The sequence below is a fragment of the Castanea sativa genome, chromosome 12 (genome assembly GCF_040712315.1).
Source record: "Castanea sativa cultivar Marrone di Chiusa Pesio chromosome 12, ASM4071231v1".
Classification (NCBI taxonomy): Eukaryota; Viridiplantae; Streptophyta; class Magnoliopsida; order Fagales; family Fagaceae; genus Castanea; species Castanea sativa.
In genome coordinates, this window is record NC_134024.1 from 3,664,058 (window position 1) to 3,736,146 (window position 72,089).

General features: G+C 36.3%; 2 protein-coding genes across 2 annotated transcripts; one reads left to right on the plus strand and one right to left on the minus strand.

Annotated features, from left to right (window-relative positions):
• The first annotated feature begins 1,536 nt into the window (after positions 1-1,536).
• Positions 1,537-7,224, plus strand: LOC142620992 (pre-mRNA-processing protein 40B-like). Its single transcript, XM_075794309.1, has 12 exons — positions 1,537-1,655; positions 2,222-2,290; positions 2,707-2,775; positions 2,872-3,210; positions 3,298-3,495; positions 3,635-3,711; positions 4,578-4,767; positions 4,895-5,016; positions 5,086-5,229; positions 5,785-5,838; positions 6,066-6,237; positions 6,801-7,224. Exons 2-7 carry the CDS (start codon positions 2,258-2,260, stop codon positions 4,600-4,602), a joined length of 741 nt encoding a protein of 246 aa, XP_075650424.1. The 5' UTR covers positions 1,537-1,655; positions 2,222-2,257; the 3' UTR covers positions 4,603-4,767; positions 4,895-5,016; positions 5,086-5,229; positions 5,785-5,838; positions 6,066-6,237; positions 6,801-7,224.
• A 10,649-nt stretch (positions 7,225-17,873) lies between these two features.
• On the minus strand, positions 17,874-50,360 carry LOC142618603 (uncharacterized). The gene is made up of 11 exons (XM_075791547.1): positions 50,046-50,360; positions 49,661-49,933; positions 48,543-49,532; positions 35,439-36,020; positions 34,467-35,068; positions 34,161-34,347; positions 24,123-24,797; positions 21,073-21,708; positions 20,074-20,766; positions 19,016-19,146; positions 17,874-18,702 (listed from the first exon to the last, which is right to left on the minus strand). Exons 1-10 carry the CDS (start codon positions 50,166-50,168, stop codon positions 19,036-19,038), a joined length of 4,872 nt encoding a protein of 1,623 aa, XP_075647662.1. The 5' UTR covers positions 50,169-50,360; the 3' UTR covers positions 17,874-18,702; positions 19,016-19,035.
• Between the last annotated feature and the right edge of the window lie 21,729 nt (positions 50,361-72,089).

Consider the following 72,089-nt stretch of genomic DNA (forward strand, 5'->3'; position numbering starts at 1 on the left):
CATCTACCATAGAGAAAAAGCTTGCAAGTTGCCTAATATGATTTAAAAAGTTTTGGCCAGGAACTGATGGACAACCTGTTTACTGATTTATATTTTTAGTAGGTTACTGGACATTGATATTGTGTTTAATTTAGGAAGGATTTAAATGCTTAATGGCCGACCAGAGGATATGATTTCTTTGTTTTGGCAGCCTTTTTATGCCCTTGGAGTATTTTATATTGGCTAGCTTGTCCTTGTTCTGGAGCCCAGTCAGTTGTAGGCCTGTATGGCTCAGGCCCCTTTTATACTTCTTTATACTTTTGTACTTTTACTCTTTTTTAATAAAATTCTACCTTCTTCAGTCAAAAAAAAAAAAAAAATGATGGCGGGTGTAGCACATGCCCTTCATTTTAAAATTTGTTGGAAGAATATTGGATGTATTCATCTTTGCTAAACCTGTAGATTTTTTTTTTATCTAAATGCTACTAGTAGATGGGGACCAATTTCAGTGATTGTGGCAGGATAATGTCATTGCTGTTATCAAACTGTGCCAACCTATGTTTCCTTATAAGCATTGATTCTGTGTGCAGGCGCCATCCTAGTCCAACCAGGGAGATGCTTGAACCTTTGCTGCGGACAGCTGCTGCTGTTGGCCTCAACTTGGATGTCTCATCATCAAAAGCATTGGCTGAGTCACTTGATCGTGCTGTGGTTAGTCTTTGTATTTGGCTTATTTAAGTTATGAATGTTGTCCGACTCTGGATTTTTTCCATTTGAAACCTTGTGGATTTGTTAAACATACATCGGTTATACACTCACTATATACAAATGCGTTGGCATGTCAAGTTTCTAACTATGTTTTAAGAGAAATAGTCAAATCTCTCTCTCTCTCTCTCCACATTTGTTGAGGTAAAAAAACAAACTATATGTTTGCCAGGGATGCGAACGGTCTATCCTTGACATTAAAGCCTTCTTCTTTCGTACTTTATTAGATTGGGGTGTTGGTTTTCATTCTTCTCCTCATTTTTTTTTAAAATTTGTTTGATCATTGAATTTGAGAGTTTGATTGTTTCTCACCCTCAGTGTACTTGGTTTTCTGTTTTTTTATAAAATTTTTCGTTACTTATTTGCCAGGGTGATGATCCATACTTTAATAAGCTGATCAGGATATTGGCAACTAGATGCATGACACAGGTAATTTCCCCTGAATATTTGAGTGAATTCAGAATTATTTCTTTAAGAGATGTTTCTAATATCTATTCTTTTGCCGTGCATTACAAATTTAGGCAGTTTATTTCTGTAGTGGGGATCTCAGTCCTCCAGAATATCATCACTATGGGCTTGCAGCACCTCTTTATACTCATTTCACTTCCCCCATTAGGAGATATGCAGGTTAGTGTCAGATTTATTATGTGGTGCTGAGTTGGTGAATCTTATATTGTAAATTGAGTACGGAACTTACTTTTCTTGCAGACGTCATTGTACAGTGAAGAGGATGACGAACACAGTGAAGAGCATGATGAAGAAGAGCACACCGAAGAAGAGGACCTATGATTTCTGTGTTTCTAGGTTCAAGCAAAGATTTTTGGATGGCAATGGTGTGAGATGATTTGTTTGCATGGGCAAAGTTCATTCTTGGCTTGATTCAGTGATGCAAGTCTAAAATCCATTCATGGGTAGCTTCTTTAAACTTTTCTTCTGCTTCGTCTTTTTTTTTTTATTAGAACTAAATATTGATTAATTATCCTACTCATCTGTCAAAAATTCCCTAAAAAAAAAAAAACCATTGGAAGCTAAATTTATAAGATTTTGGCCAAAATCTCAAAGACACCGACACCAATGGTTCAATCCTATGTTCTCTTTTATGTGTGCTTTTGATATACGTATTAAATAACAACTCCTGATCACACTTCATTTATAATATTTTAAAATGTCCTGTCAATTGTAAGATCAATGACCTTTTATATGGAAATAACTACAAATAGGTCCTTTTGAGTACATTTTTAAAGTTGTTAATGCTTTAATAGGATATCTTAATCTCTATAAATTTGTTGAGTGACTCTATAAAAAAATTGAGGTTCTGTCCACATTGATCTGACTTCAGCAAAGATAAACCTAATGTTTGGCAAAATTCATATTTTTCCATTTTCGTGTTACACTACATGCTAATTTGAAACTTCAATCTTAGAATGCTATATCTTGGACAATTCTAAGGTGTTTGTGGTGATTGTTGGTTCTGCAGTTGTTTTTGCTTTCTAAAGGCTCGTGACTTTGCTTAATGGCCAATAATCCTCGATTTTCAGGTGTACAGGTAGTGTGCCCAGAGAACTGTTTCTTGTAGTGTTTATGTCTTATGAAACAGTTAGTTCTAGAGAGTATTTTCTTTTATTTCAATATAAAGCATTTATACCATAAGGCTTTTATACCTTAGAGTAACTTAAATTCTGAAGGAAACATCAACTGGGCTTCCCTTATAAATTTATGTTTCCAGGCTCATGTGTTTTAAAAGGTTGGTTTTCCAGGCTCATGAGCTTATATCCCTTGAAAGCCAAATTTTTTTTTCATAAAAAAAGGTTGCTTTCAAGGGATAAAAGCCCATGCACGGAAGCTTTTCTTAGTTAGGATCTGTTACCATAGTGACCAAAAGATGGGGGGTTTTTATTGATAAAATTGATCTATTGGTTTTTTCTTTCTTTTGCTAATTAATTTTTCTTTTTGTTGGCAAAGCCTCTTCAGCCGCCAATAATTGGTTCGATGGAACCTCCCCGGAGTTTTGTTCCACCCATGTCTTCTCAAGTAATGCATCCTTTCTAGCTGAGTTTGTATCACTCGTATATATTATTAACATGAATCAAAATAAAATCTTTTTAAATGATTTTTTTTTTGCTGCAGTTCCGACAGGTGGTTCCAGCTCAGCAACCCCAGCAATTCAATCCTGTGCCTTCTCAACATTTTTATCCTGTTGGCAGAGGTGTTCCGCTTATGAATGTTGGATTGCCTCCTCATCAAACTTTGCAACCCCAATTCTCTCAGCCAATGCCGCAGTTACCCCCAAGAGCTGGTCAGCCAAGTCATGCTACACTGCCATCACAAGCAATTCCATTGCCAGTTGCTCAGCCAAACATGCACATTGCATCTGAAAAACCAATTCCTCAGCTTAATGCTCAAAATCCCAATAACTATTCACCTGGATTAGGTGGCCCAGAAAGACCTCTCACTCCGTCATATACTGTAAGATTTCAAAGTATTCTTATTTCTGAATTTCATAATTTATTCCAATTCTTTAGGCCTTGAATCTATATAATTACATTTATGCAGTTTGCACCATCTTCTTATGGTCAACTACATATAAATTTTAATGCCCCCACCCAGTATCAGTCTACATCTCAAATGCATCCACCCAGTATTTCTTCTTCGAGACAACTTAATTTACCATCTGAAAGCCAGAGCACTGCCCCTGTTACATCTGTGCAGCACAGTGTTGAACAACCTTCGGTTCCCACTTCTGTTGCATCGGTAAGGTGTCTTTCTTTTTCTCCTTTTAACACAGTTGCTGAGTTTTTCAGCATCATGGTCAAATTGTTTTTGCTTCTTTGCTGTCTGAAGTGCTATTTATTTGGATTCTTGACATGTACACACTTATCAAAATTTTCAGGCAACAAGTGTCCAGCCAAGCTCCACTAGAGAGGCCTCAACATATTGGATAGAGCATACTTCTGCTGATGGAAGAAGGTATAGGATTCTAATCAATTAATTACCAGTAGAGACAGCCAAATCCCACCACAAAAAGGGGAAAAAAAACTTTAACCTTAATGAATAAAGTCAATAAACATCTAAAAAATCATTGCCAAGAGCCTTGTGGTTCAATTAGTTGGCACCTCTGGTGTTTCTGAAGGAGACATCCAGGTTTCAAATCCCCCTCCTCAAACTATCAAATTATAAAACAAAAAAAACAAAAAAAATCTTTGCATTGAAACACATTGTACTCCTTGTGTACTTGAGTTGAGCCCTTTCTTTTTAATTATAAAAAAATGAAAAGGCTCACCATAGTTTGAGGAAGTTTTTGGATGTTTGTGGAGTGAAGTTTTTAAGATGTTTGTGGCTTAGTGGGTAATGCTGTAGACAGTAGTTGACCTATTATTTGGATGGAGGAATTGGTGGGAAACACTATTTGAATGTTCGAAATCTTACTTTGTTATGTTTGATGTGGATAGGAAGGGAATAGCCGTATGTTCAAGGACATTGAGAGAACTCTAGATCAATTGAAATCCTTGTTGATTTGTACCTTGTTTGATTGGTCTCATGCTTGTTTTTTACACATTGTAATTCAGTTTTTTTAGTTCCTAAACTCTTTTTGCTTTTTTGTAATATTGAGATGTTTTGTGTTCATCAATGTGAATATGAAGGAAGATACTTTTTGTATTTATCAAAAGGGAGAAGGTTGACGCTATTGAAGAGTACACTTTCGAGCTTGCCTAGATATTATTCATCTTTATTCACCATTCCCACTAGTGTAGTGAATAGAATAGAGAGGTTACAGAGGAATTTTTTGTGGAATGGTTTAGGAGAGTTCAAACATCATTTGGTTGGATGTGCAGGTTAAGCAACATCATGACTGGTTGACAAATTGGAACAAGCAATTTCTTGATACTAGAAATAAGAAAAAGGGAAAAAAAACAAACTGATTCTGGTGCCAAAAAAGCTGTGCTATTAAGTGGAACTCCTGGTATAGGAAAAACTACCTCTGCAAAGGTGGTTAGTCAGATGCTCGATTTCCAAGCAATAGAGGTGGGGTAATTTTTTACCAAGATACACATTTCTATTGAGCATCTAGATCATGAGTTTCACCCCCAAGACATATAAATCAATGGTATGATTTTTCATTTGCCCTCCTGATCTCCCTTATTTCGTTTAGGTAAATGCTAGTGACAATGGTGGGAAGGTTGATGCCAAAATTGAGAAAGGAATTGGTGGAAGCAATGCGAATTCTATAAAGGAACTTGTCAGCAATGAGGCCTTCAGTGTCAACATGGATCGGTTGGTCTTGCATTTATTAATATCTCACATACGCGCATAGAATATGATTGTTTGAAATTTCTGCTAAAGTTTATTGTTGAAGTTGCAGATCAAAGCATCCAAAAACTGTGCTGATTATGGACGAGGTTGATGGGATGTCTGCTGGAGATAGGGGTGGAGTTGCTGACCTTATTGCTAGCATCAAGATTTCCAAAATGCCTATTATCTGCATTTGTAATGATCGATACAAATAAACTAAAAAGTCTTGTGAACTACTGTTTGCTTCTCAACTTTCGAAAACCTACGAACCAGCAGGTTTTTGTTCTGATTTCTATAATTGTTTTTAGAGTACTTTTTTTTATGCATGAAATTGAACGTAGTTGTGATCTTGTCCTTTCATGTGGTATTTGCTGAATTGACCTTCTCTTGTTATTTGTTTATGTGATGAAGTTTAAATGACTAGAGTTAGTGCTTATGGTTAGAATATTCCCTTTGTGCTTTTTACACAGGCACACTTGTTTGGCATTTCATAGTTTGCCATTGATACCCACATGAAACTTTTATCCGAGATTTGGATTAGTTTTGTTGATGCATCTCGAATAGCATTTAAGTATGGAACTTAACAAATGGGAGGCCATGTGATCCTTGATATTGGGCATGCCTTGACTCTATATGTGTGTGTGGGATGCATATGCCCATGTGATGGAAAATAAATTTTTGGTGTTCTAAATTTTTAAGGCCACTACGGCCAATTGCCGAGTTACTAATGCCAAATTTGGTTTATGGTAGATGGCAAAGAGGTTAATGCAAGTTGCAACTGCAGAAGGGCTTCAAGTTAATCAGGTAAATACTCCATCAATGCTTTAGTTTATATTTGTAATTGGTCATAGCTGCGTAAGTGAATGTTTATAGTGACTTATCAACAAAAAAAAAAAGTTTATAGTGGTGAAGTGGATAGTTTTGCTGTTTTCTGACATGTAATATTTTATTTTTTTAGCCTTGTGAGTCTCCTTTTTATTAATTTTAAGCAATAATATATTCACTGAATTTTTCACTATTTATTGTTTTAGATTGCTCTTGAGGAACTTGCAGACAGAGTTAATGGAGATATGCGCATGGCAGTAAACCAGTTGCAGTATATGAGCCTCTCCGTGTCAGTCATTAAATATGATGACATTAGGCCAATGTGATTCTTAGCAGTGCAAAGGAGGAAGATATAGTTCTTTTCACTGCTGTTGACAAGTATGCCATTAATGATCCTATTTTACTTTAGAAATGTTGACCATGTTCTGGTCTCATCTCAATTCATTGTGTAGTTTCATGGTTTTCCCATATTATTTTTGGATGAGAAAGGCTCTAATATCTTCAGAAAGGTGTTGCGACCACATAATATATTATTTCTAATAGTGTAATTCAAATACATACTCTTGTCATGACTCCTACTATTTTGGTCTGTATATATGGAATCTTTCTATTCGTGAGATTGGGATTCAGCTATGCATGTGGTGGAGATAGAAATGAGGGTCTAGACCGAGTGTCTAACTAAACAAAGCCCTATTAAGTATACCTTGATTAATAATTTTACCATTGAGGTTTGGGAAATGGTAGAGCTTCTAGACCCAGAATATGAAATTACTTTGTATCTTCTTGTGATGTTTCTGTTAGTTGGGAGATTTTTGGTTGCCCTATTTTTTTCTAGTTTAAATGATCACATATATGCATGCCTCGTACTAATTTGTAGGCTTTGTACCTTGTCCTTTATCAAGTTTTGACAATTACACTTCACCCTTTCCATGTGATTGTAGGCTGTTTGGTTTTAATGCGGGGAAGTTGAGGATGGATGAGCGGATTGACCTGAGCATGAGTGAGAAGTGCATTAATGATTTCCTCTTCTGAGAATCTGCAGATTGTACAAGGCTGGTGTCTTCAATTGAAGGATCCTTCGGCTTTGGGTTCTTAATTTTCTGGGTTGGCCTAGAAAACATTCACAGTGAATACAAAATTTGTTGTGAAGATGATTAGAGACCATTTTATATTTGAGAATGGTTCATGTACCATATCTTGCTGGATATATTTATTATTCAATCTAAATGGGTTTAAGTAAATTGAAAGCTGCTTGTTGTCATCATAGTCTCTTCTCTGGACCAATTACAGGTCCGAACAAATTGATATATTTGCACCTCATTGAGGGTGGCGTTGTTGATTCATATATTCCTGCTCATTGGTCAATTATCGGATTTCAGATTTTAATACTTATATTTTAGTAAAGGTGATAAGCGAGTAAATTCTTTTTTCTTGTGATTCCTTTTTAGTGAATGGAAGATTATTTTTAATCCCTTTGATAAACCAAAGAAGAAGAAGGGGGGGAAAAAAACATCGAGAGAATCTAGTGAAACATTCATGGTAAATTTTAATTGATACCATCATTAGAAGAAAAGTAATAATATGGATACTTATTATCAACATCTCTTTTTAAGAATAGGATGGTTCAAAATTTTGTGAAAATGAAAGGGGGATATATGAAAAAGAAATCCTCAGTGAGTAAGTTGTGGACCTTGTGGTTATTGAAGGCATCAATTATTTAGTATGCTTGGTATTTAGCCAAAAGTAATGAACAATTCATCTTTAGATTTGCAAAAGGTGCACGTACAATAGGATCATTTGCCCTCACGATCAACAACATTTTGTATTGCACAAAACGTGTATACATCAACAACAACGTTGAATGTTCGTAGGTAGAAATTTTTGGAAGTCATCATTGCTTGAATCTGAGAAGTCTGAAATGTCACTTTCATCATCTAACGCAGTAATTTCATTAATAGACTTCATGGCTCGCTCTTGCGCCTTCCCCTTTAGATGCTTCCTAGCTTTTTGGACTGCATGAAAACGGTCTAGCCGCCTTTGCATTTGATTGTTCTCTTGTTCAAGGCGAGCAAGTATGTTGGCAGGTTCATCTCTAGATAACTCGGCTGAGCGTGCCTTAGGAACTCGTAACCCGTGCCATCAACAATACACCTCCAACTCACACCTCTTCTCGTATAGGGTTGACCATGGTGGTTCTGCTACGGTGAACTCCATTGCGGTGGTATCTGTACTTAGTTTTGTAGGTTTGCCGACCATGATGTGGCCAACGTTTCCAAGACTCTCGTACGTGTATATTGGCATATTTACGAAATCTCTCTTCTTTCCAACCCATTTCCCTCCATAGTGGTCTGTGTATGTTTGTAGTTGTTGATCTGCTGGAACTTGTGATAATTCATTTGTTGAAGTAGATTGAAACTTGTTTCTACGTGTACGAGATGATGTTGAGGCGTTGCGACTCATAGCTTACTCAACCTACAAAGTTAGTGGTGTCGGAATAAGAAAAGAATTGTGGTACATTTATAACCTCATTCCACTGTGTATTCAATAATAAAATTTAATATATTCAGGCTTGTCATGTCAATACAGGCTGGAAAACCACTGCACGAATTTTTTGTTCAAATGTTCCCAATGTCACAGTGAGATTCTCTTATTCTAGGCAGTAGTTGCAAGTAGACCGCCATGACTATTCAGCCGAACAAGATTCATGTGAAGAGTATTTAGCATGCTTGTGTTTCATCTGACATGAACTTGACAAGACAATACCGAGTTGTGTTAAATGCATCATAAACTTTTCAGGGGTCTTCTGCATCCTTGAAAACAGTGCATTGCAAAATGATGCAGATCTGTGTATTGACGTGAGTGTGAATGATATGACTAGATAGGGTTCAACAGTGCCGAGCTATTGAGCAGCACATGTAGCACTATGAATATCAGTGTAGCAATGGTGGACAGCTGACCCCCAAACTCGAGAATTTTTTTTAATAAATTTAGATTTTGAATAAGGGCTCTCAACCTAAACTTGTTGTCTCCAATTATATATGTAAGTACACAAAGATGGATCTTCCTGACCAAAATGGAACAAAGTGGATTGAATGGACCAAATTAGACCAAATCAGACCGAATGAGACCAAATCAGACCGAATGAGACCAAATCAGACCAAATCAGACCGAATGAGACCAAATCAGACAAAAAAAGACCAAATCAGACCAAATCAGACCAAAATAGACCAAATCAGACCAAATCAGACCAAATGGACCGATTTTATTTTCCACTATAACTCCAGTATTAAAGAATCGAGATACCAAAGGAACTCGAGTCTCTAAAACTCGAGTTCCACTGGGCAAATATTTTTTCCCCAACTGCTCTGTTTCAGGCAGAGAGGCAGAGAGGCATGCCCTGTTTCAAAAAAATTTGCCCAGTGGAACTCGAGTTTCTAAAACTCGATTTTTACTGGGAAAATTTTTTTCCCCAACAGCATGCTCTGTTTCAGGCAGAGAGGCAGAGAGGCATGCCCTGTTTCAAAAAAATTTGCCCAGCGGAACTCGAGTTTCTAAAACTCGATTTTTACTGGGCAAATTTTTTTCCCCAACAGCATGCTCTGTTTCAGGCAGAGAGGCAGAGAGGCATGCCCTGTTTCAAAAAAATTTGCCCAGTGGAACTCGAGTCTCTAAAACTCGATTTTCACTGGGCAAATTTTTTTTTCCCAAGGAACTCGAGTGTCTAAAACTCGATTTTCACTGGGCAAATTTTTTTTTCTCCAGCAGAAAATGCTCTGTTTCAAGCATTGTTTTACAATGTAAATGCACTCAAATCACAACAAAAGTCATTCTTAATATATCACCATTCTAAACATGTCCAACCACGCTTAATTTGCAATTCTAACCATACTACTCAAATCACAATCTTCATAGAGGTACATTGGATAGAGAATTACAAGTACATTCAACAACAATCAAAAAGTTCACATAGAGCCAATACAACGTAGTCACTTTTCCTAAGATCAGCGGTCCGCATGACAAAAACGTCGTCCATGGAAGGATGCCTGAAAAAAGTAGAGTATTTACGTTAGGAGACAAGATAGTAAACATTAGGTAAACATCGAATGAACAACAATTATTTAACCGATGCATAAATTTTTGCCAACCTACCTAGTGTGGAACATGGCCGCTTGTGGAAGCACCGCGGGACTGCGGACATTTTCTGCGGTTATGCCCGGAAGCATGACACAGTCCACATGTCTGCTTCGGTTGACTCTCTATCAAATCTGCGTCCTCCCTCCGCCATCCCGGTTCTTGATCCTTATTCCTTACTCCATCCATCTCATTCCTTATTCGTGACTTCACCGGTCGACCTTTGGCCCGCAACAATGCCGGATTAGGCAACCACTTTGGCCCCATGGGATCCCTCCATAATGATTGTGACTTAGGAACCACAAATGCATGCTCATAAGTGTTAAGGGCATGGTTCAAACCATAACAGGGGAGAATATACGTGGTCGAATCAATATGTAAATAGTCACATACTCTAATTGCATGTGAACACGGGATCCCTATATTTTTCCGTTTCCCACAACTGCATGTTTTTTCCCGTAACCGAACTTCGTAACTGTGGTTTCCCCCTCCTGCGCTACACATGTTGAGTTGGGTAACTACTTGAAATATCAGCTCTTCATTGCTAAATGGCTTGAGATAGTGTTTCTCAGATTTACGCTTATTTCCATCCCACGTGGATAAGACATATTCACTCCATTTCTTACCCTCTAACAACTCATAATGGTATTCTTTGTGCCGGTCGTGGAAATATTGAACAAGTTTGTTCCAAGTGAACTCAACCAACGCGGCAATAGGAAGGCCCCGTGCACCTTTCAGCACACCATTGAAACACTCTGATATATTGGTTGTCATTGCTCCAAAACGTCTCCCACCATCGTATGACTGGGTCCACATGTCCACATCCTCGCTCATTAGGTATGTGTATGGAAGATAATCTTGATTCTTTTCCTTACCATCCCTCCCCGTCACCTTCTTCTTCTTCCTATTGGCCTCAATTTCCACCTGCTTAATGGAGTCCATTATGGTAGCAAATTTAACTACCTGACTAGCATATCCCGCTTTCAACGCCGCTGACTTTAGAGTCGAGTTTTGAAAATGGGTGTTGAAGTTGCTAGCAACATGTCGAAGACAATTTCTATGAAATACCCCTGCTTTTCCATCATCCCTTCTAGGCTAGTTTGCAATGGCGTTTTTGATACCAAGATGTCGGTCAGAAATTATGCAAATGCCGTCGTCAGGTATCAGGTGGCCAATCGTTTTTCTGAGGCATCGTAAAAACCACCTCCAACTGGACCCTGACTCACAATCCACAACAGCAAAGGCGAGAGGGAATACCTTGTTGTTAGCATCGGTTGCCATTGCGACCAACAACTTTCCCTGATATTTACCATACAGATGGGTCCCATCAATACTGATAACCGGCTTGCAGTATTTGAATCCTGATATGCATGGACCGAAAGACCAAAACACATAATGCAACAATACGGTGTGATCTTCATCGGTGGGTGTGACACGATAGCAAAACTGGATAGTCGGGTCCTGATCAATATACGTCATTAGCAACTTTTGCAACCTTTGGTAAGATTCTTCCCAATCTCCAAACATAAGCGCAATCGCCTTTTGTTTCGCATCTCATACCTTGTAGTAAAAAGGCTTATGGCCATTATATTTCGCCTCTATCAGAGATCTGAGATGCTTAATTTGAGTGGTGTGATCCTCACATAACTTGTTATGGATTTCTGCTGCAATAAAATTACAACTCATCATTCTACCATCATTTCGCACCCCAGTCGGTATACACGTGTGAGGACCCACATACACGGTGACCATCCATAGATTTTGGAGCTCGGGCTTCATAACTGCGTAGACATACCACTTGCATGACTCATGCACGCATTTCGCACAAAAATTTTTCCTCGTTGACCTAGTGATCTTAAAGTGTTTGTTTTCCTTGAGGGCACAAATTGTTAATACGCGCTTCACCTCCACTTTACTGGCAAAAGTCAACCCTTTGCACAAATTCATCCCCTCTCTCCAAGTAGACACAAATGGCATCTCAATATGCGAAGGATCAACCATATTTTCCCAAGTATTTGCAGAGAATGACAACGCAGGAGGTGCGTAGGTAGGGATTGTGTTTGTAATGTTTTGGACACTAATAACATTGTCTGCATCAGGTTCACCACCGTCCAATGTCTCATCGTCATCAATGTCCCTCTCAAAGTCCCCAAAGTCCCAAAAGTCCCCTCTCTCAATCATGTCTTCATAGTCATCTTTATCGGCAAAATCTTCACCGTTAATGGCAAGATTCTCATCAACATAGTCGTCATCATCATCGTCATCATCATCATCGTCATCATCATTGTTAACGACAGTAGTCTCATCAACATAGTCGTCGTCGTCATCATCATCGTCATCATCATTGTTAACGGCAGTAGTCTCATCAACATAGTCGTCGTCATCATCATCATCATCTCCATCGGCATGAACATCATCATCCTCTACATGTGTAGAATACTCATATTGAGCATCCGGAAGCGCAACTTGTAAGCTTGTGGTTGTTTGTTGGATATCCTCTTGCCATCCTGCACGCAGCTCCAACTGTATGTACAACTCAATGTTACTTACTTCAGCTATACTCTCCAACTTGTCAAACATGATCTTCACATGTTTGTCTTTTTCTATCAGCATATACTTGTAATTTATCCGGTGCTTCATGATTTCATTTGGCATACGATAAGTAATTTGCATGTTGTACGCATCAGGATTCTTACACAACTCTTCCATGACAAATATCTTCAATTCATCTAGGGTTTTCAACCTACGATCAACTTCGGCATAATAGGTTTTCATACCCGGCCCCTCAAATGGCAATCCCTTGTTCGCATTGGGATTCTTAAGCGGACCACCATGGTATATGATTATAACAATATCAGGCATTGTGAACCTGTTCAAGTCAAGTCCTATGTTAGTTAAATCACATAGTCGTAAAGTGAGGGAAAAAAGTAATGCAATCTTACCAATGAACATATTCAAGCCAGGTTATAGAGTGCCCATTAATATCTAAAGGCCAAGACGTAAACCTTCTAATCCTAGTGGATGGAGAGACGGAATTATCTATTACTCCATTGTGTGGTGACCTATAATGCCTAAAAGGGTTCTGAAAGAACTAGGTGGGTAAAGGAGCATGATTACATACCCATTCACTACATTCATTCACTACCCATTTCATACCCAAACCAATGATAAATAAAGTCAAAAAAACTTGAAAGATCATGATAAAAATAAAAGCCTAGAAATGATGAATAAAATTTTGATAATTACATACCCATTCCCATTCATTACATTCATTCACTACCCATTTCATACCCAAACCAATGATAAATAAAGTCAAAGAAATTTGTAAGATCATGATAAAAATAAAATGATGAATAAAATTTTGATAACAAAAACTATACAAATAAATACTCAAAAAATTAACACTAACAAAACAAAGTTCTATAATTCACAATATTGATAAATTAACTAAGTTATGTTAACTATCTACAAAATAAATGGTAAAACTCTTTAACCCACACCCATAGACAACATACCCAACTACAATGACAATCAAATTATGCAAACCCTTACCTTAGATATGAATTTGCTGAGAGGGAAGAGCAGTGAGAGTGGACAATGTGGTTTTGTGAGAGTGAGTGGTGTGAGAGAGTTATGGGTGAGTGAGACTTAGTGAGGGTGAGTGAGACTTAGTGAGGGTGAGTGAGTGAGACTTAGTGAGGCTAAGAGCTCTGTTTTAGGTTTTCTCTGTGTGTTGTTACTAAGGGTCTTCTGTGAGAGTTAATGCCACGGGCTGAGTTTTTAAATAAACATGCCCAGAGGAAATCGAGTCTATAAGACTCGAGTTACTATCATAAAACTCGAGTCTCTAAGACTCGAGTTCCATGCGTATAACAAACATAATTTAAAAATAAGATATAGTAAAACTCGAGTTTTATAAACTCGAGTTTTATCTAAACCCTAAAACGAGTTTTAGAAACTCGAGATCCAGGTGGCATTTTGTCCACCTCAGCAAGCCCAAAGCGAGCATAAAGCGAGTTTTTGAGACTCGATTTATTATGTGAATCTCGAGTTTCAAAAACTCGAGTTGTTATTTTCCTTTATAGTTTCAAACAATGCCTAACTTACTATATTCATGACATCCACATTGCTAATCTGCACATTCCCCCGACCCAATAAGGTTTAACTGTTTAAGTGAGAGATTTAGAAAACAGGATCGGTTGCTTGGGCTGAGAAAACATGGGCCTTTAAAACGGCGGCATTTCCAAAAAGGATAAATGAAAGCATCGTCATTTGGGTAATTCAAATAACGACGTCATTTTTACGGAAAAAGATTGATTGAACTTCCGACGTCGTTTTAGGTATGATCTCTCTCTATTGAATTCTTCAAATTCCATTTTCTTTTTTCTTTTTTTATAATATTGGTAATACACCTAATTGGTCATGAACTCATGATTTCACCCTCTACCTAGAACTAGACCTTTATTGGCAAATTCATTCCAAAGTAGTAAAGCCATTAGTCTCTATTTCATAAACCAAGACTACATGTCTAAATTGCCTCTTCAAATCCCACTGTATTTGGCTACAGTGTTAGAACAAGGGCAGTCAAGAACGCAAGATCAGTAAATTTCATTAGATTTTCTCAGTCAAAACTATACAGTAGAAATGCTTAATTTCCTGCTTCTACTCATGTTAACTGCATGTTGTCTTTTGCATTACCATCATACGTTGGTGGCTAAAGCTTCATGACTGCTTTCCTACATGCCGTTAAATATTCATATTTCAGGTACTAAAGTAGAACTTGACCCAAATTTTAGCGGCCAATAGTATATTTTCACTTTTTATTTTTATCTTTGAAGTAGCTATGTAATTAAGTTAAACTATTTAACTTATTAACTTTAGTTTATTACATTTTATTTATTAACTTATTATGGTGTTGGAATTTGGAACTTTGGAAAGCATTTTCCTTTGCTTATATTTGATAGTTCTGGTACTTGGTTGATAACTAATGAATTTTGGATAATTTGTTCTGTAAAAAAAATATATATATAATTCTTTAGCTAGTGGAGATGTAGTCCTGTAGGGTGTAAAAGTTGTGCTAATAACATAACATATATGCTATGTTATTATAAATTTATAATTAATCTTGATCCAATCCACAAAGTCCCTCCACTAATCCTGTGTAGGATCTTGATTCTGATAATATCGGTGGCCTTGAGCACTAAGTGTGAACTATGGGGCTTTCTTGGATTGGGAGGTCCTCCCTCAATAATTATAGCTTAGGTGGAGATTGTTATGTTATTCTCATTGTTTGTGGTTAATTTCTTCTTCATGACATTTTTTTCTTAGGAACTTCGATTTATTGTTCACCTGAAAATATTATGAGGTTAGAGAAGTGTTTGGTTCTGTTCCTCCACTACATATCCAGGACATGGTATTCAGTTTGTCCAATAATACAAAGGTAAAGTGGTTATTTTGTTATTGGAATTCTCTATTTTATGTTTATTCCTTTGCCATTTTTAGGGCTTTTTTTTTAATCCAATTTGATATTTATTTGGCTGTGTCATACCATATTTGACATTTATTTTAGCTTCTTGTATTTCAAATATCATAATCAATATTGTGTAGTTGACTGGGTGTGTGTGGATAAGCTCACTAAAAATAAAATAAAAAATGCACCAAGGTAAATAAGTTCTATCTGTTGGAATCAAGGCACTGAAAACGGGGTGATTATTAAGTAATCTGGGAGTATACTCCCTCCCTCTCATATAGGAGTAGGTCTCATTCACCATGGGGTCCACCTCCATATGAGAGGAAGATATTATACTTCCGGAATATCTAATAAATTTCTTTGAAAACGACCACATTTTTGGTATACTTAATTGTGCGGATTGGATGGATATGGACAAATAGACCACATTGAAAACAAATGGAAGTTAAAAGGTGTTAAACTAGATGAGCAATGGGCCTTCTAATTAGTTAGAGCTGAGCTATGTCTCTGTAAGCTATAAGTTATCTTGGACTCAAGGCTCCGCTAAGGTACGAGTCGTGTCACATTAGTGTTTGTGGAGGAATATTGAAAAAAAGAGAAGGGGGAGAATTGGGTTAGAGGACTTGCTCGACTAATCAGGCCCTGTTGAACAAAAGCACAATATGGAAGAGTAGAGAACAAACAAAAATTTATTTCAAATTAATAATAACACACTAGTACCTCAAGGTCCTAGACACACTTCAGATTAATATTTCACTTGTACTCACTTCTCACTCAATGAACAATTATGCAAGGTTTTCAGACCCGGATCGTTCAATGAACCGAAAAAAAGAGAGGTTCAAGGTTTTTAAGGTTGAACCGTGATAATTTCATAATTAATTTAATAAATAAATAAATATATTAAATTAGAAATAATAGAAACTTTGACTAAAATAAGAAAATATTTAGGTACCAAAAACGTAATTTTATAAAAATATTTTTTTTCATGAAGCCTACGTCTAGCCCATGCCTTAGGCACAAATTAAACCAAGCCCATGCGTTAATGCTCAAGCCCATTAGAACAGTCAACTGTCCAATAAAATTTAAAAGTGGGAAACAAAAAAGATAGAAGGACTTAGAGGGCGTTTGGATAGCCAAAACGTGCGTCCACGTCCAAAATTTTTTTTTTTTTTTTTTTCGCGTGTTTGTTACTGTTCATTGTACATGAACAGTGATTTTAGGCCAATGAACAGTAACTTTTGGCATTAACAGTGTTTTTTACCAATTTAAAAATTATTTTGCTACAGTGTTTTCAGTTTTCAGCAATAAGTTCTATCCAAACGGGCCCTTAAAAAGAAGAAGCTAGAAGTCTACTCATTAAATAATAGCCTAAATACAAAACAAAGCCCAAGAATAAAGTGGTTGGTCAGTGAGTAGATGACAGCCAAGCATTTCTTCACCATCTCCATCATCTGCAAAGCAACTCTAGAGTCCTCCGTCCAGACACAGAAACTGAAAAGGCAAAAGGCAAAAAACGCAGAAAAATTAGAGATAATGTGCAAGTGAGACTAAGAAAAAGAAGAGAGGCAATGCGATCTAAAGGTCTAACAGCATCTCATGGTGGTTTGTAGCATCAACAATGGTGGTAAGTACCAAAAATAAAATCCAGATCTAAACCGCAAGAACCGTCAACAGTTCTCAAACCCGGGAGGTTCGATTGCAGTTTGGACGGTTCACTGCTTTCTTGTATAGGCCGGTTCCTGAGAGTTAAAAACCCGTATTGATAAACGGTTTCCAATTAATACGGTTGGACCGTATGGTCCGGTCTAGGTTTCACAACCTTGCACCTATGCACTTTACTGAGCACACTCACTTTTATATAGACACTTAGACACTCACACTCGGAATTGGTGTTTTGTTTCCCACACACAATGGGCACCCTACCTAGCTTCCTCCTATATGTACTTGTTTTAAGTCGGTTAAGCCACCGACTTTGATATTTCTACACAATTCTTTTAGTAACAGTAAAATGCTACCTAGCTTCTAGTGTCTTTTACCTTCGGTCTGTATAGTTCCTGTTCCATAGGCTTCTAGTTTCAAATTTCTTCCTTGTTTCTTGCCCAGGACATCTTCTATAGAACAGTATTGAAATTGTGGCTCAAGTTTTACTATCGAGAGGAAAACTAGGAAGTATCTCCTAGGAAAGCATATAGATCCATTAGGAATTAACTAGGATAACCTCAAGGGGCTGGGTTGGTTAAGTGGTTCAAAAGGTTTCATGATATCAATGAAATACTGAGTTCAAAACCTCCCGCCAACATCTTGGGGCCACCTTCAAAGAATTTCTCTTTGTAATAATCCAATGTGTGGGATGGGGGATTGCAGATGCCCAAGAGAATATTAAGAGATTTAGAAACCCTTATTTATAAAAAAAAATAATATAAATACGTGATCAGATTCAAAACAGAAAATTTAAAATCTTAATCACAAAATGGACTTTCTCCATTTCAACTGAGTCCACTGAGATGTAAACAATAAGAGAAATTATTCTAGAACCCTCTTCCCCTTGTCTTTAAGCATGGGATCAACATGTTCCGTCCGTCTTTCAGGGTGAGAGTCCTCATTAGAGCTGCCACTTGTACTTGGTCTTGCTTCATTATAGTGTTTTTGCCTCCTCTTGTTTGTATTATCAATCGTCAAGTTCCAGAAGATAATCCAATTATCAGACAAGGATTTCACGAGGTACGTTAATATTTCCTTCTTGAACTCTCTCTCACAGAGCTTGTACGTGAAACCATGGCTATGCCCCGTGTGCTTGTACATGGGAAGAAGACCACACTTCTGCGCTGCCAAGCCTGGGCAGTTAGTTGCAAATGAAAACTTAGCAAGAATGCAATGATTTAGCCAATCTGGAAGCGACCGGCGTGGTATATAGGACAACCAAAAGAATCCACCTGTTTGTGACAGCATGAGATCTTTCTTAGTTGGACAATAGATACGGCAAGGCTTCACACTACCAATATTGATTTCGAAATGATAAATAAGGTTGTAGGAAGTTTCTGAATCAAGAATGTCTAGGAAGGAATTCTGATCCTCGTTCAATTCAAAAAAGGCATATAGAGCAAATCCTATCCAAGTATTATCACTGCACAAATTTCTAATTAAATTGACTGCAACGTGGGCAAATCACTCTGATTGCTGAACCAACCTAGATCTTCATATTTACCGAAACAAAAATTATGGACAAGGCAATGATCAAAGTCCTGTAAAACAAAAATATTGTGTGTTATTAGAATAATGGTTAAATGATTAAATTAAAAATTTTCCTAACATCTTTAAACTTTTGAGACAAAAATTGTAGTTTATCGCATTGTTATTTGATTCCGTTTTGTTCCGACTGGAATGGCCGGAATATTTCGTACCGGCATGCAAACCGGTACCATAATACCCCTGTTCCACCTCAAGTCAAATTTCGGCCTGTTTCAGGGTATTTCGGCCATTCCGGCCAATTTCGGCCGGTACTAGATTTTGGCTTAAAATAAAAAATAAAAAATAAAAAATAAAAAAAAATCCTACCTTCTTCTTCTTCTTCTTGGTTACGGACCGTTCTTCTTGTTTTTCTTCTTCTTCTTCTTCTTTTTCTTCTTCTTCTGGTGGGTTTCGGTCTTGCTGCCAGTTTGCCTTTCCTTTTCTTTTTTGTTTGTGTGCTGTACAGGTAATGTATGTGACTATTTGTCAGCCTCCTTACTCTTCCTTAAATGCTATATCCTTTGTTTTAAATTTTTTATTTGTTTTATTTTGCCAGCCCACATACTCCTCTATTTTGTCACTTGTGTTTTAAAATTTGAATTTTTTCTTTGTTTTGTTTTTGTGAGCCCCACGTGACTAACAATAAAAATGAATGTTCCAGCCTTAACCCTCTTCCACTGTTCCAATCACTAATATTAACATCAACTTTTTTTTTCTTCATATTATTACTCTTATTATATTTTATAAATGATTGAACTAATACTTATTATTATTATTATTATTATTATTTGGGCTTAAAGATTACATATTAGTTGAAATATGTACTTATAACTTCTTTAAAACCCTTAATAATTTATATAGGTTTTTTTTAATTAATAATATATATATATATTTTATTATAAAATAACATAACTCCAAAACACCCTGAAACGGTATACCGAAATAGGTCGGTATCAAAATATTCTGTTTCAATTGGCAAACCGAAACGGAGTCCGAAACAGTATTCATAACATTGGTTTATCTTTATCGTGATATGATCTCTCTCCATTTGAATTTGATTCATTTTATAAATCAAATTTAATATAACATATCTAAATCTGTATTCAATGCAAAATCATTTAAAATTGTGCACTATTATATCCAAGAAATATAAACAATCGTAAAATTGAGCATTTTCATGGTATTAGAGTAAATAATCTAAGTTTGATATATGTCTCCACTCTACCTTTTATTTAAAAAGTTAAAAAATCTTACGTTTTGGCCTCATTTATCAAGGGAGAATTTGAACTACACCTAAAAAGAAGTATTAGAATAATGATCAAATGATTTAGTTAACCATTTCCAATTTGCTAAGCTTTTGAGATAAATGATAGTTTATTAATTACCAGCAGGTTGCTTTGGCAGTGTTGATCCTTAGCTTCACTTGTTTCCCCTTTATCAATAGGCCTTGTAATTTCATAGTGAATTTGGTTTTCATTGGAGCTACTAGTTCTTCTAGGTCCTGTCTCATCATCATGGTCTTGCTTCATTTGCAACTTACCTGCTGTCACTTGATTGACGATATTTTTACATAAATATTCCTTCTGACAACAATTTCTCATCTCCCCAAACCAGTCATCATTCACATGTAAGAAACGAAGCCCACATTTTTGCACCATCACACCTGGCCAATCGCTAACAATTGAAGCTTTGATGCAACCACATTGATTGAACTCATCCGGTAACAACTCACGTGAAATACAGGACAACCAAAGAAATTGCCCTTCCGTATCTAGCCACATGAATTCTTCATTATTAGTGAGATGGATGAGTAAATGCTCCGGACCGGCTACATCAGTTTCTAAAAGGCAAATAAGGTGGTGAGAAATTGTTGAGTTAGGATTTTCAAGTATCGCAGCTGTTTGATGCTCCTGGATTGAAAAATTAGCACATAAAACAAGCCCCATCCAATCAATGTCATTGTCGAAATATTCGGGTACATAGATTGTCACTGACGGCTCATTACTTTGACTGCTGAAATAAGGTAAAACGTCTACCAGAGGGAAACATCCAAAATATTCAAAGCATCCATCCAAGTCCTGATATTAAAAAAATAATAATGATATTAATAAGGTATGCACTTGAGCCACAGACCAGGGTAGAAAATTAGAGGTGTTCATCCTGCATTTCAAGCAATGTAAATAGTAATGTAAAGGGCATAGTAATTTTCACAATCTTTTTTACAATTGTTGACATAACATATTGTGATTAAAGTAACATTACTTTCACATAGGTCTATCACTTACATTGCTTTTATTAGCATCAATCACAACATGACACTAAACAGCTGTAAAAAGGACCTTGAAAATCATTGTGTTCCTAAGAAAATACTCAAAATTTCTTACCAGCTGCTCAATGGGAACTTCAAAAGTTCTAGCAATCATTCCAGTAGTTTCAGTTCTTTCTGAAATCGTGTCAACATCATAATGCACAGGTTCTTGTTTCAAAAGACATCGATTGAAATCCTGATATTGAGAAATCAAGGTGTAGAAATATTGTAGTTCTCGCTCAAATTGTAACTTATCATGCTTGTGCAAAAGACGAAGCCCACATTTTTGCACTATCACACCTGGCAAATCACTTACAAATGAAGCCTTCATATGGTCGCACTGATTCAACATATCCTTAAATGCCTCACCTGGTATGTAGGATATCCAACTGAATCCACATTGATTATATAACCAAGTTTTTTCTTCATCATCGATGCGGCAAGAATGGATTTGATCCAGACTAGCGCTACTCAACTCAAATTGACAATATAGGAAGTGAGGTGAAGAAATTGAAACCATATTTTCAAAAATGGTGTCATCCCTATCAATAGAAAAAGAAGCATACAGTGCTAACCCCATCCAATTGCTGTCATCATACAAATTTGAGGTTATGTCAATTGAGATTGAGTACCCAAGACTTTGATGGTTAAACCACTTTAGAGTTCTTCTTGTGGGGAAGCAAAAATTATACAGAGTGGACGGATGAAAGTACTGAAAAAAATAAAATAAAAAAACAAAACAATTCAAAGCACGTTAGCTATTTAGTAAGAGCAGTGATAGCAAGTTAGTTAAAATTTCTCCCAATTTTAGGATAAGACCTACTTTTCCAGATTTAGCTAACTACTTTTCATTTTAACCCACATTAGATTCTTTATTCTAAACCATATTTTATTTAAATATTATTTCTTCTTTCATTCTTTTATTATTCATCTCACTTATCAAAACAACTTTATAACAATTACCAAAACACAAAAACAATAAATAAATATTTAAGAAATGAATATTACTCCCTAAAGATTGGAAGCAACTATAGCTAAAACCCATCTTCGGAAGAAAATGTGTACGTAAGCTGGTGTGGGTTGATTTTTGGATGTTTTTAGTTTTGATTACCAATATTCACCGCATTCTCTTTTAGGAAATCTATTACCAATACTCTAAAAGCGCGCTTTGCAAGCACCCCAAAAAAGAAAGCCTAGTTCTAGAGCTTTGAACTTTTTTTGGCGGGCTTCTCACACAAAAATAATTTCTCTTGTTTCTTATGGTATTTCTAGCAAATAAGCAATTAACAAGTGTCCAAGTGCAATCTAGCAAATAATTTCTACTCTCTTTTTTTTACAATACTTCTAGCAATTAGATCCGCTGTTTGAAAACAACAAAATCGCAATTTTAAAAGTTACGTTTTTGAAAACATGATTTTTAAAAATGCAATTGATTGTTTGGTAAAATTTGTGAAAATATTGTTGTGAAAAATTGAAGTGCCAAAACACTTTTTTCTAGCAATTTTAATTTGAAAGGGTAACCCCATGAGCAACAATTTGAAAATGCACATTTCCTCCGGTTTTAAAAACATGATTTGCTTAAAAACAAAATGCCATTTGTTTTTCATTTTCATTTTTATTCAAAAAAATAGCAATTTTAAAAGTTACGTTTTTGAAAACATGATTTTTAAATATGCAATTGATTGTTTGGTAAAATTTGTGAAAATATTGTTGTGAAAAATTGAAGTGCCAAAACACTGTTTTCTAGCAATTTTAATTTGAAAGGGTAACCCCATGAGCAACAATTTGAAAATGCACATTTCCTCCTGTTTTAAAAACATGATTTGCTTAAAAACAAAATGCCATTTGTTTTTCATTTTCATTCAACAAAATCGCAATTTTAAAAGTTACGTTTTTGAAAACATGATTTTTAAAAATGCAATTGATTGTTTGGTAAAATTTGTGAAAATATTGTTGTGAAAAATTGAAGTGCCAAAACACTGTTTTCTAGCAATTTTAATTTGAAAGGGTAACCCCATGAGCAACAATTTGAAAATGCACATTTTCTCTAGTTTTAAAAACATAATTTGCTTAAAAACAAAATGCCATTTGTTTTTCATTTTCATTTTCATTCAAAATCGCTCCCCCCCCCCCCCCCCCCAAGAAATCACAATGCTAAGCGGACTCTAAAGGTTTATATAGTTAGCTATTTTAAAATGTGAATTTTGAAAACACAATTTTTAAAATGCAATGAAGTATTTGATAAAATCTATTTAAAAAATAAATGTTGTTATGAAAACAACAGTGCAAAAACGTAATTTTGTTTTTAAAAAAGTATTTTTAAAATAGAATCTCGTGAGTTACAATTTGGAAACACACTTTTTGTTCGAGTTTAAAAACACAAGGGGAAACAATATAAAAATGTTAAGTGTTTATAGCCTATTTCAAATTCAGTCACAAGTTTTTAATTTAGAGAATCAAAATCCCAAACTTAGGAATGCTCTTGGACATAAAAATAAACCGCTCAACCCATCAAGGGTGAGTACTCCAAGATTACCTAACAACTGGTTTTGGCGGGTCCAAATGGCTCTTCTTTAGAAAAGTTTCTAATAGTATCAAAAAAATTCAATAACTTATGAAACTGTTTCAATTTGAAACCCTATCAATCTCCACTATTCATTTCCATTATCCCAAAAAGTAATGAAGTCGAGAAAAACGTGAAACCATTAGTAAAACTTTGTGTTTCACCTAGGTAATTGGCTTCAGTTTTTGGGCAATCACTTTCTCACTTTATGTGAATTTTTCTCTCTCTAAATGGAGCTTTCTTTCTCTACCCTCAGTGTTCATTGGCTACCAAATTAATTAATGAACCTACTTCTATAAAACGCAAACTTTAACCAATGGCTTCTCACTTTTTTTTTCCCCTCCATTATTACCTAAAATAAGGAACATAAATAATGGAGATGGTAATAAGCTTCAAATTAAAGAAATTTTATAAATTTGGGGCTCTAATTGACAAAATTAAAAACATATGATCTGATATGGCATATGGCATAAACATTGGACCTTTTATGTAATTTTCCCAAACATAATTTTCTTAAGGATACAAAACCAAATGAAAAGTTTTCCAGACTTAAGAATTCTTACCCGGAACTGATTATCAGGGTATGGGTCATCCTCATAAGAATAATGTGCAGTTCCACTAGTCTCCCCTTGAGAAATGAATAACCTTTGAGGGTGTAGGTACTCACTAGAGCTCGTAGCTTCAATGAATATCTCTGGAAAGTTGTCCCACATCAGGTATAATAATTTGGGATTGCAAGAGTAGTCAATTAGGAACCTATCAAGCGGGGCAGAGCATCGTGCCATTATACGTGTTAACTCTTCCATGTTGTGCCGGTATACATCCTTGATCACACTGCTTTCCACATAGAAATCTAGCGCAGAGCTACCAAACGTGTAATTAACCGTTCTGTTTTGACTCCAATAATGTGAATGCGTCGTATATGGAATGAACAATACCCAAATGAATGCACGATGTCTTAACGAAACTAGTTCGTTGTCTTCACCTATAGGAAAACTGCACACTAAACGCTGGGGACAAAAGCTGGCCTCCAAAAAACATTCGAATGGGAAGAGATTAAAAGTTCCCGAATCAAAATTCTTACGAACCTCAGTTGGATGCTTGGTAAAGACATAAAGACCACATAGTGCAACCCCCATTAATTCCACTGAATTCTCTTTAGTTTGATGGTAAAACCACCGTGGGATTTCACGCTCAGCAGAATAGCCGTGGAGAATTTCCCCATCTTCGCAATTTTTCTGGAAAACATATAGATATGTAAGTCAAGAATGATTTTTTTTTTTTAATAAAAAAAAAATCAATTAAATAAAGTTACATTATGTTTTAGGCTAACTTATAAATTACACTTTTTAACTTTGGGCATATTTTCAATACAATATATTAACCTACTAGCTAAACATGCTAGAGGTTTATCAGTGTGGATGGAAGATGTTTTTCCATGTCTCAATGCTGTTCTTTTAGCCAATCATGGCCGATTTATTTTCTTTAATACAAGTTCGAGGTCTTTCTACTTAAAAAAAAAAAAATTGTATGCAAGTCTAATTTACTTATAAACAATGCTTTATTTAGACCCTTAAATTTTAATTATTTTCAATTTAGACCCTCCATATAATTCTATCCAATCATACCATAACTTATAGTATTTTTCACTTTCCAAAATGACAACATTTTTGGCAGACTTAGCGACATGGATTGGATGTATGTGAACAAATAGACTACATTGAAAATGAATGGAACTTTTTTTTTTTTTGAGAAGAGAAAATGAATAGAACTTAAATGTGTTAAACCGGATGAGCGATGGGTCGTCTAATTAGTTAGAGCTAAGCTATGTCTCTAGAGCATTCACATTGGTGGTACTAAAATACTATTTAAGCACTCAAAACACTAAAAACGTGCTACATTGGTTGTGTTAATATAGCTAAAATTCTATTTTAGCACTCAAAACACTAAAAAGCATGCTACATTGGTGGTGCTATAGTTAAAAATATTTACAAACTAGCTACTGTAAATTGCCATCTTTGGTAGTTACTGAAGCAAAAAATTATAAAAAAATAAAAAAAAACAAAATTGTTTATTCCATGTCTATCTCTTCTCTCGTTAAAAAATGTTCTCTCTCTTTTTTCAATCTTTAGTCTTCTCTCTTTTTTCTCTCGCATCTACTCTAATCGAACAAAGCATACATGTATTACACATCACTTTATTAGAGAGGTTGTGGAAGTGATGAGATTTAACTTAAATATTGCAAAGCTGAAGACTTCTTGGTTTGGTTAGAGAGTTCAAACAACAGTTTTTAGTGTTTGAAACTGTTGGCCCAAAACAATATATATGTTTGGTAAGAGAGTTTAATAAAGAGTGTTTCAGTCACATTTTTCAATTAGAGTGTTTAAAGTGAGACTCAAATGATGTTGACAACACATAAAACACACATTTTTTTCTTAAAAAAAATGCTCATACCAAACACTCAATTGTCTTTTCACTTTTGAAAAAATATGTTATTAAAAACATGACACCAAACAAATTTTTTGTATTATGAGTAATGTAATTTTCATATCATTTTGAAAATTGATATCAAGTCAGAATGTGGCTTGAATTTTCAAGCCTACATAGCATTGTCAGAATAGATGGTTGGCTTGAATTTTCCAGCCAACATTAAATGCATGTTATTTGTTTTGCATTCATTGTCAATATAGAAGTTGCTTGAGTTGCATGCCCAAGATCATGTTAAAAATCAAGCACTGCCTCTCTTTAAATTTCTAGAGTTTCTCTATCAGTCTCTCTCTCTCTCTCCGGAATTTTGTATGCATTAGATATTTCTCTAGAGATCTCTTTGTAAAAGAAAAGTTCAGCCACAATTTTCAGTATTGTTCTAGGTGTCTTGGGCAAGAAATAAATAGGAAGCTAGAACCTAGAAGCCTATAGAGCCGGAATTGTACAGACAGAAGAAAAAAGAAGCTAGAAGCATTGGTGAAAGATATTTTACTATCAGTAAAGGCATGGACTAAGACATTTAATGTCGGTTGTTTAACTGACTTACCAGCAACTATAAATAGGACCCAAGGGGTTCTCACTTGTGTGTAGCATCGGCAGCAAGCCTTTGTTAGAATTTACAAGTGTCTTTACAAAAGTGAAGTGTGTATAGTGAAGTGGTGTCCATCAAGTGAGTTGGTGTTTGTCCATCCAGTGAATTGCCTTGTGTGTCTATTAGAGAAAGTAGCTTGTGTCAATGTACAAGAGTGATCTGCTCGCACTATTTCTATATATCTAAAAGTAAAAACGTAGCATTTATTATTGATGTGCTTCTGTTGAACCATATTAATGGCCATATCATTATTTTTTTCCATTAAATATATATATATATATATATATATATATATATTAATGTATGCAATAAATTTTCCACTCTATCATTGTGCTATGTTATTTACTTATTTTCAACCTTTTTTTTTCCTCTTTTTAAACTTTTATTCTTCCTATTCTCAAAAATAAAAACTCTTTTTCTATCTATTAATCCACATTTACTGTTACACTTTCTCTAGCATTTCCCCTCCCTCATTACCTCTTTATTTCCCTATTAGATTCTAATAATTTAGGATCTAAATGTATTGGAACTTCAATGTGTAATGTTGGCAAACTATGATCAAAACTTAGAGTCTAGATATAGGCTGCTCAAAGTGTGTTTATGTGTAAAGTTGGATTTGACGTGTAGGGTTTTATATTTTATGTCTCATATAAAAAGAAAAACCCTAGCCACGTTTTAGAGGTTGTTGATATGCTGTATGTGTGAATCTTTTATGAAATCTAGATGTGTTTACCTTCATACATACTTAAGGTTATCAAGATCAAGATTGATGTCGAGAACTTTGTGATCTTTTCAGTTACTGTTTTAAGAGCTTAAAGAAAAATACAAGTGAGTGTACTTGTGGCTGCTGTGGATCTAAAAAAGAAGTAGTCTGTGGACTTGGAGCTATCGTAGGGTCGTGGTAGTAAGTTTTCTACTCGAGGTAGTATTAGGATGTTAGTGGTCTAATTCCTTTTGTAAAACTTCAATTCTTTTATAGTAAATTTGTTTTACCTTGAGGATAGATAAGTTAAATCCTCCCAAGATTTTTTACCGGTTTGGTTTTCCTAGGTTATCATATCATGTGTTATTTACTTTTCCGCATTGTTTTACATGATATGATTTGAATGTGTTAACCTAGATTTGAATAATTTATCTAAGTAATCAGTTGGCTAAATAACTAGGTTAAACAACTGATGTTTTTAAGGAGTCTAAAAACGTACACTCCCAACTACTTTTTACTTTACCATTAAACTTCTTTCATCCTTTCCTCTTTCTTTTATTTTGACTTTTCTTCTCCTCATCTTATTTTGTATAAATTTAATATCATTCTATCAATTCAATCCATATTTTTCAACAAAAAAACTGAGAGTATTCTTTCTCTCTCGATAGATTTTTGTTCTTTCTTATGACTCTAAATTAGGAAGATAGTTATTTTATTTTATTTTATTTTAATGTATTTTAGTGTTTTGTTTTTTAAATTTCCCATCACAAATCCCTCTTATAGCTTTGGTTGATTTTTTGTGAGGTTTAATACTTGTTTTTTTTTTTTTGAAATATGAATTTTGGTTTATATCAAAATAAAATCTTCATGGTTACAAATTCTAATGTGCCTACCAATTGTTTGAGTCATAAATCATTATAAAGTCTATCTTTTATTCTTATGGTTTCATTTTAATTTTGGTTCAGATAACATTATAGTTTTGTGATGAGTTGTTGAAAGTTTGTTTAGACCTCTTTAACAGATTTTTTAACGTAATTTATTAACCAAGTGATTATTTAGATTAATTTTCAGATCTAGGTTAAATACAAATGAATCATATCATGTAAAGATGTGAAAAAGTAAATAACATCATGATATGATTACCTAGGAAAACCAATGAAACTATCCGTTTCAAGGTAAAAACCTGGGGGGGATTTGACCTAATTATCCTCAAGGTAAAACAAATCCACTATATGAGAATCGAAGTTTTTACAAAATATTTAATCTTAAATCTATTGCTACCTCATGTAGTAACTCACTAACACGACCACATGCAAGTTTTGAATCCACGGACTCCTTCTCTTCTTGGATTTATACCAACATAGGCCGCCTTACTTGTGACTTTGAGACTGCACTCAAAGGTTTCAAATCACATTTACTTGTCGATCTTGATGCAACAACTATCTCTACCAATCCTTGATTGTAGTTTTAGCTCCAGTAGATTCTTGTGTAGTTAGAAGGTACAGAACCTCTCAAATCTCACAAAGAGTAACACACAAGTCTTCTTCAGCTCTCCAAAACGTGACTAGGGTTTCCCTTTTATATGTAGAGAAGTTTAAGTGAAACTCTAAATGTTTTTACGAGCTTGGGCCTATTTAAAAACCTGCAGAAAAACTATGCCTACGATTTTCAATTGGTCGAGCCTAATTCTCGATCGGTTGAGAAAGGCAGAACATCACTTTTCTTTTCTGCAACCAGCTGGACTTCAAAACTTGAAACACCCTTATTTAAGCATTGCCTAAACACCTAGACTGGACATGTTTTGATCTCGATTTGCTAACACAATTCAACAATGATTCTAAATATTTAATTCTTAAATCTTTAGAACCTAACAGTTCTGATTATCATGATAATCTCCTTATTCCTTAAGAATTAAGAGATGAGAAATTTGAATAATAAATTTGAAACTTATAAAGTTTAGTTGTTTATTAAGCAAACATAACAAACTATAATAGAAGTTAGAAAAATATGGATCACCTTAAAAAAAATTATTAATCAACCACACCAATTCCAAAAAGAATAGAATTATATATTTGTAAAAATTAAAAAAAAATACTTGTGGAAATATTTAAAAACAAAAAAGATAATACTTGAAATAATTGTTGTTGTTGTTGTTTTTTTTTTTTTTTTTTTTTATATTACACCTTGTATATATATATTACATAATATTTATATATTTTCACGCATCGCATAAATCTGTGACAAGTTTGAAATAAAAGTTTGTTCTCTTCAACAAGTGTTGTTGTCTTTTTTTCAACATTTTGGTATCAGAGCTTCCGCTAATTTAATAGATTAGACTTGACCTCCTCAAGAGTACAAAAGTGTTCTCCTCAATATATGCAGCTTGTTTCAAAGATGAGCGTGGTGTGGCAAAATGTGAGAGTGAAAGATCTCTTTGAAGGGGAATTTGTGGATGTGCAGTATAGTACTGACCTTTAAATTTGGTCCCAAACTTTGAATTGAGAGAGAGAGAAATTTGTATATATATATATATATATATATATTAATTTTTTTTTTTTTTTCTAGTGAAATTTCTTCTTCTTATCATCTGTGGACATAGGTCAAATGACAAACCACATATATTCTTGGTATTCTATCTTGTGTGTGTCTGTGTCTATTTTTTCTTTCCTATCTTTGTTTCATATTATTTGTTTTGGAAATCTTTCTAAAACCCATATTCCGCATTTAATTTTGTGTGGGAATGCTTTCTAAAGGCCACTTCCTACATCAAATTGGTAATAAGGCTTCCACTATGACAACAAATTGATATCAACTTTTCTACTTTTACAACAAATTGGTATTAAAGCAAAGGTTCACAACCTAGGCAGTTGGATTTGTTCTTCACAGCCAAGGTTCATTACTTGGGCATTTGGACCTGCTCTTTAGAGACAAAGTTTGCTAACTAGACATTTGGATTTGTTCTTTAGAGTCAAGGTTAATTTGCTACCTAGGTATTTAGATTTGTTCTCTTTCGAGATTTTGTTAATTGGTTTGTGAATCTTATTATTGGGAGAAAGACTAGGTAAAGGTAGATAGATAGGTTTGTTGCACCATCTGTGTCTGTCTAAAGATCAAAAGGATTTTGTTGATGAAAGAATTATTCTTCTTCAAAACATTGCAACTGCCATAGGCTTAGGTAGTCATTGTTAGTGAAATTTCCTCGTCTCCACCTATGGATGGAGGTCAAAAGTCGAATTATGTAAATCTTTGGTGCTCTCTTTGTATCCTATAAAATGTTTGGTAAAATTACACTTTATCCCCCTTAATTATACCCTTTTTACACTTACCCCCTAAACTATTACCCATTTAACACTTAGGGGGTGTTTGGCAAGCAAGTTTAAACACATTTCTACACATTTTTAACAATATTGCACATATTTTCACTTTTTTTTTTTCACCTGCACGTATATCAAAAATACTCAAACAACATAATTTAAACTACTCTCCCAAACACCCCCTTAATTTGCTCCCCACCCAATAGGTAATAGTTTAGAAAAGTAAGTGTGTGCTGCATTCTCATAGTTTAGGAGGTAAGTGTAAAAATAATATAGCTTAAGAGAGTAAAATGTGCATTATCATAGTTTAGGAGAATAAATATAAAAGAGGTAAATATTTTAGGACGTAAAGAGTAATTTTCCCTAGATGTTTTGGAAATCTTTCTAAAATCCAAATTCCACAATCAATATTGCGTGAGAATACTATCTAAATGTCATTTTCTACAATACAAATTCCACCATCAATCTTGTATGAGAATACTATAATGTCATTTCCTTCGACAAATTCGTAAGAAAGCTTTCGCTATTTCAACAAACTTGCATCAGCGCCTCTACTTTTACAACACTGACATCTTCATTTCCTTCGACAAATTCGTAAAAAAGCTTTCACCATTTCAACAAACTTGCATCAGCGACTCCACTTTTACAACACTGAAATCTTCGCCAAAGCATTCCGAAGAGATAATTTTTATTCATTAGAACAACAGTTTATCTAATTGTGGTTTTCTATGTATTAAAGTTACGTCCTTTTTGTTGCATATTAATTAGCTAGGTGTCTTTTATACAAGTGCAGGGTTGTGATTAATGCTTGAGAGATATACACGTATTTAAAGAAGTCTAGAAAAAGTTGAATAAGAAGAGACAATTTTTAGCCCCCTTCCTTCTCCCTTGTTTATTACAAAAATAACTCAAATATGTCCACTTCAAAAAATCACACCTTTAATGGATGTTTTGATACTGGATTCGCAAGAGACAACCCAAACTTAACTGATATGATAAATAGCAATATGCTGGATGAATATATCTTATATTTTCTGGTTTATGGGATAATAAAAATACTCAATAATTTAAATGATAGAAAAGCTCACTACCAAAGTAAACTCAAAGGGATATAGATAACACCACACAAAAGAATTTAACTAAGGATACAAAACTATTTTGGCTTACCACTCTATGGGATACATATTAACACTACCCAAGAGATATAGAGACCGACACTCGCCACCCAAAGGAATCCACCCAAGGGATAAGACATGATTTAGAAGAAATCCATCTTCTAAAAAACACAAGGTTTTTTTAATTCTAAAAATACATTCTGATTTTTATTTGATTCAGCTAAAGGCTTAAATAGAGCCTGGAACACCCCCAAGCATAGTAAAATGAAATTAACAATAAATACATTCACTTAACTTAATCAAAGTCAGATGTGACTCTTAGGAACTTAGAAACACAACAAAGAACTTGTCTGCCTAGGAGAAATAAAACATATAGTCTGATTCATCCTAAGAGACACTAAATAAAGACTTTGACTTTATTAATAATAAAAAAATTTTAAAATAATGGATTGTTATTCTAATCTTCAAGGAAAGCTTTTGGGCCGGACTGATATCACATTGGGCTCGCTGGACCTTGGGACACTCCGGTGTCAAGTTTCAAGATTTTCTTTATAAAATCAAAAGTGGGTAAAATTTATTGCCAACAACATTTTTATTTATTTATTGAGCAACTATAAAAAATTTAATTGGGAGTGAAAATGTATGTGTTTTGATTATGTAAAATCCATGTTTTTTTTTGTTTAATTCTGTGCCAAATTTATTTGTAATTATTCTCTTATTTTAATATATCTTTTTGGGACTTAATTGTATTTGGGGTAGCTGTACTTAAGCCTCCTCATCTCCTGTTTGGAAAGCTGCATTCAGAATCATCTCGCGACCTTAGGTGACCTACATAGCTCGTGAGTGATACATGGCAAAAGATCCAGAGAGATTACCGACACGACCATCTCGCGATTAGACAACCCGCGAAAAGGTCGCGAAAAATCTATTAGCAGTTTGCTCTATTTTTATCCTGATCTTCTTTTTAGCCAACATCATACAAGCCAGGACTCACACCCTTCACATATGTGAACAAAAAAATAAGAGTGTGAACTGAGCTTATAGGAAAAAGAGAAAGTACTTTGTTTATCCCAACCCTTTTGTATGAGAAAGAGTGCCTTAGTCTAGAGAAACAAATCCCTTCATTCTCTCTTCTACTTTTCTCTCACAAATCACATATTCTTGCTAGAAATCTTTAACCTTCACCTCCATCACCAAACCTTCAGTGTTGTGAGTTTGTTGAAGGGCTGGAAACTTAGCAAAGCCAAATTAAATCCAAATCCTTTGGTGGCTTCCCGTTGGTAGCTCAATGGTGACGGCTCCAATAAGCTAGATAAAGAAAAGAGTCGAAGAAGTTGGAGGGCTCATTTATTTTCCACATTTACATAATGCTATTTACATGCTTTAGTTTATTCTTGAACATGTTTGCAATACGAAACTTGGCTAAACACGTATATTGGACTAAGTTGTTAGTTTAGTATTAAAAGTAATTAAACTGTAATATTTTTATTAAAGGGTCTAAATATTTTGCTAGGGTTGTTAGAGCATCTTTCAGATTATATATCTGTACAGTACCCACACTCAAGGAAGTGAAAATGAAGATTTTATGTAAAGGTGGCTTCCTAGCCCTACACGTCAGTGCCATTGAGTTATGAAAGTAATGGGCACCGGTGAGGAGAGTCACGCCTTCAGATATGCCAACAGCATGAACACCACAATTGTGAGGGAGAGGGGACATGATCTAATGCACTATTCTGATCACCGAGCACTATCATGAGAGAGTAATTGGTCTCTCCTGGTCGGTTGCTGCACCTCCCTTCTCATTGGATAGTACCTGCTTGGACCACGCACCAAGACACGTGTAGTCTCCCATTTGGGTAGGGCCCATCTTTCTCTCTCCTACCCTTTGTACCACTCGGCACCATCCTCTCCCAGCTCATTCTCTATGCAGCATGTTTTCTCTCTCCTCTAGCAGAGGGATGCGTACTACAAATTAGCTGTCCTTAAGGTTTGGGAGGGGCAATAGGAATTAAACACACCTGTCTGTGTATAGCCAGAAACATTCCTCGCACTACAAGAGGAAAAAGTTTATTGAGCATCCTAGGACATAACAATCCTTAATCACACCATGGATTTTTCATCCCGAATCTTGGGGTTTTCCACCTAATTTTCATGTTGTCTTTCCTCATTTTCCTTCCATTTTTGTTTTCCTCCCCTAAAAACACCGTTTTTATAATCCTTTACAAAGATGATGTTTAAATGTATTGCTGAGTTTTAGAAGTTCTTCTAAGGCATTCTTTAAAACTTAACTTGCACATACATATGTATGTTATGAAACCTAGGGTTTCTTTTGTGTGTGTACGCGTGTATGTTTGCACATGAGAGAGAGAGAGAGAGAGAGAGAGAGAAACCTGTAAACATGCTTTGATAGAAGATTCATTTGACATAATGCTTCCATGTTGCGCTTTCCTAGTTGGTATGAAACAACCAGTAACAGAGGGACTAAAATTTCTTGACGTCCCTACATCAATTTGTTGATTTGATAATGATTCTGGAGAGGTACAATGCTCTGCTATATTTGGCATAGGTTGACACATCCTGCAAGTATCAAATATCTTTAATTCAATTTAGAAATTTGTTGAATAAAAAAAATCTTAAATATTGGATAAATGATACAAACATATACAATAACAAAATCGTTTCCAGTAAATATTGACCTTTGCGATGAGGAAGAGCAACCATTATCTTTTCCACTGTCAAAACATGACTCCCTTTCATCTCGATGTGACAGCAGATTGTGGTAAAAAAAATCATGGTAGGCATCCGGACAATTTAACATACCCTCGACCAATGTCTGCACAAACTTTTCAACATTTTGCTCAGACACAAGGCGGATTCCACACTCTTTAACCTGGACACCTGGATTTTTAGGTTCAAATGAAGCCCCAATGTGACTACACCCTCGCAACTGAAGTGACATCTGGGGTATATAATATACTAAAATCCGATGTCTCGAATCCACAAAAATGTCTTCAGAGTCCTGGAAAACTTTGTGACGTGTGAGACGAATTTGATGACTAGGCAAACTATTATAAAAGCAGAGAAAACTTGTTAAATCCTTTTGGTCATCAGAACCAGCTAGTTGCTTATCTACAGTATAATAAGCACATACAGCTATTCCCATCCAACTCTCATCGGATTTCAAATTTTCAGGTAGCCTAATTCTTATGCTGGAACAAAAACGATGATCACGGAACCAGGCAGGAACTGTAATAAAAGGGATGATATAATCATATTTGTGGTTTTTCGCCCAGTCTCCCTGTAAAATACATGAATATATAGGGTCCGTTTGGATAGAACTTATTGCTGAAAACTGAAAACTGAAAACTGAAAACACTGTAGCAAAATAATTTTTAAATGTGTAAATAGTGCTGTGGGACCCATTTTTAATGAAAAAGTTGCTGAAAAGTGAAATTTGTGGACGAACAACAGACGGATGCACTGTTCATGAGGAGAATTGGTCAACAACAGCGGCTGAAAAAAAAAAAAAAAAAAAAAAAAAGCTGAAAACGCACAATGAAGAGAAACGCAGACGTGAACGTGGATCCAAACCCTCTCATAGTGTTCAATGAGTGAGTAAAAAATAGAAACAGATAGATATTGGTGCTTTGTGAAGAATGAGGATAGACCTGATACAATCCTAAAAGTAATGATTCGAGATTTCTCTTCAGCTCGATGTTCCAGTAACCTCGACATGATACAACCGCGTAATCTTCTGTGGAACTTTCAAGATGTGGATAATCATTGTCTAGTACTTGTTCAAACTCAGTCAGATCTTCCACATTCACTTTACGCGCACCACATTTGAAATCAATATGAGGATGGTTGCTTGTAATTGAAACAGTTATGAAACTGTATTCGTCTAAATAGTCTATAAGTTTCCTAGCCGGTATGTATGCGCCATATCCAGATGATTTGTATTCGTCTACGTACTTTAAATTAAGGTTAATTTCATTGGGACAACTTTCAAGACCTCCAACCATGTCCGAATGACAAGTAGTCTTAATATATAATAATAATTCTTTTCCATAAGAAATATCAGGTGGCACAGAAATTGCAAGGAAAGCAATTCCACTCCAACTATTATTGTCACACAGATTAGAAGATACTGGTATTTTTACAGATGATCCTGCAGGGCTCCGATAGTTGAACCACTCTGGAATTTCAGTTAAATCACTAACGATACTAAAACTTTCGGGTGGACAACGCATCTGTTGAACAGAAAGAACAACACAACTACGTGAAGAATAATTCAAATCTTTATTTCATTAAAAAAAAAAAAAAAAAAAAAACAAACAAACAAACTTTGAGAAGGATACACACACCACACATAAATAGACACGGCAACTTCGCCCTTTGCACTTTTTCAACACTAGAATATTTATTAGACGACAGTCCACACTCTCACTTTTGTAAGTACACCGGGCCACTCTATAACTTGGTGATTATTTATGCTTTTGTAGGGAATTACGATGTTTATAGATATTAGTTAAGATATGGATTAGTGAAGTGGCAACTTTAGAATTTTTTTTTTCAATATGGCATTAAGAAACTTAAATTATTCAAAATCTAAGAAAAAGATAACTTCATATATTGACAACATAAAGAAGAAAAAAAAAAACACGCAAATATATAAAGTCTTTCAATTTTCTTCTACAAGTTTTCTTATTTTGAAATTGTTGTATAATGGTCTTATTATTAATGATGCAAACTACATGTCTTTCAAAATTTTAGTTCAATAAATGTTTTCTTGGATTTTTTTTCTTTTTGTTTGTGAGGGCCTGTTATATTATTAAGGGGACCAAGTTTAAGGATAAAACTTGAGTACAAACTTTATTGTAACCTAAAGCTACAACTCTCACTAATTAACATAACTACATATTTTGAAAATCTAATTATTAAAACACGTATCAATTGGTTGTTATTTATTATTCGATCAATGAAATTATTTTTTATGTATAATTTTAGACGACAATTATAAGGTAGTTATGCAAAACTATCCAATGAACTTACTTGTTGAACAATTTTGTATAACTATCCTATAATTATCGTAGTTTAAATATGTCAATGCCATCTTCATTATGAAAAGTGAGAAACAATGAAAATCAAAGAGCAAACTCACATAGTTGTTAGTTATCAAAAACTACTAGATTAATTCATCTTGGTTGAAGAAGTACAGTCCCTCAACTCTAAAGGTTCTCAAACCTAGACTAGGCCATATGGTTCGATCGAGTTAATCATGAGCCTCTCACTAATTTTAACCCTAAAAACCTCTCTACGTGAATAAATAAATAAATAAATAAGAAAGTATGGAACCGCTTGAATAGTGGTCAAACCATATTTTTAGGGTCATATTTTATGTAATTGGCTAATCCTTTGACAAAATACACTTTACTTGTACTTGGATAGATCTAAGATACGTTTAATACATCAACAAATATGTTGTTCAAGGCATATCAAGTGAAGAAAAGCTATTATTTAATTCTCGATAGATAGCTCGATTGATGCCTACTATCGAGACTTAATGTGAAGCTCAATAGATGGCTCGAGAGCAGCTTGATTTATTGAGAACTATGATTTTTAGTTTTTTAGATCTGAATTTTGGCCCAAGCTTATGTATTTGTTTAGGGTTTCTTCTCTCACTACTTTAGACATAAATAAGGCTTATTTTAAAAGCCATCAACATACGGATACAAAGACCAAGAGATTTATTTTCTCTGTGAGAAGCTTTTGTGTTTGTATGGCATAAGATTTTGCAAACAAGTGCTTCTTGATCTACATTGTTAATGAAGTGAAGAACTTTATAGCCAATAACATCGTTCAAGTTGCTAGAGTTAGTCACGTACTGGGATTTGTGTAAAGGGTTAGTCGTAGATTGGAGATTTATGCATCAAAGGAAAGAAGGCTACTACAAGATCAAGTCCAATTGGGTATTGGAGTGAAGGTACAACTATAGGTTGGTATTTTGGAATAAGCCAGGGTAGTTGGTAAGATTCCTTATACTTGTAACCGCATGATTATTGATTAGTAGATTCTTGGGAGTGGTGATCTTAAAAGTACCTAGTAAGGTTTTTGCCTTGCGAGAGGTTTTCCCCATTTGTCAACAAATCACCATGTCAATTTATTTCCGTTGCATTTAGTTTAATTGGTGATTTGTTGGTGTCTTCACGATTTGCATGCAATTGAACCTAATTAATCAACTTGGGTAATTGAATTAATTAACCCCGGTCATGCTATCTTAACCCAACAAGTGGTATCAAAGCGAGCATACTCTGATTAGGTTTTAATTATTGTTGTGTGATCCATTGATCCTTGTTGTTATGGATCCTGGGAAATCTCTAATTATTCCTCCTTTATTTGATAGTACTAACTATGCATACTGGAAAGTACGCATGAAAGTCTTTTTGCAGTCTTTAGATGAGAAAGTATAGCTTGCAGTTAAAGTAGGTTGGAAGAAACCTAAAGAGCCACCAGCATCGTGGGATGATACTAAGATCAAAGCTGCAAATTTGAATAGTAGAGCATTAAATGCTCTGTTTAGCACTGTGACCAATGAAGAATTCAAGAAGATCTCTTCCACTGACAATGCAAAGGAAGCATGGATTATTCTTCAGAATACCTATGAGGGCACAAAAGCTGTTAAAAACTCCAAGCTCCAAAGGCTCACTACCAGCTTTGAGGAAATAAAGATGGATGACGATGAGTCATTCGATGAATTCTATGCCAAGCTCAAGGACATAGTGAATTGAGCCTTCAATATTGGAAAATAGATTCCAGGGCCCAAAGATTCCTGGTCCCAAGATTGTCAAGAAGATTCTCAGATTTTTTCTGAAAAGATTCCATGCCAAGATCATTGTCATAAAAGAATCAAAGGATCATGACTCTATTCCTTTGACAAAGCTGATTGGGAATTTGCAAACCTATGAACTAGGTTTAACAAGGGTTGTCAAGGGTAGCAAAGACAAGAACATGGCTTTGAAAGTTAAGAATGATGATAACGAAGAGTTGTTTGAAGATGAGGATACTAAATTCAAATCTTATATCACCAGACAATTCAAGAAGTTTATCAAGAATGCAAACATCAAAGCAAGTGACAAGGATCGCAAACAGTCTAGATTCTCTCATTCAAGTCCCAAGACAAAAGCAAGAGAGAATTTAAGGATGCTGGTCAAAGCAACAATGTTCCTACTGGGCCAAAGTGCTACGAATGTCAAGGATTTGGACACAAAAAGCAAGAATGTCCCACATATCTCAAATCCATTGGGAAAAGCAAAGCACTAGTTGCCACTTTGAGTGATATAGAACTAGAAGCAGATTCTGATGATAGTGATCAAGATGGGATAGTGAGTGCTTTCACAGCTACTATCGAGTCCCCTTAGGAAGCAGTAGAACTGATTGATGAGAAAGAAGAGCTGATGGAATCCAAGTTTGAGAAGATGGATGAACAAGATGACATCCACACTGCCTATTCTAGGCTGTACAAGGTCTCTATGAAGCATAAGAAGCTTTATAGATTAGCTATAAGAAAGCTTAGCGAAGTGGAATTGGAACGAGAGGAACTCTCTACCAAGGTTGATAAGGCTAATCAAACCATCGGAGCACTAAGGTTTGAGAATAACTTTCTCGCTGAAAACACCAAGAAACTAGATGCTGAACTATTTTAGGTAAGAGCACAATTGGAAAGGACTTCAAGTGCCAAACTAGATGAAACGCTCAACTTCCAGATGTCTGCATTTGACAAAATAGGTCTTGGGTATGATCATTCTCTCTCTTCTTGCAATATCTCTTCTAATGCTTTAAATAGAGTCATTTTTGTTCCCCCTGCTAATAATGATAACTGTGAGGTAATTGAACCTAAAACTGAAAATGTTAGTGAAGATAAAAATGATAAGAGAAAATCCATTATAGGAGCACCTCCTAAGGTTGGTAAGAAAGAAACTAAGCAGAATAATCATCGCTTTATGAACAAGAAGTCTCAACCAAAGAAGCCTCACTTCTGCCATTACTGTGGAGCATCTAGGCACACTCGTTCAAATTTCTATAAGTGGTTAGCCATTCAACAAAGCAATAATGTGTCATCTTTTGGGAGCCAAAATCAATTCCAACTTTCTTTAGCCCCTCTTGGAGAACTTCTTAAGGTTGTCATGTTACTTTCTAAGTTCAATGGATTCAACTCTTCTTCCTATCCATCTAAACAAAGGTTCATGCAAAAGAAAGGTTCTCCATCCAAGTCTCCCATTTGGAAGGAAAAAGATTCCAAGTGATTCCTTCACTCTCTTGATCACATGCATGGTTGGTGTTGTGGTTTGAGTCAGTCTAGTTTTCATGATTTGTTTGTTTGTTTTTTTGTTTGTTTGCTTTGTTTTAAGTTTTTTGTTTAATAAAAAAAAGAAAAATTTTGAAAAATACAAAAACAGTGTGTGTTTGTGTATACTGGTACTCGTGTACCTTTGGATGGTCTTTGAAACTAAGTTTCTCAACTTTGTATCACTTGTAGCTTAGATGAGCATCTTCATGCACAACTAAGCAATGTGAGCTTTGTAGCTCTTTTATGTGGTTTGTATAATTTGGTTGATCTTTTATCATTCATATCTTAATCACTCTTTTTGATGGGAAGGACTAAAAAATCCTAAGAAAAAGACATAAATAACCATCTCATCACTAAAAGTCGTCAATCATACAATATTTGTGTGCAATTCATAAAAGCTGTGCTCAGTAAGGTGTAGCACTTGCACAATAAAAACAAGATTTTTAGCTTTTATAATTAGGTAATTCTTTTCTCTCTTACTTGCCCAAGTATGTTATGTCATTCTATGCTTAAAAGAAAAAAAAAATGCAAAGAACATGTAAAGCAAAAAGAATCAAAATACTTTCAAATATGGTTGCAAGCATGTTTCTAGGGGCTGTGGGAGTTATATGATGTACCTTGAAAGTGATGGTCCCCATCAAACAGTTATGATTGTGTGTGAATGTAATTGATCTTCTTATATCATTACTCTTCATATGATGATTTACTTATGCTCTCTTGCAAAAGTTTCACACACAACACGCATACTCTTTACTACTCTTGATATTATTTTACAGGTAAAATGTGATTTGATCATCACAAGGAATACATGTGGTAGTATAAACTTTCTAAACTGTTTAAACTTGTTTTTGAAAATAAAATTTGGTTAAACTTGTTTAGTGTGTTTTTGATCTAGGAATGTTTTGCATCTAGAGTTGATGGTGTGTTTAAGTGCTCAACATGCTTCTTGGTTGCATTCATCATATGCTACTTCTCCTCCATGAAACGCTTGTTTTAGGCTTCTTGATAAATGTTCGATACCTTCTCGATAGAAGATCGATATCATCTTAATACATGCCTCTTCTATCGAGATTTTTGGGTTTGTTCTTGATACCTCTCGACAGATAGCTCGATCCATCGAGCCAATTCTTTGAAGTCTCTATCTGCTTGATAGATTCTCAATACCTGCTTGATCTATCGAGATCTTTTTGCCGTCGATACCTCCTCCATACATTTCGATCTATCGAGATTTTGTTCTCGATACCTTCTCAATCTATCGAGCTGCATTTTTTTATATAAATCTAAGGTCCAATTTGAATCATTTCAAATCCAAGTATCTCGATACCTCTCTCTTTTCTCTTGATCCAAACCTTTTCTTTTCACAAAAATCCTTCTTCCCTTCAAGATTTCGGCCTAGTCCAAGCATCCATTCCTTGGTAAGTGTTCTATATCTCATCATTTCTTCTTCATTCATGAATTTCATGCATTTTGTGACCTAGGTTTTAGTTTTTGGGAAAATTTGGGGTTATTGAGTTTCTATGAAAATTTTTGGGTTGGGTTTTATTCATATGATCTCACATGTTCATGCACTGCATTCTATGTTCATTATAACAATGTTTCATGCATTCTAAGATTGTGTGACTAATTATATCTTGTGAGTGCTATAGTTTGGATTAGGTTTTTACTCATGATGCAAATTTATTTTTGCACGTCATATGTTCATGCATCACCATGCATTAGACCTATCTTTTCTTTCTTTCTTGAATTTTTCTCTCCTGCTGTGTTTCTCTATTTTTCTTCTCTCTCTTTGTTTAGTTTCCTTCTCATGGCACCTAAAAAGTTTGTTCCCTCCAAGAACCCGATCAAACGTCGTGGTTCTTCTTCTTCATCTTCTTCTTCTTCTTCTTCTTCTTCTTCTTCTTCTTCTTCTCCTGCTTCCTCTATTCCTAGTTCTGTGAGTTTCCATGATGAGAAGGCTATAGATGACTTCTTTGAGAACTGCTCTGACTAGGCGATTTATTTGAAACGTTAGGTCATTTTGTTTGATTGTCCAGACACTCCTCTACCTAATGCGTTTAGCTCTCAGGGTTAGGCTTCTCTGTGTGAGTTTCCCAAAAGGTGTCCCAGTGTGTTCATTCAGGAGTTCTACTCCAACATGCACACCATCAATACCTTTATGCCTAGGTTTACTAAAGTATTTTGAGGTACACGTATTGTAGTTACTCTAGATTTCATTTCTGCGGTACTACATGTCCTTAGCATAGCTCCTCCAGACTATCCTAGTCACCCTCATCTACGTAACATACCTCGTGACGAGTTGGCCTCACTCTTTTGTGAGAAGGCCATGGTGTGGGGAGATACTCTTAATTTCTCCACAACCGAGTTTGCTAAGGGTCCAAGGATCCTTAATATGGTGATGACCTTTGTTCTCACTCCACGGTCACACTATTACACCATCACTGAGCCTCGTGCTCATTTCCTTCTTTTTGTTTTGGAAGATCTTTCTATAGATTTTCCTTCACATATGATAGTATCTATGATAGATATCTATTGAGACATTGCTACACATGATAAGCTCATCTTTCCTTCGGGTATCACACGCATCCTATCACAGTGCACGCCACTATTCATCTCTCATCTCATTTCTATGTCATGGGTACCATTAGCAAGGAATCTATTCAGAGGAGTGACGCACTATTGGCTGCAAAGTGGCCTCATGTGGAATCTACTACGACGGATGCTACCCCCGTTTCTCAACCCTCTTCCTCATCTGCTCATCCCTCCTTTTCTTCTAGAGCCGAGGTCTCTCTCGTCGTCATCATGGATCAGCTTCAGCTTATGCGTGCTGATTTTGGTAGTCATCTTGACCATCTTTCTAATGAGATATGTTAGATGAACACTAGGATTGGTCGCATTGCTCACTGCTAGTCTCGCCTTGGTGGTTTTGCTCCTTCTCCCTCACCCGAGCCAGCTAAGGAGTCTTCTTCGGATGGTGGAGATGATGATAATGATGATACTTCCTCCGAAACTAATGTTGAGATGACTGCCTCTTAGTGATTCATCCTTTGTCACTTGTGGAAAAAGGGGGAGTATTTTTGTATACAAGAGTAGTCTTATTGGTAGGGGAGAGCTAGCATAGGTATAGAGATACGCTAGTTAAGGGGAGAGTGTTTTTAGAGATGTAGTGAGGTTTTGATGTATCTTTTCTTACTTCTTGTACCATGGTCTTGTGATTACTTTTACATACATTGTATTCTTTGATGTATATATATATATATATATATGATTTATGTTTTCTTCACCTTTGTCTCGCATATATTGTTTCTTTTCTTTCTTTATACATATGTTTCTTCTTTTAATACAACTTGTCTATTTTTCACACTTGATGCCTTGATGAATCTTGTTAAAGTGTTTTAGATAAGACAGGTTGCAAGTCTATCATGCCATGATCTCTTTTCTTGAAAAGTTTTTCAAGAGCTCATTATAGTTGTTACACTTCTGTACTTATTATGTAATAGTTATGAAGTTTGTTGTTTTATACTTCTCTCATAATTATACTTGTGGTTTTTTCACAGATTGCCAAATGGAGAGATTGTTAGGTCATATTTTATATAATTGGCTAATCCTTTGACAAAATGCACTTTACTTGTAATTAGGTAGATCTAAGATGGGTTTAATACATCAAAAAATACTTTGTTCAAAGCATATCAAGTGTTCATATTGAAAGTCATGAAATTGTTTCAAGAAACAAGTAAAGAAAAACTATTCTTTAATTCTCGACAGATGTCTGCCATTGAGACTTAATGTGAAGCTTGATAGATGGCTCGACAGCAGCTCGATCTATCGAGAACTACAATCTTCAATGTTCCAGATATGAATTTCAGCCTAACCTTATGTATTTGTTTAGGTTTTCTTTTCTAACTTTGGACATATATAAGGCTTATTTTAAAAGTCATCAACACACGGATACAGAGACCAAGAGATTTATTTTCTCTGTGAGAAGCTACTGCATTTGTACGCCATAGGGTTTTGTAACCAAGTGCTTCCTGATCTACATTGTTAATGAAGTGAAGAACTTTACAGCCAACAACATCATTCAAGTTGCTGGAGTTAGTCACGTATTTGGATCCGTGCAAAAAGTTAGTCACAAATTAGAGATTTGTGTATCAAAGGAAAGAAGGCTACTACAAGATCAAGTCTAACTTGGTATTGGAGCGAAGGTTCAATTGTAGGTTGGTATTTTGGGATATGCCAGGGTAGTTGGTAAGATTCCTTATACTTGTAACTGCTTGATTGTTGATTAGTAGATTCTTAGGAGTGGTGACATTAAAATCACCTGGTGGAGTTTTTGCTTTGTGAGAGATTTTCTCATTTGTCAACAAATTATGGTGTCATTTTAATTTCCACTACATTTTAGTTTAATTGGTGATTTGCTGTAACCGCTTGATTATTGATTAGTGGATTCTTGGGAGTGGTGACCTTAAAATCACCCGGTGGAATTTTTGCCTTGCGAGAGGTTTTTCCCATTTGTCAACAAATCACCGTATCAATTTAATTTCCGCTGCATTTAGTTTAATTGGTAATTTGTTGGTGCCTTCACGATTTGCATGTAATTGAACCTAATTAGTCAACTTGGATAATTGAATTAATTAACCAAGGTCAAGCTATCTTAACCCAACACATATTATTCTAAGAACTGTGGCTAGTTTTCACGGTTCACATGGTTCCTATTTAAAACTAATTTATAGACTTAAATAGGGTAGTGCCAGGATATTACAGGATGGAAAATGGTCAGTAAAGAATTTGAAAAAAAAAAAAAAAAGAGAGAAGAAACCGCGAGAAAAAAAGAAAAAGAAAAAAAAGAGCCACGTTACCACCTCCCATTTTCTTCTTCTCCTTCTTAGCAACGCTTTGCCCAGTTAGGTACTCATATTTCCTTAGATCCATTTCTTATACTCAGCTTCTTCTTCTTCTTCTTTCAGCTCATGTTTTCTTTACTTTTCTTTCAACTTCTTAAGTTGTTTTTGATGTCTTCTCTACCCCGTTAGTTTCTTTTGCTTTTTTCAGGTTTGTAAGCTAGCTAGGCACATGTGAGCATTGGAAATATAAGTCCGAGACTTTATTTCTTAGTATCTTAGAGCATCAACATCAGTTGTTGCAAAAATATGTCATTTTAATACATCAAAAAATTACTTTATTATTTTAGCACATCATTTTACAATATATCTTACATCACATCTTCTATTTTCCAATTTCATAATTAAAATAATATATACCACATATTAAAATAATATTAACTAATAACACAACTCAATACAAAACACAACTCAATACAAAACACAACTAGTGCAACGGCCACCACCACATCCACCAACAACCACTGCAACCTCCACAACACTAAACACAGCTCAAAACAAACCCAATCAAATTAATCAAATACCCATGACAAACCCATAGCTACCACTACCACAAACCTACAAGCACAACCACCACAAACCTAATCAAATTTAGCCAAACGCCCATAACAAACTCACAGCAACCACCACCACAAACCCATAGCCACAACTTCTGAAATCCTCCTACAAATTTCAAATCCAAAATTTGCAACAAAAAAAAAAAAAAAAACCAAATCATCCAATAGAATAGATATATGGATTAGAAGAAATAGAGAAGAGGGTCATTGTCGTGGTGGGTCTCCCTTGTGAGTCATGGGTCGCGGGTCACCTTTTCTATCATAGGAGACCCAAAGAGAGAAAGGGAGGAGAAAGAAGAAGAGAGAAGAAAGAGAAAAAAAGAGAAGAAGTGAAGAAAGTGAGAGGTGGTCTGGGAAGAAAGAAGAATGAGAGAGTGACGAAAACAAAAAGGTGGAGAAGTAAAAAGAAGAGAGAGAGAGAGAGAGAGAGAGAGAGAGAGAGAGAGAGTGAGGTGGAGAAGAAAGAAGAAAAAAGAAAGAGAGAGAAGAAATAAAGTCATAAAAAGGAGAGAGAAAAAGAATAAAAAACTTTTTTTTTAGCATTTATGTCCGTACCATTCCAAATTTGGAAAGATACTATTCATTCATGCCAAATATTTAAGCATTTAGAATATCTCATGTGAGAGGTTTTTTGGTGTGCCAAATGCCAAATATTTGGCATTTGGCAATTCTCTTACAAAGTCTCGAGCCCACATGTGCCTAGTTTAGTCTTTATTGCTTTTCTTATTTTGTATCATCATATCATCTTTTTTCTTTGTCCACTAGTACAAATTGATTATTTTAATTCTTAGGACATATGTGTTTCACATGTTAGGAACATATGTCACTATTTTATGTAATTGGCTAATTCTTTGACAAAACGCACTTTACTTGTAATTGGGTAGATCTAGGATGTGTTTAATACTTCAAGAAACCTTATTTCAAGTCCAAGTATTGAAGCCATGCAAGTTTGTCCGAGATTCAGGTGTGAAAAGTGTTGTTCATTAAAACTCGACAGCTAGCATCTATCGAGCCTTGAAGAGCTGTTTCAGCCCGTGGCTTGACAGCAGCTTGACAGATAGGGTATCTGTCGAGATTTATGAAACTTAGATTTCCGAGTCTGTTTCTCATCCAATCCGTGATTATATGTTTGAGTTTTCTTTTCTCACAACCCTAGACATATAAAAAGATTATTTTAAGGGTCGTATCAGGTTACACAGCCAAGAGCACAATTGCACAAAAGCATAATTCATCAAGTGTGACCGGAAACCTAGTTTGACCTAGTTCTTGAGAAGCTGTTGTATTTGTACACCATAGGGTTTTGTGACCAAGGAATTTCGTGATTTTCATGTGTTGAGGATCAGAAGAACTTTGCAACCAACCTCCTTCTCTAGTTGGTGATTGAAGTCGCGTACTAGGATCTGTGCAATTAATTAGTCACGTACTAGGAGCCGTGCATTGAAAATGAGAGATTGTCACTACAGAACAAGTCCAATTAGGTATTGGGGTAAGGGTTCAATTGTAGGTTGGTATAAGGTACTGAGATTCTTTTACTTGTAACCGCTTGTTTTGATAATAGCGAATTTTCGAGAGTGGTAACCTAAAATCACCCAGTGGGGTTTTTGTCGTGTTGGTTTTCCCCATTTGTAAACAAATCATCGTGTCAATTTATTTTCCACTGCACTTTAGTTTATTGGTGATTTGTTTGTGCTACCACGCATTTTATTACGTTAATTTGATTAATTAATAAACTTGACTAATTAATCAATTAATTTATCATAAGGGGTCAATACATTTTTTGTCTATCATTAATATATATGTTTTAAATGGTTATTATTATTATTATTAGATAGATAGATATATGGGCTTGAGAATGATATATTATTAGATATTAACTAAATATGGATCTATCATATTAATCGTAATATTTTACTTAATTTATCCATTTGTATTAATTTAATGTATTAATTTATATTTTAAATAATTATTAAATTAATTATGACATCATTACGGTTTAACCTCGATGCAAGCTTAAAAACCTTGAAACTCTCTCTTTTACAGATCATTGAACGATCTAGGTCTAAAAACCATATTCCCTATAAAAGAGTATCTTAATCTCACTAAGTTGAGTATATTATTCAATCATTTTGTCAAATTTTCGTATTTAATTTATAGATTCTATCTTCTAATAGATGTTTATATTGGATGGTTTATATATAAGATGTTCAAACTAAGAATTATTTGTCATATGTTACTCTTTAAAGATCTTATTAGTTGTATAGATAGTACTTTTGGTTTATGAGATAAGATTAACAAAATGAGGTTTTTATATGACTATATCTAGATGATACTACAATGTCATGATCGATGAGTTTGTCTTATAATCTAAGTAATTATGTGGTTTATGAATTTTAAGAATTATATATTGCAGGATTTGTTCATATGATCATATGATCAAAACAAGTTTTTTTTTTGTGCATTTTTTTGCATTTCATTTTTCCACTTTGGTGATATATGACTTATTGCATAGTTATCTTTATTTAGTTTTTCACTTAGTTTACATTGTGAGGAAGAAAGAAATGTTTGTCTATCTTTTGAAGAGAAATTTATCTATAAGAGTTTATTTGCATACATCAGTATAGTAATTATTGAAGTATACATGATTACAACTAAATCTAACAATTCTAACACTATAAAATAAAGCAAAACTTTTTTATTGCATTGTGTTATTATACATATCTTCCTATATATAATACCCGACTACAATTCATTATGTTACACTACAAAAAAATAAAATAAAAAATTGTAATTTAAAATATAATTTTAAATAACAGGTTTACCTTTAAAAAATATACAATTTAATATATTAATTCAATAATTATTCTATAAAAAATAAGCATATCAACTTTTTTTTTTTTTTCTTTTGCATATCATACAAGTTTGGGACTAATATAGTTAAAAGGCAGAAGTATAAAGAGTGTGTGAGAGAGATACCTCTGGAGATGTTTTAAAAACTTGATCCAAGCGGATATTCTGCATCGGAACAGCAATATCAAAACCAAAATCAGTTTCGGATTTATCACTGCGATAATCTACAAAAGCCAGATCTCTTTCACTCGAAGTCCACCTGATGAGTTGATTTGAGTAGTTTTCCAGTGAAGTACATCTTCGTGCCGTTACATATCTTATACTTAGTGGAAGATTTTGCAATGATTGCAGCTTACTACAGTCATTCAAATTAATATCTACAAGCTTAGATAGTTGAGATATGCTATCAGGAAGGCGTGTAAAATTGTTTTTTCTTAAATTCAGAAACTGTAATGAAGATAAGCAAGTAAGATCATCAGGGAGTGCTCCGTCCAATAAATTGCAGTCACTTAGATCTAAAGATACTATATTCCCAGATAACCTAGGCAACAACTGGTTGAAAGGCCCAAGGGTAGGGAAGAAATAATTTGTGAATAAAACATATGGAGCACGGATGACGGAGAGTCCATGAGAAAGCCAGGATTTAGGTGGTTGAAACTTACATCCTGAAAGAATGAGAGCTTTAAGAGATGGAAGATCGACTCTTGGAAACCTTGAAAGTCTTTTGCAATCCTTAAGACTCAACAATGACAGACCATTCAAATGCTTAATTGATGGTGGCAATCCTTCTATGGCAGTCCCATCCAAATAAAGCTCCAACAAACCTGTCATATTTGTTCCAATATCTGGAAACTTCTTCAGTGTTGAACAGCCAGATAGAATAAAAATTTTAAGAGATTCCAAGTTGATCTTGGAAGGGAGGCTTTTAAGATTTTTGCAATCTTTCAAATTTAACAAAGTAAGACGATTGAGAGCTCCAACAGGTAAGTGAAGCTCATACAAACTTGTACAACCTTGAAAAATTAACACTTCAAGAAATGGGAGTCCATTAAAGTTGGGGGTCTTGACGAAGTCTTTAGAGTCACCAAGATCCAGGAGTCGTAACTTGGCCAAATTCTGTGATAATAAATAGATATGGACAAATTAAGTAATCAAGAACTTAATTGATATTTATTATAAATTAAATAAAAAAAACACACACACACACACATACACACACCAACATGCCTTCATGGAAAACTTACATCAAATCCCTCCGGCAATTGCTTAACCTGGCTGCGAGGCATGATGAGTTCAACAAGATTGTATGGTTGGAAATTGTTTGGCATGGATTCCAAAGGATAATCATGCCATTCTAGGATTTGTAACTTATTAGAAAGAAAATTGAGGCCTTCAGGAAGATGCACATTAGAAATTTTAAGCAACCTTAGACTTATCATATTTGAGAAGGCTTTGTCATTCAAGTTTTCTTTATGTGGAGGCGAGTTTAGCATCATGCCTTCTACATCTTTGGTTCCCTGTTAATCAAGAACAGTGAAATTAGTGCTGGGAAAGATATAGCAAAAAAGTTGCTAGAATTACACAATTACACACTTCTCTAAGTTTATGTCTATATACTAATCCACTTACAGTATTTTCCTTTAGCACATGAAACACATCCTTATAAAGCCACAACCTACTGCGTCTTCCGGGCTCCTGAGGCGATTTACGATGAACAACTCTCCAAGCCATCTCTTGTATTAAATCATGCATTCGTATTTTTTCCCCTAAAATGGTAATGAGAGATTTGTCCTTGAGATTTTCTATATTCTTCTTGCAACCAAAACCTTCTATATGTACCACTCGATTTTTGTCCTCCCCTTTGAAGAAACATGCAATATCCAAAAATAGATTTTTCTCTATTTCATTCAATCCCCTATAACTTATTTCAAGTTTATCAAGAATCTCTCCTTCAGGGATTTCTTCTAATTGATGTAGGTAATCTTCCCATACCTCTCTTGATCTATCAATCAACGAGGAACTCAGAACTTCAAGAGCTATAGGAAGCCGTTTAGCATACTTCACAAAACCATTAGACAAATCCTCAAAATCTTTTTTAGGATATTTTTGTTTGAACACAGTTAGACTGAAGAGCTCCAAAGCTTCATCATCATCTAATCCATTAACTGGACATATAGTAGTACCCAGGTGATGCCTTATTAGCAAGTGCTTATCTTTACTTGTGATAATGATCATACTCTCTGGACCAAACCAGTTTGGGCTCCCTGCTAATGCCTTTAGTTGTTCATCTTTGTCAACATCATCAAGAACAATAAGAACCTTCTTATTTTGTAGTCTCTTCTTTATGACTTTGATCCCATCATGATGGTTCCTTATGTTTACTTCTTTTACAATTAGGGTTTCAGAAAGAAGCTGTTTTTGTAAATTAACTAGACCCTGTTTATCTTCTTCAACTGTTTGTCTAATGTCACGAATAAAGCTGCTTACTTCAAATTGACGACGAATTCTGTAATAAATGGTAGATGCTAGAGTGGTTTTACCAATCCCAGCCATCCCCCAAAGTCCTATGAAGCACACATCATCTGACATTGTACTAAATAAGTTCATCATTTCCTTCACACGTGAGTTTATTCCAACAAGGTGCTTAGAATCATCTGATAATCCATGATTCAATTCATCAAGTATGCTTTTTGTGATGTCCTCAATATCTTCTGATTCGGGACTGCAAAAAAAATTTTTAAAAAAAAGAAAAAGATACAAACAATAATTTTGATGAGACAAGTGTGCTAGCCACAAAGAGACGATACATCATTAAATAATTTTTAAAAAAATCTTACATTACAGAAGCCAGGAAAAAAAAAATCTTATGTTACCCATGAAAAGATAGAATACAGATTTTTTTTTTCCTTGCCTTTCGATACTAAAAAAAATCTTATATTACCGAAACCAGGAAAAAGAAAAATTGAATTACTTTTCCTTATAATAGTTGCACCCGGTACAAATTACAAACCATATGAGACACTCAATATGCCTTTAGAAAGTTTTTTAAGGCTTCCCCCCACTAAAATAGCAGTTCTTCCTCCCCTAATTTGAGTAAGCTCACTCAATAGTCTTAAAATAAAATAAAAATAAAATAAATGGCTAAATGGCCTAGTGATTTTTAAGAAAACATAGCTTCTTCTTCTATCAGATAAAATTTTTGGACAACTGTATTTTAGAAGATTTTATAGGTTTCATCAGAATTTTTTTATTCAATTCAGTAGGTTATCTAGTAATTTATATCACAAATAAAATATTTTAAAATTTTCACTATAAATTTTTTCTTCTTAGAAAAAATTTCACTGTAAAAATTATAGATGAATTTTATTTTACAAACATAACTTAAATTGGAGATAATAAGTTTTATATATATTATATTTAGCGCGGCCCCTCCAAGACATATATTTTGGCTTTGCCAGTTGAACGAATTAACTTTGAACTCTATAAAATTGTATCTTACGCTCTTTCATTGTATTTAGATAATTTATGACTGATTATGAACTAAGTTTTCTAATTATCTCTCTAAGGGCAAGATTTGATCCCTGAGCCCAAAGGGTTAAAGAATTTAGGCCCAAAGAGTCCAATACAATGAATGTGTAGAAAATGGGTTAGAAAACTAGGCTCTAATGAGTCAGACAACAATTTTAGTTGGCCCAAATGACAAGAAAGCAAAGATAAACTAGTTTTATTCAAAGAAAATTGTCCTCGGCACAATCCGAGGAGATCAGTTCTTGTATATATCTCTTTTGAATTTGGTTACAAGTCTAATTCTTGTTCTTACAATATTTTTTTCTTAATTCTCTGATCCCTCCCCCTCAGGGTATTCTTTCTCTTTTATACTATCTTCTTTTTTCATCTCCACCCTCCATGTGTAGACTGTGTTACTGGCGTTGATCCCTGTCCCATCAGCACCTTCCTGAAGTCTCTGGAAGTAGTTGTAAGACTGAAAATTATTGTTCGAGTGTTACTTCCACATTAATGCAGCCAGAGAGTTAGTTGCAGAGCATTCAATGCGGTGGTAGCAATTTTCTCTTAGATATTTTATAGCTTTTCTTTGTCTTGTGCTTTCATGATGTATATCCTTATCAATAAAATCTCCTGGAACATTGCTTTTGGATGGCAGACTATGCCTTTGGACCTCTTCTTTGCTCAACCAAGGAAGCATTCCTCCTCGAACCACCTTCTTGGACCAACATAACCAGACTCCTTTCTTTATTTACTAATGCCGACTTCCATAATAGCGTTTACCCATCCTCGGACCGGGCCCCCAGCCCATTATATACTACTAGGCCTATCATCCCTACAATAACCCTTCGAAATTCTCCTCTTTTGATCCTCAGGAAGAAAGGAGGATTTTGATATCACCACAATTACCCCACTTTTATCATACATCATCTCTATCTGCGCAGGTACCTTTTTAACTACCCAACGTTCTAGGGCGCGCCTTCATTAAATTTTTGCGGCTCCATGTTCCCTATGTTTTATGGCGCGATGCGGATCCAGTTGCTGGAGATTTTATTGGAACTCGTACGGGAATTTTCCCGCTTGTCCCTCTCTCTAATACAAATATCACTTGAACACTTCATTCACTTCACTTGTGCACTCATAAATACCAAGAGCCAGTTCAAGGAAAGTTTCCTTCTTTGCGTAAGTCTTTTTAAACCTTTTCATTTACTTTTCCTTCTACTCTTTTTTACATAGAGCCCTTTTCTCTTCAACCTTCTTAGTTTTCCTTTGCCATCTTAGTTCCTTAAACCCTCTTTTGAACATGGGTAGATTTGCTTACTTGGTAGACTCCGTGGAGAGTATTGAGAGCTTTAAAGCTCAATATAGAATCTCGCCAGGAGTCTCCATTAGATGCTGTAAGGAAGGGGACTGGCACACTGATAAGCAGGAGGGAGAAGTGGTAATTCCAATAATTGCCTTTATAGAAGGAGGGATGAGAATCCCCATGGGCACAGTCACTAGGGTTTACCTAAGGGTTCATAGATTAACTCTCACCCAATGTGACCCAAATATGTCTAGGATTTTAGGTAGCGTAGACGCCCTTAATGAGAAAATGGGCTTAAACCTTACCCACCACGATGTCAATTGGGTTTACAACTTTCATCACTTAAAAGGGCATGGATATTACCTAAAAACTAGGAACCCCGAGGTTAGGCTCATCTCATACCTCCCTGATTCCAACAAAGGCATGAACAAAGATTTTCTGATCGTTTCAGAGAGTGGCACGATGACCTCCCCTGCCCGACGAGAGAGGGGACACTAGGTGGGGTTTTAGGTCTAGGTTGATAATTTTAAAGCCACTCCCTTCCCCCTTCAACATATTTAGTTCCCATTTTTCCTCGTTTTGTGTTTGTAAATGAACTTTCCTTTGATTTGTGCTATTTTATTGTTGACGATGTTTTTTGTTTTCCTAATGGCTTTGCAGATAAGCATGCCGTTGTTTCGAACTTCAATCTGATCAACCAGCAAAGCCTAGACAAGATACATAAAGTCAAGGTGTTCGTTCACAGTGACGATCAACTAACAACGGCCCACCTCATCCTTGGCTACAACCCACTCTCGTCCAATTTCCAGGTGTCGAAGTGCATGATAAAGGCAAAGGACCCTCGCTTACAACTAATCAACATAGCTGTGTTGGGATTTCTTAAGGTGTACTTAAAGTAGAGCCAATCCTTCAGTACAAAGCCGAGGACGAAGCAATCCCTTCACATCCAGCCACTAAAGAAGAAGAAGAAGAGGTGGTTGAAGTGCTTTATTCCAAGGACGATTTCGAGGTCTTCAACCAACCTGAATCCTTAGAGGTTCCCGCCAGTGACTTCAGTCACTTGCCTTCAGCGCAAGTAAGCCCAACACAAGAAGATCCCTTCATTCCAGAAGCTATAGGGCTCCAGCGCAAGACCAAACCAGACCTTCAAGACCTAATGGAGTCCTAAGCAGGGGGAAATGCACCAGAGAAGGCCAATCAAGCCAAGCTCCCCCCCCCCTCCCATCCACTCAACCTTTCTGACTTGACCTTGCCGACCACAGGAGGAAGAGAAATCAGAAAGGCCATGAAGTGGTGGAAGGAGGGAAGGTCCCCTTATCTAAGGAGGCCGAGCCCCAAAAGGGAGCAAAGCAGGCCAGGGTAACATAGACCCTAGTGGACAAGAGAAGTGATTCCCACGTTGGGATCCCAGCCTAGACTCCTACCATAACACTGGATGGAGCTCCCTTGCCTGCTAATGCTTCGATCAGAGATTTCCAACAAGGGAAGGCTGGATATGTGGCCGATGCCGTGGAGTAGGCCTTACTACTGCTCGGGGACATGGCCGACCTAAGGTCGATGAGGAAGCACGAGGCCTTCCTCAGTTTAAAGAGATACCTCACCCTAGTATGTTCACTAATTGCTCCCTTTCTCCCACCCTTTCCTTTTTTTTTTTTTTACTCATACTTATACTTGTTTTCCCTAAGCTTCGTATTTCTTCTTCCTTGAAAGGCTGTCCAATTCACGCACAGTGTCGAGGAGATAGTGAATAGCTCTCATCATATGATGAAGGACGAGGAGGCCGAGCGCATTGCTGCTATGGAGGCTTTCAGAGTGGCGGATAGGAAAGCCCAAGAGCTAACTACTAAGCTCATCGAAGCTTAAAGGGAAAAGAAAAGTGTTGAGGCAGTTTTGTACAAGGCGGAGAAACAGGCGAAAGCTCAGCGCAAGCAACTCCGTCTAGCCGAGGCCGAGCTCACCACAGTCAAAGACTAAATAAGAGCTCTAACAAGAAACTAAAGGAGGCCGAGAAGGCCAAAGAGCAAGCTGAGCAAGATGGATAGGACGTGGGAGTGGCAAAGACTGAGGAAGCCCCTAGGGACTATGGTCTCGGAGGTGTGTAGGTACTACTGCCTCCAAGTGTGGAACGAGGCCATCGACCAAGCTGGGGTTGAGGCCTATTCTGCCCTTAGGAAAACAGAGAGTGTGTACTACCCTTTAGCCATCCGTGCCCCAGGCTCCTCGGGCTCCAAGGCTAACATTGCCTCCAAGGAGGCAGATGATGGCAAGGAAAGCCCAACCAAGGCTCTTCCTTCAGCCAACATCCCTTCTAAGAAGGCAGAGTAGCCCGAGGTTACTGAAAAAGCAGCAAACATAACCAGGGAAGGGGCCTATGATACCACCCTGCCTCCAACTGCCCCTAAGGACCCCTCCAAGGAAAAGAGGCCTCCCACAACATGTAGATGGTTTTGGCAACTCTCCCTATACCTACCAAGGAGGACCTCAAGGGTAAAGGTCCAGCATCCTCCACAACAGCCTCTACCCAGCCTGCCAAGACTCCAAAAGACAAGCTTGTAATAAAAATGAAGCCATAAGTTGTCTTTTTTTCTTTTCTTTTTTCGAACTGTTGTTTTTGTTTCCAAGATTTGTAATCAGTTTACCCTTTTGTAATCTATTTGCCTTTTTTTCTGAGGCTCAGCTTAATGATAATTATAAGCTTTTCTTTCATACTTGTGATATTTATGTGGATCCTAACATAGTTTCTGTTTCATTTAATACTTAACCAACATAATAATGAGATATAGCTCCATTTAGTTATCTGCATAAGTGGCAGCATAGCTATTACACCCCACATGATCAGCAACAGGACAAGTTAAACCTACTAAGTCTACAATCTCAACAAAGTATAACATTAACCTTAAAAGCATACACCATGGTGGAGCATCCATACATGTCGGGCTCCACCTAATTCTCCACTTATCAGTAAGTCTAAGGAATTGGAGGTGATAATTAGTTCTCAAATAGATCATAAATATACTTGAAAATGCTTCAAGTGATGCTCATGAGTGTCCATTTGATCATGTCATTACAAGGAAGATCTTTGTTATTCAGCATGGCTAATTCTATTTTATACTTAAATAAATAATAGAAAGTATTAATTTACCCAAGGCATGTAGTTTGAGAAACCAGACATGACCAAGGTTCTGTTTAACACTTAAATAAATAACATGAAGTATTAATTTACCCAAAGTATGTGGTCCGAGAAGTCAACCATGACTAAGGTTTTCTTTAACACTTAGACAAATAACATGAAGTATTGATTTACCCAAAGTATGTGGTCTGAGGAGCCAGACATGACTAAGATTCTGTTTAACACTTAGGAAGAGTGATTGAAAATATCAATTTACTCAAGGTATGTGGTTCGAGGAGTCAGACATAACCAATGTTCTGTTTGATATTTAGATAAATAATAATAAGTATTAATTTACCTAAGGTATGTGGTCCAAGGAACCATGAATGACCAAGGCTCTGTTTAACACTTAGAAAAATGACATGAAGTATTAATTTACCCAAAGCATGTTGTACCCTTGCTTGAGATTATGTTGATAATACACCAATTGAACCATGGCATTCTCTTCGCTCTTTAATTAGATCTAAACTATTTTCTAACAGCCATCATTATTGCCCGAAGTGAAAGAACTCGTCCTCAGTGTTGGGAATCTAGTCTCCAAAGGAATCACAACTTCGGCTCCATAAGTCATTGAGAAGGGAGTCTCCTCTGTTGACCTACGAGGTGCAGTCTGATATTTCCAAAGGACATGTGACAGCTCTTACACCCATTTCCCCTTTGCATCATCCAACATCTTCTTAAGTCCATTCACTATGACCTTATTGACAGCCTCAGCATGTCTATTCCCTTATGGATAAGTCGGGGTGGAATACCTATTCGTAATACCCAGGTCATAACAGTACCTCCTGAAGGCTTTACTGTCAAACTAAAAGTTGTTGTTCGAGATGAGGAATCCCAAATCAGGTGACAATATTTTTTCAAACAAACCTCTTGGCACCAACGTTCCTGATATTTGCCAATGGTTCAGCTTCCACCCACTTGGTGAAGTAATCCGTCCCGACTAGTAGCCATCTCTTATTCTCTACTGTGTTGGGAAAGGCCCTACAATATCTAAGCCTCATTTAGCGAAAGGCCAAGAGCTGGATAGAGGATTGAGGACACCCCCCAGTTGATGAATGTTTGGGGAAAATCTTTGGCATTGGTCACACTTTTTACGTACTCTTGTGCTTCCTTCTACATGTTCGACCATCAATATCCCTGAGTGAGAGCTCTATAAGACAAAGATCTGCCTCCTGTGTGGCTTCCACAAATCCCTTCATGTAACTCCACTAGGAGTAGCTCTGATGCCTCAGGGTGTATGCATAGCAAATATGGCCAGAAAAAATAGCGCTTGAACAACATTTGATCCTCGAACAGCCAAAACCGAGGAGCCTTTCTTCACACTTTGTTAGCCTTGGACTGCCCCTCGGGCAAGATATCTTCCTTAAGAAATAGCACAATAAAGTCCATCCAGCTAGGTCACACCCTAATTTGATGAATAAGGACCATCTCTCTCTTCATCTCAGTAGGTTTGCGCAAGTCTTCAACAAGGATAACACAAGGTAAGCTCTACGCCGAGGAGGTTATAAGAGTGGCCAGAGAATCAACATGTGTGTTCCCGCTTCTAGGGATTTGCAGTAAGTTGAAAGACTCAAACCCTGATTGTAGGTGCCTAACCTGACTTAAATATTCTTGCATTTTTGCCTTCTCACATCCCTGGCCTCCAACTCTCCCTTTACCTAGCCTACAACTAACCTTGAATCTGAGAAGATCTCTACTTTTTTTCCTCTCATTTTTTGAACCATAGTCATCCCTACCAATAGAGCCTCATACTTAACCTCATTGTTTGTGGCTGAGAAACCCAACCTTAAGGATTTTTCAATAATGATCTTATCGAGAGAAATTACAACTAACCCCACTCTAGATCCTCTTTGATTTGCTGCACCATCAACATATACCCTCTAGGATAATGGTTCTTGCAAGGAGATCATGCCAACTTATTTTCCATCCTTGTCCTGCTTCTCTACCTCTTCTTCCAATGGGGATTCAGCAAACTCGGCCACCAAATCTTCAAGGACCTAGCCCTTGATAGAGGTCGAGGCATGTACTTGATATCAAAAGCCTCTACGATCGTACCCTACTTGACAATCCTTCTTGTGTAATCAGCACTCCAAAGTAGTGATCGAAGTGGAAGTTAGGTTAAAACAACAACTGTGTGGGATTGGAAGTAGTGAGGGAGTTCACGTGTAACATGTACTACTGCCAAAATGGCCTTCTCCAGTGGTAACTAACGAACTTCTGCTTCATATAACGACTTGCTCACATAGTAAACTGGCATCTGCACACCACTTTCAACCTGTATCAGCACTAAGCTCACGGCATGGGAAGCCACAGTAATGTAAGCAAACAAGACCTCATCTACCTTGGGTCTGGACATAACAGGTGGTCAAGAAAGGTATTCCTTAAGCTGTTGGAAGCCCAAGGCACACTCCTCGATCCATGCAAATCCCTTCCATTTATTCAACAATTGGAAGAAAAGTCTGCACCTATCCGCTAATCGAGAGATAAATCGGTTCAAGGCCGCAGTCATTCCTATTAATCTCTGGCCTTCTTTGGGATTCCAAGGTGGCTATAAACTACTAATTGCCTTAATCTGATCAGGGTTGACCTCAATTCCATGATGAGTGACCATATAGCCTAGAAATTTACCTAATCCCACGCCAAAAGAGCACATGGAAGCATTACGGCGCAATTTGTGTCTCCTTAGTATTTCAAAAATATTCCCGAGGCCTCCCACGTGCTCAGACACCGCCTTACTCTTCACCGCCATATCATCTATATAAACCTCAATATTTTTGCCTAATTATGGCTCGAACATCCTGATTATCATCCTCTAATAGGTAGACCCTGCATTCTTCAATCCAAAAGGTATCATCTTGTAGTGGTAATTTCTAGTAGGAGTGACAAAAGTTGTCTTCTCCTGATCACCCAAAGCTAGTGGTATTTAATGATATCCCAAGAAAGCATCCAAAAAACTCATCCGAGGATGACCTACAGTTGCATCCACTAGCTGGTCTATCCGAGGCATTGGGAAAGGGTCTTTTGGATAGGCCTTGTTTAAATCTATGAAGTCCACACATACTCACCATTTTTCGCTCTTCTTTTTCACCACTACAGTATTAGCTAGCGACTCAGGGTTTAAAACCTCTTTAATAGCCCCGGCCTGCTTAAGTTTGATCACCTCATCCTTAACAAAATCAAAATGGTCCTTAGATGAGCACCAAGGTGGTTGCTTTTTGGAGATGACGGATGGATTGACATTCAAATGATGGCAGATGAAGTTTGGATCCAGCCTTGGAGCTTTGTAAGCACTCCAAGCGAACACATCAATATGCCTTTTGAGAAACACTATTAGCTCTTCCTTCTTTTGAGGAGGCAATTGAGCTCCAACCCGAAAGAACTTTTCTGAATCGCCATCTACAACAATCCTCTCTAACTCCTCACACTTTGCCCCTTCTGATATCGCATCCATGGATAACACTGGAATCCTTGATTGCTATAAGCTCCTATCAGCAGAGGCCAAGGACCCAACTTCAAGCTGATGAATAATTACAGCGACCAAGCACTGCCTAGCCATAAACTAGCTCCCAACCAGCACCTCAATCTGATCTCCAAATAGATATTTCACTTTCAAGTGTAGGGTGGAAGAAACAGCCCCCAGGGCATGAAGCCAGGGTCTTGCTACAATGGCAGTGTAGGGAGAATAAGCATCCACCACAATGAAGTCCACCTCCACTGCCTCTAAACCTGCTTGCACAGGTAGTCTAATCAGGCCCCTTGGAATAACAACCTTCCCATCAAAACTCAACAAAGGTAAATCATAACCTGTCAAATCCTCAGGTTTCAAGTTTAGCCCTTTGTACAAATTAGGGTACATAATCTCTACTCCACTGCCCCAATCCACCAACACCCTCTTCACATTATACCATTCTATCTTGAGGGTAACCACTAAGGTATCATCAAGTGGCTGTATGGTGCCAACCTTGTCCTAATCCGAGAAACTCAACGCTGGTTGGATCTCTATCCTAGCCTTCTTTGGCTCAGGGCTGGAGTCCTTGGCAGGTGGTCAAGCTACAGACATTTCCCTGGAGGGATGAGAACTAGTCCTCCCTGGAGCAGTGAGGATTGTGCCCAAAGGGGCCCTTGAAGAAGCATCCCTCCGAGGTCCCAATCCTACCTAGTCCCTTGCCCATCGAGCTGATTTAAAATTTTCTTTAACTTCCTTTCTCTGACCAGTTGTTCCAGATGACTCCACAAGGTTCTGCAATCTTCTGTGGTGTGTCCTCGCTCCTGGTGGTATTGGCATTAAAGGGTTTGATTGCACTTCATAGGGTCTTCTCCCATCTTATTTGGTCATTTAAAATATGGCTCATTTTTAATTTTTTCCAAAACTTAATGCACCGGCTCATGAAACATTGTGCTGACCACCTAAGTAGCTATACACCCAAACTGCCCAACAATGTCTCTTCAAAGCCGGTTATTATTGTATCTGTCCAACCTAAAATCCTTCCTATCCTAAGGGATAACCTTCACCTTCCTTTTCTCTTGCTACTGGTCCTCCTCGACCCGCTTATACTTGTCAATATGGTCTATAAGCCAACGCACACTCCTTACAAGCTTCTTGGTCAACGACTTTCTCAAATCATGCTTGGCAGGTAGGCCAACCTTGAAAGTCCTTATGGCCACGTCATCAAAGTCCCTATCTATCTCATTGAACATCTCCTAATACCTATCTAAGTACGTTTTCAGGGTCTCCCCCTCTCACATGGTCATAGACAACAGGGAATCTAAGGGCGAAGGAACCTTATTGCAAGTAATAAAGTGAGATCCAAACGTCCAGGTGAGTTCCTTAAAGGAATCAATAGAACCTGCTCCCAGGCCATCAAACCACCTCATTGCCACAGGCCCCAAACTGGATGGGAATACCTTACACATCAAAGCCTCATTCTTGGAGTGCACAGCCATTCGCTGGTTCAAGTGGCTCACATGCTTTACAGTGTTTGTTCGACCATTGTACATGGTGAATGTTGGTTGAGTGAATTGCCAAGAAAGTCTTCCTCCTTCAATTCTATGTGTTAAAGGTGATTTTGAAATTTGGTTTAACGCTCTGCTCATAGCGTCGTTTCCTAGGCCTTTGCAAGATGAGCTCTTATCTTTGCGCTCACGATAACTGTTCTCATCACACGAGAAAGATTCACTGGGGGAGTCCTTGACCTGGGCTTGTAACTGTCATCCCCATCATCGTCGGAAGAAAAGTCAAAATTGGAAGGAGTCAGTCTTCGTCATTTGCGGTGCAACCTCCTTCTCAAATGATCAATCTCCAGCTACATGGCTCTGGTATTCTCCTCATGAGAAATGCAACTCCCTTTTTAAGACTAGCTCTTACTAGTATGGGTGGTATGCACACTAACTTCTCAGTCCCTTCTTCGCTTAAGATTGAGAAAATGATCTTGACGTTGGGATCCCATATATTCCTCCCAATTCAGACCTGAACCTACCATAGTTGAACTTTAAACTCACTACAACATAAGAATTTTCCACAGATGGCACCAATTTGAAAGGCAAGATTTGATCCCTGAGCCCTAAGGGTTAAAGGATTTAGACCCAAAGAGCTCCTTCTCAAATGATCAATCTCCAGCTACATGGCTCTGGTATTCTCCTCATGAGAAATGCGACTCCCTTTTTAAGACTAGCTCTTACTAGTATGGGTGGTATGCACACTAACTTCCCGGTCCCTTCTTCGCTTAAGATTGAGAAAATGATCTTGAAGTTGGGACCCCATATATTCCTCCCAATTCAGACCTGAACCTACCATAGTTGAACTTTAAACTCACTACAACATAAGAATTTTCCACAGATGGCACCAATTTGAAAGGCAAGATTTGATCCCTGAGCCCAAAGGGTTAAAGAATTTAGACCCAAAGAGCTCAATACAATGAATTTGTAGAAAATGTGTTAGAAAACTAGGCTCTAATGAGTCAGACAACAATTATAGTTGGCTCAGATGACAAGAAAGCAAAGATAAACAAGTTTTATTCAAAGAAAATCGTTCTCGGCACAATCCAAGGAGATCAATTCTTGTATATATCTCTTTTGAATTTGGTTATAAGTCTAATTCTTATTCCTACAGTGTTTTTCTCTTGATTCTCTGACCCCTCCCCCTCACGGTATTCTTTCTCTTTTATACTATCTTCTTCTTTCATCTCCACCCTTCACGTGTAGACCAAGTTACTGGCGTTAATCCATGTCCCATCAGAACCTTCCTAAAGTCTCTAGAAGTAGCTATAATGCTAAAAATTACAGTTCAAGTATCACTTCCACATTAATGCGGCCAGAGAATTTGCCGCAAAACATTCAATACGATGATAGATGCTTTCTCTTATATATTTCATAGCTTTCATTTTTCCTGTGCTTTCATGATGTATATCCTTATCAATAAAATCTCCTGAAACATTACTTTTGGATGACAGACCACGCCTTCTGACCTCTGCTTTGCTCAGCCGAGGAAGCATTCCTCCTCGAACCACCTTCTTGGACCATCATAACCAGACCCCTTTCTTTATTCACTAATGCCGACTTCCATAATAGCATTTACCCGTCTCTGGACTACTAGGTGACCTCAAACCGGGCCCCCGACCCAATATATACTACTGGGTCTATCATCTCTACAATCTCTTTTTCACATTTTTAACTCTTTTTTTAGGGGTTGGACATAATTGGAACAAAAGATTTAGCAGTAGTTAATTTTTTTAAAATAAATTAATCATATAAAAAATTTATATGAAAGAAAATTGTGAAAAAAAAGTGTAAACTACTGTTTAGATGTATTGAAAAGAACAAAAAAATTAAACAATTGATTGTCTTTATCTAAAAGAAACACCTACAATTGTCATACATAAATATATAATATGCGAGATATTCTATACCTCAGCCCATTTACTACCCAATATATACAATTTTTTTAAATACCAAATATAAGTAAATAATTATAAACAACATTAATGCATATTATATATTATAATATTTTTTATAAGCATTTTTTTAATGGGTTTTGACTTTTGATAAGCATTATATATTATTATATGACATTAAACTTAATCACACTATTATTTATCATCTATTGTTATATATTCTTTTAGTTAAAGAAGCAACTTAAAGTTTTTTTTTTAATTATTCAAAAGATACAATGAGAAACGAGGGATTTAAAATAAAAACAAGACATTTCTAATGGAAATGCACCATTTGAACTACAATCTCTTGGCTTTCTTTGTTAATTGGGCAAATTACAACTTACATACCTTCAGTTTGGTCAAAATATAAATTGTACGTCTATCTGTAGTTTAAAATTTAATAATTTATTTACTTGAGGTTCAACCAAAATTTAAATCGTCTACTTGTAGTTTGAAATCTCATGATGCAAGTGTTTTTCTATATTCTCTTTTTATCTTATTTAATCTTATATTTTAATGTTTTTTGAGGAGATAAACATAAAAATAAAACAAAATCATATATTTAACCATGTTTTAACATAAATGGGTTAAGAAAATCTAACTGAACTAATTTCATGTAGATAAAATGTCAAATTTCAAATCACAGATAAACAACTTAAATTTTAACAAAATCATAAGTGGACAAATTATAATTTGCCCTCGTTAATTAAAGCAACTTACAGTTTTTTTTTTTTTTTCCTTTAAGGAAAAAGCAACTTAAAGTTAAAAGTTAGCTACGGAAACGTCTCAATTCTCAGCTACAGGACACAGAGTTCTATCAAACAAAACAAAAAAAATTATACCAGTACAAACTCTAGAAAGCAAGAGAGATACCAGTCATTCTAGCCGTATGGAAGTTAGAGAATCGCAGTAGGCAATTTGTTTTGTTTTTTTTTTTTTTTAATTGGTGATTTGGAATTTGTTAAATGGAAAACTGGGGTTTTGTCAGCGTGTTTGGAGGACCACGAGTTGAGAAGGAAATATAAATTTTTGCTGAACATTAAGAACCATGAATGGTTAAATTTTTGGTTCTGGAAGAAAAGTACTTTTTCAAAAGCATCCATGTAGTCATAATAGCTGTAATGGAGTACTGAGCCTAATGGAGATCTATAATTTTTGAGGATCCTTAACAGGGAAGGATGCTGTCCCCATTCTTTACTACTGATAAAACCTGTGATGATGAACTTGTGATAGAGGACTATTAGGGGGTCCCCTTTGCTGTAGATGTTTTCTATTTGAGCAGACTTTTCCTGAGAGAGGATGCTCTTATAGAACTGGATATTTTTCTCTGGATGTTTGGGTAAGAAATGCCAGTTTGGTGGCAAAACTTCCATGGCTAAGGCTAGGGGATCTGTTATATGAACTAAGTGGGGTTCAATATAAGAGATATGCTGGGTAAAGGTCTTCTTGACATAAGAGGACTGTCCTCCTCTTTGGGTTGGATAGGAAGAAGGCTTTTGAGTTTGGATAAGGCTAAAATGTTCTTCTATCTGATAAGGGTTGATTGCTTTGGGTGCTGGGGAGGCTAAGGCTAAGCTGTAGCTGGACTGACCATATGGTGGCCTTTCATAATTTGGTTTTGGGATTGATGAAACCAAATAACGATTGGCAATGCTTGATGGTGATGCAGGGATATCCTGTCTAGGGCTTTTAGCTTGTGATATTGGGACAATTTGGCTAGGGGTGATTGGTACAAGTTTTTCTGAGCTTTGTGCTTGGCTAGTACCAATAAGGTTTTGCTGTTTAGACATTTTAGGGGGTTGGGGTTGTTGTACGGGTTTCTTCCCGGACATTTTGGCTGTGACTCTGCAAAAATTCACGGGTTAGGAAATCAGGGATGCTGTTCTGGCTTCCTTCAATGAATTCTAAATCAAAGTCAAAAATTGAAAGGATGGCTTGCCATCGTGCAAAAATCTGTTTTGATGCAATGTTTTGAACATCTTTTTCTAAAACATGTTTTGCAGATTTACAATCAATCCTGATTAGAAACTTTTGATTTAAAAGATCACTTTGAAATTTTGAAATGCATAGTACTATAGATAGTATTTCTTTCTTAATAGTACTATAATTAATCTGAGTGGGAGTCCAAATTCCTGAATGGAAACAAACTATTTGTTCAGGAGAATTGGGATTAACACGCTGGAGGAGGATGCCACCATAACCTATGTTTGAGGCATCGGTCTGGACAATCTTGAAGGAATTTTCAGCAGGGATTCCTAAACAAGGAAGGGTTTTGACATATTGTTTGATATGCTGGACCACTGTAGTATGGGCTGGGGTCCAAGGGGATGGATTTGTTCGAAGTCTATCAAAAAGGAGTTTGCATTGTTGCCTGAGATTTTGATAGAAATCTGAGATGTAATTGAGAGAACCTAGAAATCTCTGAAGCTGGGTTTTATCTAGGATTTCATCTGGAAACTTATCTGCAAACTGGATGGCTCTATCTATGGGTTTGATTACACCATGGTGAATATCAAATCCTAAGAAACGAACTCTAGTTTGGAAAAGTTTGATCTTGGGGGCTGAAATAACAAGACCATTAAGCTTGATGGTATGGAGGAAAGCTCTTAAGTGCTTCTGATGTTGTTCTAAGGATTCTGAAAAAATGAGTACATCATCAATATACACAATGGCATGGCTGGAGAATGGATTAAAAATCTCATTCATGATATTTTGGAATTCAGATGGTGCATTTTTGAGACCAAAGGGCATTACATTCCATTCATAATGGCCAAAGGGCGTGGTAAAGGCTGTTTTATACCTATCGGGCTCTCTGATTTGTATTTGCCAAAATCCACTCTTCATATCAAATTTGCTAAAAATAACTGCTTTGCTAAGCCTGTTGACTAAATCTTTTTTGTTGGGAATTGGGTATCTTACCCATTCTAAGACTTTGTTGAGGGGCTTGTAGTTGATAACTAATCTAGGGACACCTCTCTCTATCTCAGCATTTTTCTGAACATAAAAGGTTGGGCAAGGCCATGGTGATCTAGATTTCCTGATGATCCCTTTCTTAAGGAGGTCCTCTATCTCTGCTCTGCAGGTATCCATAAGTTCTTGGTTCATTTGGATGGGCCGAGCTTTGGTAGGAATATCCTTTTCGTTGAAATCTTTGACATAAGGGAGAGCTACCTCGTGTCTCTTTTTATGCCAAAAGGTTGTGGGTAGATCAGAGCAGACTTCTTGCTTAAGTTTTTCCTCAAACTTTCTGATCTCTTCTTGGAGGGTTTTACAAGCTAGTTGGTCCTCAACTTTCTTGTATCTAATTTCCTCTTGAAGGTACTTAATATGTATGGTCTTGGCACTAATCAGGTTTAAGGTTTTGGAGGCGATGTCAGCTTGGATGGTGCTAATGTTTCTAGGCACTGGTCCACTAATAAACTTAAACTTGATGGTTTGGCCAAAGGGTTGGGTAGTGATTCCTTTACTATCTACTGTGAAAGGGTAAAGGATGCAAAGGAATGGATTTCCTAAGATGACCTTGTCTGTCATATTTTTGACAAGAACAAATGTGGTTTTGAAACACATGTTATCTTGGCAAACATGGGCTTTAGGAAGTTTGAATTCAATCTGCATTTTTTCGCCACTTGCGGATGTTAATCGTTCCCTAGACTTTTTAAAGTATTTGGAGGGAATGATTCCTTCTTGAATGCAGTTAAGATCAGCACCTGAATCAATTAAGGCTATGACCTCGAATTCAAAATCTTTGCTAATGACAATCCTGACTTTGGAATGCCATTTATGAAAGTTAATCCTAGTGATAGCATCTAAGAACAATTCTTTGCTGGGTTCATAGATGAGGTCAACTGTAGGGTCAACAGTTTGGCTATCTTCATTATCTGAGGGATCTTTCTTGTTGCTTTGATAAGAAGTGCTTTCCAAGGGTTGAGTTTCCTGGAGGGTTTTAAGATTTTGCTTTAAGGTCCTAATTTCACACCTGGTTTCCTTGGTTTCTCTTTGAAGGTCGTTGATCTTAACTTCCTTCTTGGACAGGACAAACTTATTGTGAGATTGGTCCAAACCTACCTTGGGTTGATGGTTACTGGGTTCGGTTCTACTTGGTTCCTGTACCGAAGGCTGGTGGGTTTGACTAGGCTCCTAAGGCTTGACAATGGGGTCACCTATTTTTAGGTGAGAGTTTTTGGTACTACAATCTTTCTTGAAATGGTCACGCTTGCCGCAACCATGACATTTTCCAGGCTTGTTCTTCTTTCTTTGGTAAGCTTTGGAAATAGGCCGATGAGCTCTGCTAGCACGTCTTTCTGGTCTATTCATTCTTAGGCGTTTCCATTTGGCTTCTAAGGTTTCATCATTTGTGTCAGAGGAAGAACTGCTAGAGGTTGTACGAATTTTTAACACCTTAAACTGACTTGTATGTTTTGGTAAAGGAACGGCTGGTTTCCTTGCTAGTTCTTCTAGTTTTTGGGCAACTATCTCTAAGGCTGTTTTGTCCTTAGGATAACTGGGGTTGGTTGCAGGAGACTTGACTAGAGGTTGCTTAAGAGTAGGATGGCTAACTATATCTCTAGTTGGGTTGGGGTCATCTAAGGCCCAAGTTCTGGTGGAGCCACAAAACTGCTTGTGTTGACCAAAATACCTTTCGAAGTATATGAAAAATGGGACATTACGGGATATTTCCCTCATGAATGCCGTCCATGCTTCAAATACCTTTTCTTTTTTTTCTCTGGTATAATTGGCTTTGTAGGCTTCTCTTTTAGTCCTATTATCCTCAGAACTAAACTTCTTACCTAATTCTTCTAGGTCAGGAACGAATTCTCTGTTGAGGACTAAAATGTTCAGAGATTCCTCTTGCTGATCTGGAGGCTGTTCCATATCAATTCCAGATGGGGATGGGGGGGATTGCTCACGATCATCATCCCCATTGACAATCGAATCCTGTTTGGCTGTGTAGCAAGGTGTGGTGAGTTGGGAATTGGTTCTAACTCCCTGAAGTTGAACACCTAAATCTCTCCTAGACGTAGGGAAAGGTGATCCTAGAGGTCTGGTTGAGCTACACTGGGATGCAGGTCTATCTCTAAGGTAGATAGGTGACTGCCTACGGGGCTGATGTAGATCGGTTGGGGATCTAAACCGGGATGTGTCCAGGGGTTGTCTACACTCATAGTCTAAAGGAGTGATAAGCCTAGATCTGTCGAAACTTAACCTAACCGTGCCGTCGGCTAGTTGTTGGACAAATTCTAGATCTGGATTCTGGGCTGGGTTTTGGATCTGTAGAGTATGGTTCTCATTCTCTAGAGTCCAGTTGGCTGGGAAAGTGATTTCAGACCATTTGAGGGTTCTAGGAATCCTAATCTTGGCGCTAGGGCCAGTGGTCTGGATGAGGGTTGTCTCACCATTTTGTCTCCTATCAAGTGCTCCAACATTCATGTTCGTTCTCATGCACTTGTAGTAAACTCTGTATATCAAGGCGATCTGACTGGTTCCCTGTGTCATGAGGGTTCCATGTGTCTTGATATTGAGCGTGAGAGCTTTGATAACTGTGTTGTCATGGAGAAAGATGCTAAAATCTAGGAAACAGTTAAAATGGATGGGTCCGTTACTAAGACTGGTTTCTATGGTTCCTAGGAGGCTGTCATCGAATCTGATGTGACGAGCATCTCTAAGGGCCATGAGGATTGAGCTGTTCAAACCTCTTCTGGTGAGTGGTTTCACTCCAACTTGGACTAATCCTATGTGTAGGAAGTTATGTCATTTGTCTTTATGCTTCTGGATAGCTGAAGGGGATAACAAGTAGCACATTTCGTACTCCTTGTTGATTCCGTAGACTTGTTCTATGGTCTTAACATGATAGTCTGTTTTGAATGCTCTGCTCAAAGACCATGAAGACTTATAGAATTGGCTGGTGGCTACTTTTGGGATATTCCAATCTCCTATGTCTAGATCTAGATCGGATAGCTCATAAGATTCCGAATTAAGTACTCCTATGTCTGCTGGGATATCTGGAATGGATGTAGGTTAGGAACATCCACTGCTGGTAGAAGAGTAACTCCTAAACAACCTATTCATGATTCTGGGGTTACAAGTTTAAATCAACGATTACAACCTAGTCACCTTTATCCTCAAACTTCTGGATCTAACCTTTAGATCTGAAGCACAAATATACAACTATGGGATAGACACCTGATCTGTGAACTCCTTCCTGCCGGACTCTCCTCCAATAATGGGGACCACCCTAACACGCCTTCTCTCGGCTTCAACGGGCTGACCAAACCAAACCTAGGAAGATTTTCGGCCTCTTTAAAGAACAGAGCACACCACAGACTTTGGTAACAAATCTCACAGGCATATAAGTCTGCAACAAACTTTAGGGCTAAACACAAAAATAGGAAGAATAGGGATAACAAAGGAAGCAAAGGTTAATCTGAACAAATAATCACAGAATAACAAATAGAATGGTTAGAAGGAGGCTCAGCCTACCATTTACAGATGTAATAGAAAATGATGAAATAATAGCAGACGAAGAAATAAATAAATGGGAATGGAAGAGTTATCATGAAATAGATATAAAACAAAATATGGGGTATGGGAGATATATCCATAAAATAATTCAAAATAATTATAATGCCAAAATAATCTGGATAACTATGGCAGCAGTGCCAACCAACTTGATTATATGATAAACAGTAACTTACAATCCGACCGGGCCAAACTTGGCTCTACTGCTGGTAGAAGAGTAACTCCTAAACAACCTATTCATGATTCTGGAGTTACAAGTTTAAATCAACGATTACAACCTAGTCACCTTTATCCTCAAATTTCTGGATCTAACCTTTAGATCTGAAGCACAAATATACAACTATGGAATAGACACCTGATCTGTAAACTCCTTCCTGCCGGACTCTCCTCCAATAATGGGGACCACCCTAACACGCCTTCTCTCAGCTTCAACGGGCTGACCAAACCAAACCTAGGAAGATTTTCGGCCTCTTTAAAGAACAGAGCACACCACAGACTTTAGTAACAAATCTCACAGGCATATAAGTCTGCAACAAACTTTAGGGCTAAACACAAAAATAGGAAGAATAGGGATAACAAAAGAAGCAAAGGTTAATCTAAACAAATAATCACAGAATAACAAATAGAATGGTTAGAAGGAGGCTCAGCCTACCACTTGCAGATGTAATAGAAAATGATGATTCTGGGGTTACAAGTTTAAATCAACAATTATAACCTAGTCACCTTTATCCTCAAACTTCTGGATCTAACCTTTAGATCTGAAGCACAAATATACAACTATGGGATAGACACCTGATCTGTGAACTATATATATATATATATATATATATATATATATATATATATATATATATATATATATATATATTGGTACCAAATTGATTTTGTTGGGTTTTACTTTACTTCTATAGTTTTATTGGACAAGTTCAACAATTTGTTTTTTCATATTATTTTTCAGATAATTAGAACTAAACTATATCAGAAGTTCTTCCTAAAAAAAACTATATCAGAAGTTATCCAAAGCATCGATGATATGACCAGAAGAAAAGGTAGAATGTTACCTATCCAGTAAATGCCTCCCGCGGATCTTGCTCACTTCTTTGAGTGCAGTTCTCCACTCCTGTATCTGTTCTATGCAAACCCTACGATCTTCTTCGTGCTTGAGAAATGCTTTCTCAAAACTCTCCCTCTGATTCCCAACATCAGAGGGATTTACATGGTAGAAAATAGGCCGAACTTTCAGCCCCTTCTCTTTCATGCATTCAAGAATTTTGACTAGTTCATTCAAACACCACTTTGAAAAAGCATAGTTTTTTGAGAGAATAATAATTGCATATTGAGATTCTTCTATTGCTTTCAGGAGCCCTGAAGCAATGGGTTTTCCTTGCTTGAGATTTTCATTATCTCTAAAAACATTAATGCCTTTTTGTATCAAAGTAGCATAGAGATGATCTGTAAAATTCTTCCGGGTGTCCTCACCATAAAAACTGAGAAAAACTTCGTATTTACATTGAGACATAGAAGAAGATGATGAGGAAGACAAGGATGTACAGGCTTTTTGAGTGCTGAAGGAAGCCATTAGAAACTCAAAACCTATAGCTTGTTTATGGAAAACCGGGTACTAAAAGAGAATGGAATTCCTTTTTTTTTTTTTTTTTTTTTTGGTTTAGGAAAAAAAGAGAATGGAAATTTTTTTTTTTGTTGTTTTTTTTATGGAAGAGAACGGATAGCTTGTTTATGGAGAAGGGAGTGCTAAAAGAGAATGGAACTTCTTTTTTTTTTTTTTTTTTCCTTTTTTGAGGAGGAAGGGAATGGAACTTAAGCGAAGCTTTATGAGAGCTACTACCTATCGCTTGTTTATGGAAAAGGGAGTGCTAAAAGAGAATGGAATTTATTTTTTTTAAAGGGAAAAAGAAGAGAATGGAACTTTATTTTATTTTTTGAGTAGGAAGGGAGTGGAACTTGAGCAAAACTATATGAGAGAACTTCCACTTTCTGTACCAAGATTTCAGTTATCATTCGCTGTATGGAATTCCTCTCTTTTGTACTACTTTTTTTTTTTTTTACCCTATATTTTACTGATAAAAATTTATTATGTGTTTATTTAATTAATTAAATATTACTATTAATTAATAATCGTAGTATTAATAAATTAATAATAATAGTATTTAATTAATTAGATAAACACATGACAAGTTTTTATTGATAGAATATAAAATGAAGCAGAAAAAGTGGGACAAAAGATCTAG

Coding starts and splice junctions, on each gene's coding strand:
- LOC142620992 (XM_075794309.1), top strand. CDS start 2,258: ATGGCCAATAATCCTCGATTTTCAGGTGTACAG. Junction 3,211..3,297: donor CTCTCACTCCGTCATATACT/GTAAGATTTCAA, acceptor ACATTTATGCAG/TTTGCACCATCTTCTTATGG. Junction 3,496..3,634: donor TTCCCACTTCTGTTGCATCG/GTAAGGTGTCTT, acceptor CAAAATTTTCAG/GCAACAAGTGTCCAGCCAAG.
- LOC142618603 (XM_075791547.1), bottom strand. CDS start 50,168: ATGCATGATTTAATACAAGAGATGGCTTGGAGAGTTGTTCATCGTAAA. Junction 34,348..34,466: donor TGCTCTTCCTCATCGCAAAG/GTCAATATTTAC, acceptor TGATACTTGCAG/GATGTGTCAACCTATGCCAA. Junction 20,767..21,072: donor AAGTTCCCATTGAGCAGCTG/GTAAGAAATTTT, acceptor TTTTAATATCAG/GACTTGGATGGATGCTTTGA.